The 72,089-nt window shown below is 39.3% G+C and overlaps 3 pseudogenes; all 3 read right to left on the bottom strand.

Moving 5' to 3' along the window:
* Positions 1 to 15,340: 15,340 nt before the first annotated feature.
* Positions 15,341 to 29,488, bottom strand: LOC148772267 (putative protein phosphatase 2C 49; annotated as a pseudogene).
* Positions 29,489 to 29,882: 394 nt separating this feature from the next.
* On the bottom strand, positions 29,883 to 32,154 carry LOC148772268 (hydroxyproline O-galactosyltransferase GALT3-like; annotated as a pseudogene).
* A 35,921-nt stretch (positions 32,155 to 68,075) lies between these two features.
* On the bottom strand, positions 68,076 to 70,372 carry LOC148772269 (hydroxyproline O-galactosyltransferase GALT3-like; annotated as a pseudogene).
* Positions 70,373 to 72,089: the final 1,717 nt, after the last annotated feature.

Here is a 72,089-nt window from a genome sequence, read left to right on the forward strand (position 1 = left end):
TGGCTATGTTAAGTGGTAAACAATAGGTTGTAGATTTTAGGCAATTTATAGATTTCCAAGTTCTCTTGTTATTTTCGAAAATATTGTGTGAATAATTTTTGAAACTCCATTGAAATTGAAAATAATTGTGTGAATGAAGAGTGAAACTCCCTCCATCAGGCTACTATTTATAAAATATGAGCAAACTCTTGATTTACACTTCATATATGCTCAACTTTAATTTATTTTTAGATTTTGTATATAATCTTGGTATAAATGGGGGTCTGCGGCCCCATTACCTTGTTCTTTTTTTTTAGTTCTTTTTTTTTTCGAGTGCTAGAGCTAAGCTGATTGGAGCTTGGGATTTCCTTAAGTAATAAGATGATGTTTATGTGTTTAATTTATTTATATGTTTAGGAATCGGATTTAGGGGTCTAGGTCAAGAAATATAGATTTCAATGAATCCTAGTTCGAATTTCAGATTCGTAGCCTCAGCTTCCAATGCATGTTTCATCGATGATTTACTTTATGAAAATTATGAGATTAATTATGCATGTAGATGTTTTTGTTAGCTTCGTTTTGATATATGGTATGCATAATTCGGAATTATATTGATCAAGTTATGAACTATTTTCCGAAATTGCACGATTTCTGAGTCATCTACGAATTATGTGTTAAATTAGATTCTACCTTAGCCTGATTCATGTGATTCTAACTGGATATGATTATAAACTTATAAATCTGATTTTTCAGCGAAATTTCATGGTCTTTGGTTGAAAGAATGAGTTATTTGGAATTTTAAAGTTGAATGCTCTGTTCTGAAATTCTGCTGGTGTTACTGTACTAAATTAATTATTTCTCTCCCATGAATAGGTATTATACTGAACTGTTTTACTAGAGTATAATTAACATACATGTGAACATTGTGTGAAAATTTCATAAGGTTTGTATGTACGGTTTAAGATATATGAATTTTCAAAGTTGAAGTACCAAAGCTGCCAAATTTTCTAAAATATAGTACTGTGACTGAAAATAGTTGTTAGAACATTATTTAGAGGATATAGTTCTATTTAAGGATACATCTCGATTGATTTAGGACTGATAAGGGTATAGGTTCGCTTAAGTAATTTGAAAATCATCATTAAGGTTTAATTGTAAATTGTTTTGGAATCTTAATGTGATTAGATTGCAAAGCTGATACGATTTCTTTATAGTTCTTTGGAATGGAGTATGTGAATTTGAATTTCATGTATTATGTGTGTATGTGCTATTATAGTTATCGTATGCTTATACGTTAACATAAATGTATAACCTAGAAAACGTATGAACGATGCATTTAAGATAATTACATTGGTATGTTATAACTGTGAAAGTGGTTATATGAAATAATATGATAATATCCTTCTTTCATATGTGATACGTAAATGTTTATTCATGTGTTTATTTGATTATGTGAGTTATTTGAATAAGAAATTGTAAGGAATAAAATGCTTTGTATATGTTTGTTATTTATGTGATTATGTGTTTTGCAAGTTCGATCTAACATGGTTATATTATTAGAGTCGAATGATTTCTCATTTATGGTATTGCACGGTCAGGTAAGTCAGAATCTTAACATGCCTATCGGTTGAGTAGACACGGGAATACGGAGGAGCCGGTATTCCAACTACAGAACTATAGACTATAGAGTGAAACCCGAGAAATTGTGAACACCTTGGTCGGGCGTTTTGGACTACAAGCCTCGACATCGACTCTTTCTACTGATGGTGGAGTATAAAAAGGGATGAAGTTTGTTTGTTTTTTGAATTAGTTTGAAACACTACCTTATATGCTTTTAAGTTTTTTATTTATGTACTTTTTGAATTTATGTTTGTGTGCTACCTTTTGATATTTAATCCGTAAATTTGGTTTTAATATTTTTGATATGAGTGTTTATTTTTTTGTACAACAGCTAAATACAGGTTGAATTCGTCAATTGAAAATATAAATGAATCAGAATTTAATAAAAAAATAAAAAAAAAAACTTTGCGACTAAATATACAATAGTCGCAAACAAAAGCAATGACTAGCTTGCGACGAATCAAATAAACACATCGTCGCAAATAAGTTGTGTGCCTTGCGACGAAACTATTATTAGTCGCAAACATATTTTCACACTTAGCGACGAAATCATAACAAACGTCGCTGAATTTGGCGACGGGATAACAATTCGTCGCGAACATTATGTGACGAAGGTATGGGATCCGTCGCGAGGATTAAAAAAATCATTTTTTCGGAAAATACGAATTTGGCGACGATTTCCCAAATTAGTCGCCAAACCTCGCGTCGCAAATGATTTTTCGTCGCAGGCTTTGCGACGGGGCGTTTGGCGACGTTTTTTGTCCGATTTGGCGACGAAAACTTTTCGTCGCAAGTCTTGAAAAATCGTCGCCAAATACCTTATTTAGTCGCCAAATTTCGTCGCCAATCGTTCATTTTGGCCTAGTGAGAGGACCAGCTGTATCGTGACCTGTCCTTGAGTTCCACCGAGGACCGCCCCAAGGGCCAGTGTTCGTGCAGTCCGAAATCTAGTGGGAGGTCTGTGCATTGTAGTAGGAGATTCGATCGCTTGATTAGTCATGGATATCCTGTGTGTTCTTGCGATTTATAATCCATGAAGCCTGTGGCCACAGCTGAAAGTGTCGTGATTAGAGAAATGTGTTTCTCTAAGTCCAACACGAACGGATTATATAATCAAGAACGTCCACACAGTTATTGAACTCATAAAGAGGTCTCGACAAACCAATGCCTCTATTCAATCGGGATATATGTATCGAAGAGTTCGTACTGTACGTTAACTATATCATAAGGTTCTTGCAGGCACTTAATTTGTATTTAGGGAATCATGACGCGTAGTTGCTAGACGTCAATCTTGATTCGTTCGGTAGTTAAGTTGAAACTAGATTCAACTTAATTGTAACTCTTGGGACGAGTTTAAATCACAATGGGTTGTGGGCTCACGGCTAGCTTACACCTGAACCATCGAGGGTCACACTGCTCGTGTACTTAAGATCCTTAAAGCAACGAGCTAAGATTAATTAGTTAATCTTAGTGTAATTGGAAGTCAATGTGATTGAGTCCAACATTCGTAATTGTTAATTACGGATGAGAATAAGTAGAGGAAAAGAATCCGACGGAAATTTAGTGAACTTTCTATATTGGGAAGTTTCCCGATTTGGCAAGTCCTAAATTAGGGTTTCCAATTTCGGAAATTGGTAAATTGCAAAGTGGTACTCGTATCGGCGAGGATTTGTGCTCGTTATCAAAATATAATTGTTATATTTTTACGAGCATTCGTTTGTTAGAAACGAGGCGAGAAAGAGAGTGGACTTAAGTTGTTGGGCCTAGCCCAACTTAAGGCATGTTAGGGTTTTCACAAGGAGCATATAAATAGGATTTATATGTCTTGTGAAAGACACAACAAAAAAAAAAGACATAACACAAGCTTGAAACCCTAGCTTCTCTCCCCACGGCCGTCCACCTTGCAGCCGAAACCCTACCTTCGCCACAAGCCGCCGCGCCGCTGCCAGTCGCCGCCGCATCGGCATCTGTCTTTTCCCTTTGTTCTTCTTCGTTGTACTTAGCCTATCACGTATCTAGTGCTGCGTGGATAGTGGATTGAATATACGAGGTGAAACCTAAGAGGAGGAAGATTATTATGCGGCCAACTCCGCCACCAGGGTCGTCCCCACGCGCCCCCACGCGCCGCCACAAGCCGGTGATGCGAGAAGGCAATTCTGAAAAACTGCTCTCGGATTTTCTGCGCAGTCCAGCGAGAAAATTCTCTTTAAACCAACCGATGATCCAATGGACGTGAAATTTTGAAAGAAGCTTCTTCCCATGTGTGCGGCCGACGCCTTCAATCACCGGTTCTTTCTCCCTTCTAACCAATCTCGGTGGTATCTGATAAGTCAACGTGCCCTTGCCTCTGAGCGTCCATTGGGTCCCGCTTTTGATGACTTTGGCATTACAGAAATCCTCCGTCGAACTGGTTTTTTTGATATGGTATCTTGCATCGAGCACTTTTAGAGTCAAGTTGTGTATGATTTATATCCAATTTATCCCGTGGTGTGTCTGATTGTCGGAGTCCGTTCTATGAACGCGTGTGCGTCTTCAAACGCATCTATGAGTTCAACTCTGCTCGAATAGCTGAACTGTTTGATCTCCACACTGTTGGAGTTGTTCCCCCAATTGTTTCTGATGTAGTGGTTATCTCCACCCTTACTGGAGGTCAATCGGGATCGTGGCCACTCGGCACGGCCTCTCTTACCATGACATATCGTCTTATGTTTTCAATTGGTGCTGCCAATTGGTTCCCTACTGCCCATCATGGAACCCTGACTCGACGAAGGGGGCTTCTCCTCTAACATGGCTCAGTTCATGTTCGAAGAAATCATTGACGAAGCTGAATCGCAATCCACTGCATACTCTCTGCCGTTTCCATCCTTGATCTACCATCTTCTGTGTTATCAGGGCTATGTCCGCAATCGTCGTAATGTGGTACCTTCTCTTCCGCTTCCTCTCTCCATTCACTCTAAGATTGTGAATCCCACTGCTGATTCCCAGCGTGTACCACGAGTATTGATTTGCCCTGCCGTCCGACTCCATCTGCAAAATCTGTCAAGTCCCGTCGCAAGGCTTCTCCTCCTACTACCGCACCCTTGCTTTCGGAGTTTATATCTCATCTCTCGGCTGAATATGAGGCTGCTGTCGCTCGTGCCGAAGAACTTTGGCAAAAGCTCACCTATTTAACTGCCCTTTTCTCAGAAAAAGGGAGAACCCAGATCTTCTACAGGGGGAGTTGACAACGAAGCATCAAAAGGGGAGGAACCACATACAGAGGGAGCTGACTTCACTACTGATGCAGCTGCTGGAACTGCTGATCCAACTGTTGGACCTACTGTTCCAACTTTTCCAACAGTTGATGGTACAACAGGTGATATTGATAAGGATGATGACGGGGAGCTGCCGTCCGACTCCATCTGCAAAATCTGTCAAGTCCCGTCGCAAGGCTTCTCCTCCTACTACCGCACCCTTGCTTTCGGAGTTTATATCTCATCTCTCGGCTGAATATGAGGCTGCTGTCGCTCGTGCCGAAGAACTTTGGCAAAAGCTCACCTATTTAACTGCCCTTTTCTCAGAAAAAGGGAGAACCCAGATCTTCTACAAGGGGAGTTGACAACGAAGCATCAAAAGGGGAGGAACCACATACAGGGGGAGCTGACTTCACTACTGATGCAGCTGCTGGAGCTGCTGATCCAACTGTTGGACCTACTGTTCCAACTTTTCCAACAGTTGATGGTACAACAGGTGATATTGATAAGGATGATGACGGGGAGCTGTTTCTTCATGCTGAAGATGTTCTGGATTAGTGTTATTTTATCCTTTTAATGTCAGGGTTATATTCTGAACAATGGCCTATAATAGTGTTAGGTTTTACTCTGTTTTGAAACTGTTGTGTTTGAATCGTTCTAACAGTTGTTCTATTATGCAGTTTAATGTTTTCTCAAATATTTGACTAAGGGGGAGGACTTGATTATAATAAATAGATGACAAAGGGGGAGATTGTTAGAATCCGAGTGGATTCTGACTTTATTTGGAACACGTGTGAAAACGTGTTTCCTCAAGCTAGGGAAGTTTCCTTAATGCTTTTAAGTTTTAACTCTTATTTTGTCATGAATTTATTTAATATTGTGAGTCATGTGTTAACAAGGAATTTCCTTCACAAAGACTTTCCTTATCTCACAATTATTATTCCTCACGTAAGATTTAATATAACCTAATGCGCTCTAATCTTATGTAGTGCTCTTCTAACCAGCAAAAGAAGTATAAATATAGGAGCACCAGCGTGTTTTTTATTTGTCCCTTTTGTGAGAGAGAAAAATAATTTTCTGCTCTTTTTCGCTTTGATGCTCCTGATATTTGATCTGTTTCGAGAAGAGAAATATATTCAAAGGTTAGCTTCTTTCACGTGAAAAGAAGATCGGTTTTTCGGGAGGAGAGCTTAGAAGATCTCGGGAGGAGGTCGATCCGCCGACTGAGGGATTCAGCGTTGAAGGGATTTCAACCGTGCGGAGCAAGGGACGTGTTGCAAAGTTAAGATTTATAATTCGGCGTAGTATACAAGAACGGCGTTGAAAAAGAGGAAGTTTTTGTATTTTGATTAAGTCCTATTATTGTATTCGTAAAACTAAAAATTAGTTAATTTCATTTGTAGATCCCCGTGGATGTAGGGTACAATTGTATCCGAACCACTTTAAAATTTGTGTCTTTTTATTACTGTTTTACTAACTGATGCAACTCTCCGTAAAACAGTAACTGAAACCGAATCTGGGATTTATCCGACACAAATATATATTTAATTTGCACGAAATAATTCTAACACTTTCCTTTTGGCATTAACTTCGAGCTAAGCATTATTGCTCTTCTTATGGAATTAGCTTGTGCTAAGCATTCTTACTTTCCTTTTGACATTAGCTTTTAGCTAAGCATTCCTACTTTACTTTTGGCATTAGCTTAAAGCTAAGTATTATTCCGCTCCTTATGAAATTAAATTGGGCTATGTATTCTTACTTTCCTTTTGGGCATTAGCTTCGAGCTAAGCATTTTCCTCTCGTTATGGATCTAGCATGTGCTAAGCATTCTTACTTTCGTTTTGGCATTAGCTTCGAGCTAAACATTAGTCCTCTTCTTATCGAATTAGTTTATTTATTTATTTATTTTTATTACATATTATTTTATTTTTATATTTTCTTATGAAATTTGCATGTGTTAAGCATTCTTACTTTCCGTTTGGCATTAGATTCGAGCAAAGCATTTTTCCTCTCCTCGTGGAATTAGCTTGTGCTTAGCATTCTTATTTCCTTTGGCATTAGCTTTGAGCTAAACATTCTTACTTTCCTTTTGGCATTAGCTTAGAGCTAAACATTATTCCTCTCCTTATGGAATTAACTTGTGCTAAGAAATCTTACTTCCTTTTGGCATTAGCTCTGAGCTAAGCATTATTCATCTTCTTAAGGAATTTGCTTGTGCTAGGCATTCTTACTTTCCTTTTGACATTAGATTTGAGCTAAGCATTCTTACTTTCCTTGTAGCATTAGCTTCGAGCTAAGCATTATTCTTCTCCGTATAGAATAAGCTTGTGCTAAGCATTCTTAATTTCCTTTTGGCATTAGCTTCGAGCTAAACATTATTCCTCTCATTATGGAATTAACTTGTGCTAAGAAATCTTACTTCCTTTTGGCATTAGCTTCGAGCTAAGCATTACTCCTCTTCTTAAGGAATTTGCTTGTGCTAAGCATTATTACTTTCCTTTAAGCATTAGCGTTGAGCTAAGTATTCTTACTTTCCTTTTGGCATTAGCTTCAAGCTAAGCATTATTCCTCTTCTTATGGAATTTGCTTGTGGTAATCATTCTTACTTTCCTTTTGGCATTAGTTTCGAGCTACTGGGATTTAATCTAAGTCGTTCATCTATGCGATGCTGACTTTGACTTCATCCTCATTCGTCTGATGCTTTTTCTCTTGAGAGATAGTGGTCCAACTGTATACCAAATTAACTTTGATTTAACTTATATAAAAATAAAAGAAAAAACTAATAAATAATAAATACTAAGTGTCCATATCTTGAGGCCAGCCCCAACCCAATAGTACTACTGCCTTATATTTGATATTTGGTTCAGAATAACTGATGAGTGGATGAGCAACGAACTTACTCCATCACTTAAATTTTATAATCAAATCAACAAACTTTTTTCTTTCATCTCCTACTACAAAATAACATTGAAAAATATATGTAGCACCCCCCTTGGGTCGGGCGATAAATCGAACCGGTTTATCGGAAAACTTTAGATAGCGGAAGCAAAAAGGGATCTCTTTGTAATTTTTTACAACTTTCGAGTAGGACCAAAATGTAATTTCTGAAAGTCTCCTTTTGGTGCATATGAAAACTTTTTGGGAACCTTAAGAATTTCGAAAACTTCTTAGGGTGAATTTGGTCGTTTAAATTTTTCGTTTTAGAAATAACTTTGGGAAGGGAGATTATTATTCGAGTGCTACATTTATCTAACTATAGGTTTCATTCTTTTTGGTTCGAAAAGGAATCAGAGTTTGAAGGTATTTGGTGAATAAGGATTTTCGGGTGAGAAATGCAATTATCAAAATAAGCGGACCAACTATATTAATACCAAAATAAGGCCTATACTAGGGTAAGAGTTTAATTCTCCTAACGAGGAAATATTAGAGTTTAGGGGAAACAGAAATACGGAAATTGTTTTTAGTACATCACCAAAATAAAATAAGTATAGTTTATAAACCCCTCGTACGACCATCCAAAAGCTCCGGCCAAGACTCCGATCCACTACTCGGTCCATTCCGTTGAGGGATTCCTACTACTACCTGCAATCAAGAAAGTATCTATATGAGCTATTAAGCCCAGTAAGAAATCCGAATAGATAACGAGGTTTTATAATATGGTTTTACGTACTTATATTAGTATATACACATAAGCATCACACCTTACCATTCGTCGGCAAACGAACACACACAACCACGTAATTTCATTTAAGCACGTAAATCACGTAAATCGACTCAATTGCTGAAAATTACCAAATTACCCTTTTCGTGCAAATGCATGAATGAAAACATTTTCTGTTGTTCGGATCCGTGAAAAATTAACTTCTTTACTTGGATGATAAGCATATTATTCTGAGCCCGTTCTTTTGGTGGAATCAAACCACCCCTTTATCTATAGTAACTATGGTTGGAATACCGGCCCCCCGTATCCCGACTTATCCAACCCAAGCATTCCATTAACCTTTCGTTTCGTAAAAATAATTTTGCAGTTTCCTTAAAAATCGGATTTATAAAAATTAAAATACTCGGCAAGTAGTATTGAAGCCAAAAATGATTTTTTTTTTTCAACAAAGTTAGATCCCAAACTATGGCCAAATAGAAAATAACAAAAATTCCACTTTCTCCTACTGAGATTTTAAAGGTGAAAACATTTTTCATGCTTAAATTTCCAGAAATTGCAGATTAGTCCTAAAGATTCATAGATCTACACATGCAACCCCAAAAATCTTGAAAACTCACTTTCTCTTTTTAAAATTCCCAAAAATTCGAAATATTAAATCTTTAAACACAAAATTCTTAGATTCACGGATTATAACATGGATTAGACATGCAAGAACACAAATATCAAGATTAGCACAAAATTTCGGATTTTACACAAAAAGCCCTAATTTTTCGAAAAGTGAGGAATCTTTTAAGTAGTTTTGAAAATCCTTTTCCATACTATGATAACCTTCGATTGCAGCAAGAAATTCGAGATTTCTAACCTATCAAGGAGTGTTGGCCGAAGAAAGAAACCTTCAAAAGAAAAGAGGGTTTCTTAGAGGAAGAAAAGGAGGATGAAGAAAATGAAGAAAACGAAGATACAATGTTACCTCCTTCAAGAAGTGGCTCCAAGATTGAACCAAGCTATTTGAATGGAAAAGGTAAGAGCTTTGATATCAAGTTGGGAGGAGTTTAAATCTCCCGTAAGAGGGCAAGTGTTTTTGATGGTGTTCTTAGCATATTCAAGGGTGAAGCTTATATAGGGGATTTGCATTTTGATTTCTCTAATTTTTTCTTGAAGAATTTTGAGGTGTTGGCCGATGGAGGAGGTGGTGCTTCAGTGGTGATGGTGAAGAGAAGACAAGTGGGGGTATAGGTGGAGAGAGAAGAAGACATGAGAGTGTCTCTTGAGATGACTTAGCATGCTTGAGTGTAGGATTAATGTAAATCCTCACTCTTTGCCAAGTGTACAAGCATGCATCTTTTTCCTAATTTATTTACTAATTAATAAATTCACTAATTAACTCTCACACACACACATGTCCGAAAACACACACACATATATTTAAATATGTATTTCACTTATGTAGGTCTAGCATGCATAGGCATATAGCTATATATGTATAAACGTATATGCATATGTGCATGCATGTATTATAAAACACTTAGAGAATTAAAATGCCACAAAATTAATTAACTATAGCACATGTATTCACATAAGTCACATAAATTAATCTAACACATAATTATCAATAATTAATCCACTTGAGCACATAATTATCGAAATAAAGTTGGCATATAATCGTCCAATAATTCCTAGCACATAAGGCACATAATCAAATCGGCATATAAGGATTATTAGTATAGGCAATATAAGGCACTTAAGGAATTTAAGTTAGTGAAATTCCTAATGATTTCTACGTGAGAATTTTCGGGTTATGGAATTTTGGTTAGGGATTAAGGGTTTCGAAAATGTGGGGTGTTACAATCTTCCCCTCTTAAAATAATTTTGTCCCCAAAATTCTTACCTGACCCGAATAATTCCGGAAAGTGTTTACACATTTCCTCTTCGCGTTCCCACGTGGCTTCTTCTAAAGTATGGTTATGCCATAAGACTTTAACTAAGCGAATGTCTCGGTTACGTAGGGTTTTGGTTTTATATTCGAGGATTTGGGAGGGTTTTTCTTCGTAGGTTAGGTTGGGGGTTAATTCGATCGGGTTTTAGAACATGATCTGGGCTACGGATATATTTACGGAGCATGGACACGTGGAATACGTTGTGGAAATTGGATAGGTTAGGCGGTAGGGCTAGACGATAGGCTCGGGTGCCGATTTTCTCGAGAATCTCAAATGGTCCGATAAAACGAGGTGCTAACTTTCCCCTTTTTCCAAATCGCATTATTCCTTTGAAAGGTGCCACTTTAAGGAAAGCGGAGTCTCCATCATCGAATTCTAAATCTCTTCTTCGAGAATTGGCGTAACTTTGTTGTCGACTTTGGGCGGTACGCATTCTCTCTCGAATGTTCTGAATTATTTCGACGGTTTGTTGGACTAGCTCTGGGCCGAGGAATTTTCTTTCCCCAATTTCATCCCAATGGAGTGGGGATCGACACTTGCGACCGTAGAGAGCTTCATATGGTGCCATTCCGATATATGATTGGAAGCTATTGTTGTAGGCGAATTCGATTAGTGGAAGTCGTGATTCCCAATTTCCTCCGAAATCGAGAATACAAGCGCGGAGTAGATCTTCTAGGGTTTTGATGGTTCGTTCGGATTGACCATCGGTTTGCAGGTGAAAAGCGGTACTAAAGTTGAGGCGAGTTCCGAGGGTTCCGTGTAAGCTTTTCCAGAATTTAGACGTGAATCGAGGGTCTCGGTCGGAAATGATAGAGATTGGAACACCGTGGAGTCGGACAATCTCTCGGACGTATAGCTCCGCTAGTTTCTCTAGGCTAAAGGTCATTCGGACGGGAAGAAAATGAGCGGACTTGGTTAATCGGTCGACAATTACCCAAATGGCGTCGGATCCTCTTTGGGTCTTTGGAAACCCTTGGACGAAATCCATGGTGACAGCTTCCCATTTCCATTATGGGATCAGATTGGACTGCAATAGACCTCCGGGTCTTTGGTGTTCTGCTTTGACTTGCTGGCAAACTAGACATTCGGCGACGAATTGGGCAATCTCTCTTTTCATTCCGAGCCACCAGTAGAGTTTCTTCAGATCTTGGTACATCTTGGTTGCTCCGGGATGGCAAGTGTACACGGTCTGATGGGCTTCGGTTAGGATTAGTCGGCGGATCTTGGGGTCGTCGGGTACATAGACGCGGCTTTGGAATCGGACAATTCCTTCATCGGAGATTCGGATGTTTGGATTGGATTCGAGGTTGTCGCGAATTTTGAGAACTTGGGGGTCGGCTTGTTGAGCGGCCTTAATTGCTTCTGTCAGATTTGGCTGAACGACGAGGGCGTTGATTGATTTGCGGCTAAGAGCGTCTGCCACGACAATTGCTTTACCAGGGTGATAGAGTATTTCGCAGTCGTAGTCCTTGACTAGTTCGATCCATCTTCTTTGCCTCATATTTAATTCCTTCTGAGAGAAAAAGTACTTAAGGCTCTTGTGATTGGTGTAGATGGTGCACTTCTCGGCGTAAAGGTAGTGTCGCCAGATTTTGAGTGCGAAAACGACGGCGACTAATTCGAGATCATGGGTCGGGTAGTTCCGTTCGTACTCCTTAAGTTGTCGAGAGGCGTAGGCTATAACCTTTCTATTCTGCATGAGTACGGCTCCTAACCCTAGTTTCGAGGCGTCGCTGTCGACTATAAATTATCCAGTTCTTTCCGGTAATGCTAGAATTGGGGCAGAGGTGAGTCGATTCTTGAGTTCGGTGAAGCTAGCGTCGCATTCTGGGGTCCACTGGTATTTGACGTCCTTTCGAGTGAGTCGAGTGAGTGGCGAGGCGAGTTTCGAGTAATCTTGTACGAATTTGCGGTAGTAACCGGCTAGACTAAGGAAACTCCTTATCTACTTTGCATTCTTCGGAATTGACCAGTTGGAAACTGCTACTATCTTGCTGGGATCGACGGAGATTCCACTTGCTGAGACGATGTGGCCAAGAAAAGAGACACTTGATAGCCAGAATTCGCATTTGCTGAATTTGGCATACAATTGATGAGATCAAAGAGTTTGGAGGACGGTGCTGAGGTGAGATAAATGATCTTCTTCGTTCTTGGAGTAAATGAGAATGTCGTCGATGAAGACGATTACAAATTGGTCTAGATACGGATGAAAGACTCGGTTCATGAGATCCATAAATGCGGCGGGGGCATTAGTTAGACCGAAAGGCATGACAATGAATTCGTAGTGGCCGTATCTCATTCGGAAGGCGGTCTTCGGAATGTCGGACTCTTTGATTTTGAGTTGGTGATATCCGGATCGAAGATCAATCTTGGAAAAGACAGAAGAACCTTGGAGTTGGTCGAATAGATCATCAATTCGAGGAAGAGGATACTTATTCTTGATAGTGATTTTATTGAGCTCTCGGTAGTCGATACAAAGACGAAGGGATCCGTCTTTCTTCTTGACAAACAGCACTGGGGCTCCCCATGGTGAGTGACTAGGTCGAACGTAACCTTTGTCGAGTAGCTCTTGGATCTGATCTTTCAATTCTTTCAATTCAAGTGGGGCCATGCGATATGGGGCTTTGGAAATTGGTGTGGCTCCGGGAATTAGCTCAATTTCGAATTCGATTTCTCGGTCGGGTGGAAGTCCGGGAATATCGTCGGAAAATATGTCGGGAAATTCTTGTACTGTTCGGACATCGGACAATTGAGGCTTGACGTCGGGTTCGGGATTCACGACATCTACTAGATAGCCGAAACGTCCTTTATGAATGAGTTTGACGGCTTTTATGGATGAGATAATTGGAATCGAAACTTTGGCTTGGCTTTGGAATTTTAGGGTTTGGCCGTTTGGTTGAGGAAAAATAACTGTTTTCGGGGCACAGTCAATTTGGGCTTTGTATTCGGTTAACCAATCCATACCTAGAATAATATTAAAATTGCGGATCGGTAGGACGATGAGGTCGAAATTCATAGGTTGGGAATGAACTCGGATTGAACAGTTGGTTACTACTAGGTTCGAGATCATTTCTTCGCCAGAGGGAATGAGTATACTATAGTCGTGATTCAACTGACTAGGTTCGATCTTAAGGGTTCTAATCATATTCTCCGATATGAATGAGTGAGTAGAACCGGAATAAATTAAGGCATAGACAGGTTCGTCGAAAATGTATATAGTACCTGCTATCATTGAGGGATCTTGCTCAATCTGCTCCTTGGTCATAGCAAACACACATCCTTGAGCACGGTTCTGAGCGTTCGGACAATCCCTTGCTATGTGTCCGGTCTTTCTACATCTGAAACACGTGTTCGTCCCTTGTACACAAGCTCCAAAGTGTGCTTTCCCGCATTGTGAGCAAATTGGTTTGGGAGGCTGTGGGAGTCCAGACTGATTCGATGGTTGGCCTCGGTTTCCCTTGAATTTGTGGTTGCCGACGTTTGGCTTCTTCCACAGGCGTTCACTCGTGCCTTGGGATCGGCGGTTCTGTTGGATTTCTTTTTCGTCTTGGGCTGCCATCAAGGCTTTGTCCACTAGTTGTCTGAAAGTCGAGGCGTCGGACATACGGATATCTCGGCGGATTTAAGGTTGTAGGCCACGGATGAAGTGATTCTTTTTCTCTTCGGGGTCTCGAGCGATGAATGGGGCGTAGAGACAACCACGTTCGAAGGGACGGATGTACTCGAGCATGGGCAATTCACCTTGACGAAGTTCTAGAAATTCCTTCAGTTTGTGGGCGCGTACGTCTTTTGAAAAATATTTTTCGAAGAATTGTAGTTTGAAGTCGGTCCATTGTATAGTGTCGAGGTCGACTCCTTCTTTGACTCCTTCCCACCAGTGACGAGCTTCGTTTCGGAGTAGGAAGAGAGCGCAATGCACACGATCACGATCGGTCATTTGCATGTAGTTGTAGATCACTTCTAGGGAGTTGACCCATTCTTCGGCTATTGTCGGATCGGTTCCACCATGAAATTCGGAGGGGTTCATTTTGAGGAATCGTTCGTAAATGGCGTGAGGTGCTGCTTGCGGAGGAGGCGGGGAAGGATGGTTTCGTCGGAGAAGTTGGTCAATTTGTCTTTGGTGGTTTTGGGCTTGTTCTCGAATAAGGTTCGAGAGGTTATGAATGGTTTGGTTAAGGTCGGTTGGTTCATTAGTGGGAGTGCCTTGAGAATTCCGGGTGACTCGTCTTGCCATAATTTCTATAACGTATTATGCAATTTATAATTAAAGCACATAAATAAAACATATAATACAAATAACGTTACCGAATGGACGAGTCATCGTGTCTCGTTAGTCTTCAAGCCCGGCTTTTGGCTCGTACGAGTTTTCTATAAACAATGCTCTGATACCACTCTCTGTAGCACCCCCCTCGGGTTGGGCGATAAATCGAACCGGTTTATCGGAAAACTTTAGATAGCGGAAGCAAAAAGGGATCTCTTTGTAATTTTTTAAAACTTTCGAGTAGGACCAAAATGTAATTTCTGAAAGTCTCCTTTTGGTGCATATGAAAACTTTTTGGGAACCTTAAGAATTTCGAAAACTTCTTAGGGTGATTTTGGTCGTTTAAATTTTTCGTTTAGAAATAACTTTGGGAAGGGAGATTATTATTCGAGTGCTACATTTATCTAACTATAGGTTTCATTCTTTTTTGTTCGAAAAGGAATCAGAGTTTGAAGGTATTTGGTGAATAAGGATTTTCGGGTGAGAAATGCAATTATCAAAATAAGCGGACCAACTATATTAATACCAAAATAAGGCCCGTGCTAGGGTAAGAGTTTAATTCTCCTAACGAGGAAATATTAGAGTTTAGGGGAAACGGAAATACGGAAATTGTTTTTAGTTTACATCACCAAAATAAAATAAGCATAGTTTATAGACCCCTCGTACGACCATCCAAAAGCTCCGGCCAAGACTCCGATCCACTACTCGGTCCATTCCGTTGAGGGATTCCTACTTCTACCTGCAATCAAAGAAGTATCTATATGAGCTATTAAGCCCAGCAAGAAATCCGAATGGATAACGAGGTTTTAAAATATGGTTTTACGTACTTATATTAGTATATACACATAAGCATCACACCTTACCATTCGTCGGCAAACGAACACACACAACCACATAATTTCATTTAAGCACGTAAATCACGTAAATCGACTCAATTGCTGAAAATTACCAAATTACCCTTTCCGTGCAAATGCATGAATGAAAACATTTTCTGTTGTTCGGATCCGTGAAAAATTAACTTCTTTACTTGGATGATAAGCATATTATTCTGAGCCCGTTCTTTTGGTGGAATCAAACCACCCCTTTATCTATAGTAACTATGGTTGGAATACCGGCCCCCCGTATCCCGACTTATCCAACCCAAGCATTCCATTAACCTTTCCTTTCGTAAAAATGAAATCTCTTTTTATGCAAGACCGTGAGACGAATGAGACTCTAATATGAAAATGACCACTTTACGACATCACAAATATCAATCAACGAGCACACCAACAAAATCCAATTATCCACATAATGTACACACGGCAATCACACACCATAGCATACACACACACACACATATATATATATATATATGTATAACCACATAAGCATAGCACATAATTCACAGAATTATTACAGCATCATAATATATATTTATATATCATAAATTACACACACATCTGCACACACACACGGCACACACATATACACATAACATGCAGCCCCAAAACACACTTTAATTAGCATTAAATTATCAAACCATGCCCTTAAAGTACCAACATTTTTATCTTTTCATTAATGGGATTTCTCCCACTTTTATTCATTAAATGAATTAAAAATTCTTACAGCCCCTTAACATAGTTCAGCTGCAGATTTTTAACCATCAATTCACATTCTCACAATTAATACTCAAGGCATAATGATTAAACCACAAAAGTTCCATTTATGACACATGCACAACCAATATTTCGAAATAATAGCAAATGACATCTACAAATTCTCAAATTTAATTATAGGCTACCTAACTGACTAAATGAACAGATGCAAAAATAATTTTACAGTTTCCTTAAAAATCGGATTGATAAAAATTAAAATACTCGGCAAGTAGTATTGAAGCCAAAAATGATTTTTGTTTTTCAACAAAGTTAGATCCCAAACTATGGCCAAATAGAAAATAACAAAAATTCCACTTTCTCCTACTGAGATTTTAAAGGTGAAAACATTTTTCATGCTGAAATTTCCAGAAATTGCAGATTAGTCCTAAAGATTCATAGATCTACACATGCAACCCCAAAAATCTTGAAAACTCATTTTCTTTTTCTAAAATTCCCAAAAATTCGAAATATTAAATCTTTAAACACAAAATGCTTAGATTCACGGATTATAACATGGATTAGACATGCAAGAACACAAATATCAAGATTAGCACAAAATTTCGGATTTTACACAAAAAGCCCTAATTTTTCGAAAAGTGAGGAATCTTTTAAGTAGTTTTGAAAATCCTTTTCCATACTATGATACCCTTCGATTGCAGCAAGAAATTCGAGATTTCTTACCTATCAAGGAGTGTTGGCCGAAGAAAGAAACCTTCAAAAGAAAAGAGGGTTTCTTAGAGGAAGAAAAGGAGGATGAAGAAAATGAAGAAAACGAAGATACAATGTTACCTCCTTCAAGAAGTGGCTCCAAGATTGAACCAAGCTATTTGAATGGAGAAGGTAAGAGCTTTGATATCAAGTTGGGAGGAGTTTAAATCTCCCGTAAGAGGGCAAGTGTTTTTGATGGTGTTCTTAGCATATTCAAGGGTGAAGCTTATATAGGGGATTTGCATTTTGATTTCTCTATTTTTTTCTTGAAGAATTTTGAGGTGTTGGCCGATGGAGGAGGTGGTGCTTCGGTGGTGATGGTGAAGAGAAGACAACTGGGGGTATAGGTGGAGAGAGAAGAAGACATGAGAGTGTCTCTTGAGATGACTTAGCTGCTTGAGTGTAGGATTAGTGTAAATGCCCACTCTTTGCCAAGTGTACAAGCATGCATCTTTTTCCTAATTTATTTACTAATTAATAAATTCACTAATTAACTCTCACACATACACATATCCGAAAACACACACACATATATTTAAATATGTATTTCACTTATGTAGGTCTAGCATGCATAGGCATATAGCTATATATGTATAAACGTATATGCATATGTGCATGCATGTATTATAAAACACTTAGAGAATTAAAATGCCACAAAATTAATTAACTATAGCACATGTATTCACATAAGTCACATAAATTAATCTAACACATAATTATCAATAATTAATCCACTTGAGCACATAATTATCGAAATAAAGTTGGCATACAATCGTCCAATAATTCCTAGCACATAAGGCACATAATCAAATCGGCATATAAGGATTATTAGTATAGGCAATATAAGGCACTTAAGGAATTTAAGTTAGTGAAATTCCTAATGATTTCTACGTGAGAATTTTCGGGTTATGGAATTTTGGTTAGGGATTAAGGGTTTCGAAAATGTGGGATGGTACAATATATGTAATATATTCTTATTTCTTATTTATTTTTATTCGGGAGGGGGGTTAGTATTTAGTTTGAACTGGCAATTCATAAACCAAACAAACTCAGCAATTATGTTGCTAACATAAATCAATAGTTGCCTGCTGCCATCACAGTTTTACATTTCATCCTCTCTATATATTGCAAAATCTAGGATTGTTTTTTTCTCAATTGGTATCTATCTATATCTGAAACACCCTCAAAACAGATGGAAACACAATTTAATAATGTGTACAAAGAATGAATATTGCCAGATCAATCATCGAAGGCAAAGGAATAATTAGTAGTAGTATATCTAGAGTCAATTGCCTTCCAATAAGCTCATCAACTCCTCCTGTTAGAGTAGGTGACCAACAAGCCAACAGGTGGCTGTGGTCTTTCGTATTTATTATTGTAATAAACGAACCTTTATTCGTATTAATGATAAAACATCTTGGCATTCTATATCTTTGTCCCTTTGTCACAAGCATAGATATAGTCCTTACAGTTATTACAAGTACTAGTAATTGATCGTTAGGATCGTGAGATATTTACTCAAGTATTATAACTGTTAAACGTGTTCCTAGTCGAAGGGTTACGCCACTAATGAGGATATCGGCCTTTCCCATTGAGACTAGCACTTAGTGTATGTGTACTGCATCTCATCAGTAAACGGTATTGTGATATCGGCATGCATAAGTGGGTGCTCGTAAGTTGACGAGTTCACTGAACTCCCTCACTCTAGAAATCTCTAAGTAGTTCCCAATAATCGAGTAGAGATATCTATGGTATAGTTGTACATCATTAGTCCTTATGACCTAGACATCACCGTGACTTCACTAGAGGACCAGCTGTATCGTGACCTGTCCCTGAGTTCCACCGAGGACCATCCCAAGGGCCAGTGTTCGTGCAGTCCGAAATCTAGTGGGAGGTCTGTGCACTGTAGTCGGGGATTCGATCGCTAGAATAGTGTTGGATGTCCTGTGTGTTCTGAAAGTTTGTAATCATTCTAAGTCTCTGGCCAGAGCTGACTAAGTGATGATTAGAGAATTCGATTCTCTAAGTCATGCACGTAAGGATTACAACACTTGGAACGATCGCACCGTCATCGAACATATAAAGAGGTCTCGATGAACCAATGCCTCTAGTTCGATCGGGACATATGTATCGAAGGGACCGTACTGTACGTTAACTATATCTGAAGGTTCTTGCAGGCACTTCATTTGTATCTAGGGAATCATGACGCGTAGTTGCTAGACGCCAATCTTGATTCGTTGGGTGATTAAGGTGAAACGAGCTTCATCTTAATCGTAACTCTAAGGGACGAGTTTTGACCACAAAGAGTTGTGGGCCCACGGCTAGCTTACACCTGAACCATCGAGGGTCACACTGCTCGTGCACATGAGATCTTTGAATAAACGGTCAGAGATAAAATAGTTTATCTTTGCAAGATTGGAAGTCAATATGATTGAGTCCAACATTCGTAATTTGGAATTATGAATGAGAATAAGAAAAGGAAAAGAATAGGCGAACGTATTAGTGAACTTTCTAAATCGGGAAGTTTCCAAATTTAGAAAGTGCACTGAACTAGGGTTTCCACTTTTGGAAAGTTGGAAAATGAGAGTTGGCACTCGTAATGACGAGGATATTATAATGATTCCGAAAATGTAATTGTTGCAATTTTCCGATCATTAAATTGAGAGAGACGAGCAAGTAAAGGAACTAACGAGCTTAAGATGTTGGGCCCGGTCCAACTTAAGCCCGTTAGGGTTTTATGCAAGGGACTATAAATACTTGATTTATAGGCCTTGCACACACACACAAGACCTAATCAAAACCCTAGCCGCTCACCCCACTCTCACGGCCGAACTCCTCCCGCGGCCACCACCGCGCCGTCGCCGGAAATTCGCCGGAATCGGCCATCCATTGGCCGATTGCTTTGGTAATCTTTTCCTATTTTCGTTTCTTCCGTTTTATTCTAACTACTTCGTGTCTAGTGCCACGTTTTAGTAGATCGAAGTATACGAGGTGAAATCCGAGAGGAGGAAGATCAAAGATCGAGGAATCGAAGAGCAGCGCACGAGCCGAAGCCGCACGCTGCCCCACGCGCCGCCCCGGAAGACCGCGCGTGTACCTCACGCGCCGCCGTGGCCGATTCGCCGCTGCTGCCGCTGCACCGCTGCTGCCCCGATTGTACGGATTGGTTTCCGTAGCAATCTCGACTTGCTAAACGCTCCTACCTCACGCTTCAAGAGGTAAATACACGAAACCCTAGTTTCGATTCGTTTTACTTTTAAACTATGAATTCATGTTTGCTATCGTATGATTTTATGTGATTATGTGTAATCGTTTTAATCTTTGCAAGCATCTTAATTGGTTTAAACGCGAGCATGTTAATTGATTTAAATTCGGTTAAATTATTTAGCATGTGTGTTGTTTTTAATTTCGTTGGAAGCGCAAAGGTACGCAATTAATTGATTTTAATTTGTCGGGCATGTACTTGTGTGCTTTAAAGTCGTTTAAATCACATTAAATTTTTATTTTCCGCTGCGTATGCGTGCATGAAACCCAACACCTCCGACATGCAGAACCTGAATCTCGGTCTTCCAGAAGTAACTGAATCTTGACTTTGATTCACAGGTGAGGGGGTAGATAAACAAACAACAATAGCAGTCACATTGTCACATGTATCCCTTTTCAATGCTTGATTGACTAGCTCTTTAGCACACTGTTGCGGGTCATTGTGGTGCCTTAGTTCACGCCTTAGTAATCTTACTGCCTTCTGGTTCGATAATACATCCCAAATCCCATCGCATCCGATTATCAAGAATTCATCCTCGTCTGTCAACAAAGTCCATTGAAATTCTGGCTCAGCAGTAAGGGGTGATGCAGATCCAAATGGGAGCTTCATGTATGTAGAAAAAGAAGATATATTACGTTGATATTGATCTAACTGAACCTCTTTACAAGGATGTATATACAAGAAATTATCATAATTGACTCTAAGATAAATCTTCATACTAAGGAAAGAAAACAATACAAAATCAATTAATGGAACTATCAAATATACAGTTTCCTAAATGAGTGGATATTGTTGATTTCACAACACTCCCCTTAAAGTTGGAGAGTGAATATCGAGAACTCCCAACTTGACTAAGATTGCGACAAAATCATCCTTCCCCAACGGCTTTGTGAACACATCGGCCAATTAGTTTCTTGAAGAGACGTAAGTAGTGGTAATTGATCCATCTTGAATTTTGTCGCTAATAAAATGGCAATCCCTCTCAATGTGTCGTTTTCTCTCATGGAAGACCGGGTTTGCAGTTTAAAGCTGCTTGGTTATCACAATAAAGTGTAGCAGCGTCAGTTTGTGTAGTTTCCAAGTCACTCATGAGGTCTTTAAGCCAAGAAATCTCACAACATGCTCCTGTCATTGATCGATATTCCGCTTCAGCTGAAGATAAAGATAAAGTCTTTTGTCGCTTGCTTCTCCATGAAATCAACGATTTTCCAAGGAAAACACAATATCCCGTTGTTGATCTTCGGGTTGTTGGGCAACCTGCCCAATCAGAATCGCAGTAGGCACGCAACTTTAAATAACTTTGTGCTGGAAAAAATAGGCCTTGGCCTGGTGCTGACTTGAGGTACCGCAATGCTCGTTGTGCAGCATCCATGTGAGGTTTACGCGGCTCATGCATAAATCGACTTAGTACATGAACAGCATAGGTGACATCTGGTCTTGTGATAGTAAGATAAATCAAGCGGCCTACCAATCTTCGATATCGAGACGGTTCATTAAGAAGCTCTCCAGAATCGGAAAGTTTGAAATTTCGCTCCATAGGAAAAGTGACGGGTTTTACTCCTAATGCACCGCCATCTTGAAGAATATCAAGACAATACTTTCTTTGAGAAATATATAACCCCTTATTGGATCGAGATACTTCAATTCCCAAAAAAAACTTCAAGTCTCCAAGATCCTTAATTCTGAACTTAGAGTGAAGAAAATGTTTGATGAACTGAATTGCATTATCATCATTTCCCGTAATCAAGATATCGTCCACATAAATTAGTAAGGCTGTAAAAGATTTTCTCGTTTTACGCGTGAATAGAGAATAGTCCGCTTTGGATTGAACAAAACCAGCAGTTATGATAGCCTCGGTAAATTTGGCAAACCATTGCCGAGATGCTTGCTTAAGACCGTACGAAGACTTGTTAAGCCGACACACCAAATTCTCCCCCTGTCGGTGAAAACCAGGAGGAAGGGACATATAAATTTCTTCATGTAGATCGCCATGAAGAAATGCATTATGAACGTCAAGTTGATGTAAAGACAAAGAACGGGTTGAAGCAATGGCTAGGAGACAACGAACTGTGATCATTTTAGCCGTCGGAGAAAAAGTATCGTGGTAATCAACACCCTCAGTTTAAGTGTAGCCTTTAGCAACTAGCCGAGCTTTGTATCGCTCAATAGAACCATCAGAACGACGCTTAATCTTATAGACCCATTTGCACCCTATAGCATCTTTGCCTAAAGGTAGAGTTGTAAGGGTCCATGTATTATTGGTCTCCAAAGCATCAACTTCGACTTTCATAGCCTGCTGCCAGTGAGGATCTGTGGTTGCATCTGAGAAGTTGGAAGGTTCGACATCTCTACTAATATTGGCAATGAAGGAAAGATGAGAGGGTCAAATCTTTTATAAGAAACAAAATTACAAAGTGGGTACCTTGTTCCTTTGCGAGCACCAGGCGACGAAGACGACACGTGATTGATAACGAAGTCCTTGAGAAGAACGGAAGGGATTTTGTGACGTTGGGATCCACGAATAGGTTGAACTAGTGGACTAGATCTTGGGCTTGATGGCTGGAGTGATACATCGGAAGAAAGATTAGAAGAATCTAGAGTTTCGTTTCCCCAGACGCTGGAATTTCAAAATGATCAGACGGAATGGGTAACACGAGATTGGTGGAATCTGGACCATTGGACTCTTTTATTGATGGAGTTTGAAAAGGAAAAGTGGTTTCGTGGAAAACGACATCACGGGACGTAAAAACTTTGTGATTAAGAAGGTCATACAACTTATAAGCTTTTTGTCCGTGAGGGTACCCCAAAAAAACGCACTTTCGTGCTCGAGGATCAAATTTGGTGGAATGTTGAACTGAGGTGGCAAAAGAGAGACATCCAAAAACACGAGTATGGTTATAGGATGGTTTTTTTGAGTAAAGAGCTTCGAAAAGTGCTCTATGGGATAAAAGTTTTGTAGGAAATCTATTTATCAGGTAAGTTGCTGTAAGAATGCATTCTCCCCAAAATTTAAGAGGCAGATGAGCTTGAAAACTTAAAGCTCGAGTTGTATCAAGGATGTGTCGATGCTTACGTTCAACGACACCATTTTGTTGGGGTGTGTAAACACAAGTATGTTGATGAATAATTCCTTGATCAGAAAAAAATTGTTTCATGGAAGCAAACTCTCCCCCATTATCAACTCGAATTTGTTTTATTGGTGTGTGAAATTGAGTTGTAATGAAGGCAAAGAAGGATTTAAGACGACTTTGTGTCTCATGCTTGTGACGCATTAAGAAAACGCAAGTATATCGACTGAAATCATCCACTATAGTCAAAAAATAATTTGCACCGGAAAGGGAAGATATTTTATATGGACCCCAAATATCAATATGGATTAGATCAAAAGGTTTGACAGTAGATATAGAACTAACTCCAAAAGGAAGACGAGTTTGCTTAGCCAGAGGGCAAACATCACATATATTTTCTAAACGACGATAAAAATTCGGTAAAATTTTAGACAAGGTTTGCAAACGAGGAAAAGATAAATGTCATAAACGCTGATGCCAAATATCGGCAGAAACTGAGTTAGAATGGCAAACAGGTTGTTTGACAGGAGGGTGTGTTTGTGGTTTAGCAGATACTAACGCCACAAGGTGATACAATCCATCTTGCTGCTTACCCAAACCAATCGTCGTCCTCGTAACCCGGACCTGCAAAATACACCAACAAGGAAAAAAGGTTATCGAACAATTGAGACTTTGTGTAAGTTTGCTCAAAGATAAAAGATTAACATTGAAATTTGGTACACATAAAACATCTTTCAATTGAATATTGGAATTCAAGGAAAAATTGCCAATAGAAGTCGTAGCGGACTTCTCTCCACTAGGCAACGAAACAGGCGGTAATGATGGATTATTGATGTGGACTTTTAATGATCGCTTAGAACATGTAATGTGATTAGTCGCACCACTGTCAATAATCCATCTGAGGTGAGTTGTCAAGGATTCCAACAAACCTGTGGAAAGCTCGGTTGAATTAGTCTGAGGAGGTTGCGATTCACTTCCCTTTTCAGACATAAATGAGAGAATTTGTTGATATTGTGTTTCTGACAGATTGGGCATAGCGGTCTGTAATTCCTTAACGGAAAACCCCGTTTTTACCGAATTTGCAGAAGGAGTGTATCATTTTCTATGGTGACCACCATTGGACGATTTGTGGAGTCGGTGTCCTTCTGGATAGCCGTGCAATTTATAACACGTCTCCTTCGTATGAAAGTCTTTATCACAGTGGCTGCAATGAAGTGGTTTTCGCCCCGAGTTATATGTTCTTTGTTCACGTTGAACTGCCATGGCTGCCACTTCACTTATCCCCCTTGTATTTCCAAGTTCTCTTTGTTTTTCTTCTTGGGATATTAGGGAATAAGCCTTTCAATGAGTCGGCTGCAGCTACATCAAAATAATATTTCCACGCACAGCACTATAGGATTCATTTAATCCCATGAGAAATTGCATTAAAGCATTTCTCTCCTCACGTTCTGATTGTGGCTTTATTTTTCCACAAGTACAGTGACAAGGTTCATTATAGGATGCTAATTCATCCCAAAGACCCTTTAGCTTGGTGTAATAGGCTGAAACAGACATTTGGTCTTGTTGCAAATATGCCATTTCATGTTGAAGTTGAAAGATTCTTGGTGCGTTACTTTGAGAAAATCATTCTTCAAGGTCCTGCCATATCTCATGTGATGTAGTTGAGTATATCACACTATCGGCAATATCGGGTTCAAGAGAATTTAGAATCCATGAAAGGATCATGTCATTGCATCGCTTCCATGAGGAGTACTCTTCTGGTGACTTTATTTGACAAGGAACTTGAACGGATCCGTCGATGAAACCCAACTTGTTCTTTGCGCTGAGAGAAATTTTCATCGAGCGGCTCCATGTTCCGTAATTATCATCATTGAGAGGTTTGGATACGAGGATCATTCCGGGGTGATCGGAATGATGAATAAAGAAAAGATAGGATGGATCATTTTTGTTAATGCTCTTACTTTAATTTGAATCATCCTCCATGGTGAAGAAATCAAAGAACAAGAATCATGAAAAACGGAAGTAAAAGGCAAGGATTTTATCCTGCTCTGGTACCATGTGTAAAAAGAAGATATATTACGTTGATATTGATCTAACTAAACCTTTTTACAAGGATATATATACAAGAAATTATCATAATTGACTCTAATGTAAATCTTCATACTAAGGAAAGAAAATAATACAAAATCAATTAATGGAACTATCAAACATACGGTTTCCTAAATGAGTGGAGATTGTTGATTTCACAACAATGTACCAGTCTCCAAGTGCTCGAGTGACAGCAAGTTCACCATTCAAGTACCCATATTCGATGGTACCGCTTAAATCCTCAACCCTATTTCTTTCAACTTCACAGGAGGGCCTGTGATCTTGTGACAGCTGTACTGCATCTCCTTTCCTACATAGGTTAGCCCGACAATCTCCAGCATTTGCTACCAGCAGGTTCCTTCCAAGAACTAGGGCAGTCAGGGCTGTTGTTCCACAGTAGGAATCAACAACACTCAGTTCGTCAGCCAGTGCATGATCTACCTGTAAAAATGATCTGCGATGACAACTCTCTAAATCTTGCAAGAACTTTTCGTCAATATCATCAGATGTCTGAGGCAATCCAGCGTCCTCGAAGAAGAATTTCATGGTGTTGTTCCTCATGTAAGCAGCTGCATCAGACCCACCATGACCATCGAATACAGCATAAAAGGAACTTGGTTCAGACCAACTGCATAGGGACCCCAAGTGGGTGCAAAGGTCATCAATACGAATGTGCTGATCCTCGTTGGAACTGCGAGGTCCAATATCAGTATGGCTACCAGAACGAGGTCTTGGCACAAACTTTCTTATTGTACCTTCCAATCCTGTGGTAGTGTGTTCACTTGTTGAGCAGAGCCTGATTACATGACAATAAATCTTGTTAGGATGTGACGCATATCACGACCAAAAGAAAATCCAAACATAGAAAAGGCAAGCAAAAAAACATGAGGTAGATTTACACTTCCATATAGTCTGTTCACTCCCCAAGGCAATACAATTAAACATGGTAGTTGGTGACTGGATAAGATCATGTCATACCAGATATTGAGTAGAAGCTCATCCAAAAATATGATAATATCTAAGTGCATTTTCAATTTTTATATTTCTTTTTGTTGGGAATCAGTCACGTGGACGCAGCGGAAAACAAAAATTTTATGCGAATTAAACAAATTTAAAACACATAAACACATGCCCGATAATTAAAAACAATTAATTGCGTACATTTGCGCTTCCAGCGAAATTAAAAACAACATACATGGTTGATCACTTAATCGAAATTAAATCAACTAGCATGCTCGCGTTTAAATCAAATAATCATGCTCGCAGTAGTTAAACAATTTCATGTAATCACATAAAATCATACAACATACTTACTAAACGAACATGCATATTTAATTTAAATAAAACTGAATCGATCGACAATTGATTCGAAACTTTACCTCTTGAAGCGTGAGGTAGGCCACATAAACCAATCCGTGCAATCCGGGGCCGCAACGGCGAAACGGCAGCAGCGGCGAAGCGAGCTACGGCGACGCGTTTGAATCACGCGCTGTCTTCGAGCGGCGCGTGGGGGCGCGTGCGACGTCGGCTCGTAGGCTGCTCCTTGATTCTTCGATCTTCGATCTTCCTCCTCTCGGATTTCACCTCGTATACTTCGATCTACTAAAACGTGGCACTAGACACGAAGTAGTTAGAAGAAAATGGAAGAAACGAACAGAAGAAAAGAACTACCACAATGGTCGGCAAAGGGAAGCCAATTTCCGACGGTGGAATGGCGGCGACGGCGGCGGCCGTATGTGAACTTGGCCGAGAGAGAGAGACGCGAGCGGCTAGGGTTTTCTGTGAGAGTTGTGTGTGCGTGCAAGACCTATAAATCAAGTATTTATAGTGTCTTGTATAAAACCCTAACGGGCTTAAGTTGGACCGGGCCCAACATCTTAAGCTCGTTAGTTCCTTTACTCGCTCGTCTCTCTCAATTCAATGATCGGAAAATTGTAACAATTAAATTTTCGGAATCATTATAATGTCCTCATCATTACGAGTTCCAATTCTCAATTTCCAACTTTCTAAAAGTGGAAACCCTAATTCAGTGCACTTTCTAAATTTGGAAACTTCTTGATTGAGAAAGTCCACGAAGGTGTTCGCCTATTCTTTTCCTTTTCTTATTCTCATTCATAATTCCAAATTACGAATGTTCGACCCAATCATATTGACATCCAATCATGCAAAGATAAAACATTTTTACATTTGACCGTTCATTCATAGATCTCATGCGCACGAGCAGTGTGACCCTCGATGGTTCAGGTGTAAGCTAGGCGTGGGCCCATAACCCTTTGTGGTCAAAACTCGTCCCTTTAGAGTTACGATTAAGATCAATCTCGTTTCACCTTAATCACCCAATGAATCAAGATTGGCGTCTAGCAACTACGCGTCATGTTTCCCTAGATACAGATGAAGTGCCAGCAAGAACCTTTTGATATAGTTAGCGTACAGTACGATCCCTTCGATTCATATGTCCCGATTGAACTAGAGGCATTGGTTCATCGAGACCTCCTTAGTAGTTCGATTACTGTGCGATTGTTCTAAGTGTTGTAATCGTTACGTGCATGACTTAGAGAAACGAATTCTCTGATCATAACTCAGTCAGCTCTGGCCAGAGACTTAGAGAGATTACAAACTATGAGAACACACAGGACATCCAAGACTATTCTAGCGATCAAATCCCCGACTACAATGCACAGACCTCCCACTAGATTTTGGACTGCACGAACACTGGCCCTTGGGGTGGTCCTCGCAGGAACTCAGGGACAGGTCACAATACAGCTGGTCCTCTAGTGAAGTCACGGTGATGTCTAGGTCATAAGGACTAATGGTGTACAACTATACCATAGATATCTCTACTCGATTATTGAGAACCACTGAGAGATTTCTAGGGTGAGGGAGTTCAATGAACTCGTCAACTTACGAGCACCCACTTATGCATGCCGATATTACAATACCGTTTACTGATGAGATGCAGTACACATACACTAAGTGCTAGTCTCTTAATGGGAAAGGCCGATATCCTCATTGGTGGCGTAACCGTTCGACTAGGAATACGTTTAATAGTTACAATACTTAAGTAAATATCTCACGATCCTAATGATCAATTACTAGTACTTGTAATAACTGTAAGGACTATATCTATGCTTGTGACAAAGGGACAAAGATATAAAATGCCAATGTGTTTTATCATTAATACGAAAAATGTTTGTTTATTACCATAATAAATATGAAAGACCACAGCCACAAGTTGGCTTGTTGGTCACCTATTCTAACAGTTTTTCCAATTTCCTAATCCACCAGAAAATAGACGAATTGAAGTCCAATTAACAATTGAATATCAAAACTTTTTTTTTTCCTGAAATTAGATGAAGTTTTGCATATCCAGATTAGGAATATTGTTTTCATGGTTCTAAGCTCAACTAATTGAACTAAAAAAAATCCCAGTTAAAGTTCTCACTATGTAACCTAACCAACAGATAATAACACGACGGGGAAACCCTAATTTGCAAAATAGCATAACCGTTGAAGCAAAATTCAAAAAAAAGGATAATATCACATGCATCAACGCACCCATATGAAAATCAGTTAAAAATCGGATCATGAACAATACATAAAAAGAAGATTAACTAACACAGATATATTGAACGAAACCCACTTTCGATAAAATAAAAGCAAGGCAAGAAAGCAACAAACTTCACAGAGAAAACACCAAAATCAGGAATCCAAAATTAAAAGGAAAATTTTCACTCGGGAAGTAGCAGATTAAATATAGAATTGAAAACTCAAACAAACAGGAACATAAAATTAGGTCAAGATGATGAATCGATACATACAGATTCAAAACGAGAGAGGTTGATAGATATGGGCTCAGCAGTAGCCGCCTTTGAGACATCGAATATGTTTGCTTCTAATTTGGGTGACGTCGGAGACGGAACACAAAGGTACTAAACGGCGACGGTTGTTTGACAAATAACCTCTGCTTCTGCCACCATGATTTCTTGATTAATTGATATTTTTCCAGCGAATCAAATCTCAAAAGGGGGTAATTGGAGTAGTGTTCCTAAATCTGAAGACGAGAGAGTTTTTTTTTCTTTCTTGTTCTTTTTGTGTGTGTAAAAGAAGGAATACGAAGAGGAGAGAGAGAAGCTAGGTGTTTTAATTGAGAGAGGGGGAGACTGTATTATCAAATAAGATTTGGGTTTTGCTTAATGAGACTGATATTAGGAAAAGTAGACATACGCGGTGTCCAACATACCCATATTATAAATTATTAATTAAAAATAAAAAGAAAATAGAAAAAAGAAAAATTGCGACTGAGGCTTTTAGGGCTTTCTATTTGGTGTCGTGTGCCGTGCTTTGATTGGTAGATGGAATTTTATTCATTTTGCACAATTAATAAATATTTTAAGCAAGTTCTATTCAATTTTAATTTGATTTGATTTAATCATCCTGTTTGCCAAATTCTAATGCCAATTATAGCAAACAAATAATTTGTTATTCTATAAAAAAGGCCTTCTGTTAGGTTGCTTAATTCATTCACAATGCAGTAGAAATGATATTTTCTACTAGCATTAGGAGAAATGATATATAATGATACATCGTCTCTTATGAACCATTTATTGTCATTGTCTCTGTTGGGAGATGTGTCAAATGATATTTGTCCAAATAAAAGTCCATTAGATGATGCATTTTCCTTGAGACTCGATAGTACTTGGTCAATCCTTACAAACGCATCGTCGTCCATTTTCATTATGTATTTAGCAGGAATTATTTTAGTCTGTCGGAGCAAATAAATGACTGGTCCACAATTAAACATAACAATAAAATGGAAAAGTCGAATAAGCATACATACCCCCATACTGCAAATAGCAATAGTTTGGTATGTAAGTATGCTGTAGTAATAAACAAAAGGCAACAGTTGCATGTCTCCATATGCTTGAACTTCTCTCCACAACTTGTAGTTCACCTCTCTATTCTTGTGCTGCAATTCAAATACAACATTTAATAATATGCATACAAATATTTGATAGTAAGTGTACGTTGTTGTGCAAAGAAACACATATTTTTTCGACAGTTTGCAGTAGTGACTCACTTACAAGTCGAATTAAGAATCGGACAGCCACATCACCTGAACGTACAACATCAAACTGCATCCAAGTTCTCCTTATTGCCATACGTCTCTCAAAGTTATTACCTGATGAGAAAACTCCAATCAACATAATTAGCCTTTTATTAGTAATAAATGATATAGCTTTGAGCTGTTGAGCATCAACAACTAAATCCAAGTCTTCAGTAACAGGCAGTCCTTTTGCTAGGATAGACACAATTGTCAACCTGCCTTTCACATCCAGTCTATTAACCAACCAAGGTGCAAGTCTCTGCAATTTTTTTTTTAATAACAAGCCTTATTAGTAGACAACATGTGCATAGTACACCTGTCCACAACTCTAGTTAGGCGAAACAAAAAAAAAAAAAAAAAAAAAAAAAAAAAAAAAACAATCTTACATTTCTATATGCATATGATGTTTCGTGCCTTCCATTCACTGTCATGTGGAAACCTTGGTCACCGGCCCATAATGTAGCAGTGAAGGGGATGCCTTCAACAAAATGGAAGGTAGCACTTGTATGAATACTCCCTTCAGAAACGTTTGCTAATTTTATGTTTGCTGGATGACTCGCATTTAGAGTGTTCTCTGCAGTTATACGAACCATTTGTGCATTGCACTTTACCAGAACATAAACTGAAAAAATATGCTCATTTGTCAAACAAGAGTAGTACCAAAAGTCAAACAAGATTGTATACTAGCTGTTGATGTAGTCATAACTGTGACACTTGATCAAGAATGGAGTCTTATGTTTTTCTAATTAACTACAATATACATTTACATTTTATAAGATCAAGAGGTGCGGCATGATCGGGGCACTTCTCCTCCTTGCCCCACCAAAATTCTTCAGACCACGTATTTTGAGTAGTAACAGCCTCTTTTGTCAAGTTCTCGCCTGGTAAGAGAACATTGTATTGCAATACAATTTAAGGGTTTAGCTCCTTCAATTGTTAGCCTATCAATTCAATTTGAAAAGTATCTTGATGTGAATCAGGTATTCCAATTACAGTAATGGAAGAACCCTCTACTAGATCCCAAGGAATCTCAAGAAAAGGCGACAATAATGTAGTATTAGAAGACGCAGTAACAAAGTGTGGACAAACAATCTCCATCAAAGGATCATGGACAAGTTTAAAACAATTGTCCTTTGCAATCATTCGTTGCAAATGTTTCGACAAAATGACAGCCTCTTTAATCCCTCGGGCAGTTTCAGGCAATGCGTCGAATCTGGGAAACAAAAATTTCATTTGAGACCACGTGAGCAATGCTGCATTAGAAGAGTCGTCTTGTCTAGTCAGATTCTTACTCAAAATGTACAAATCGTTAAGCCCATGATGAGTAGTGAAGTGGGGTTTTGGTAGAGGAGTTGTATTCCGCAACAGCATTTGTGCTTCTTAAGCTTGGGGCAAGTCGTCGTCGGTAGCATTGGAGTTGGGATCTGAATCTGAACCTGAATCTTCGTCTTTGACGGAATGTGGATTGGAGAAGTCATAAGAAGAGTGTTTATTGGAATTGGAAGATGATTCAGATTTGACAATAAATAAGTAGGTGATGATAAAAATCAGAGCAAGGGCAGATATCAACACACCACCAGTCCACTTCTTCATCATCGCCAACTTGTTCTTCATTTTCGTTGCATAATAAATAAATATTAGTTTTACATTCACTTTAGCTTGTAGTAGTAACTGATGCTTCTAATTTTGGTACACTTTACTCTTGAGTCCACTTTAAATCAATTGTTAGTTAGATCTTCACATTTTCCACCATCAGTCTGCACGAGAAAAGAGACGGGAAACCCTGAAAAATAGAGGAAGGAAGGAAGTAGAAAAATAAGTGACTTTTCTTCCTTGAGATTAGATGATAATAGTGTGTCGTAGAAATTCTCTTTTCTACTTCTAAAACAAAGCACAACTATTTCCAGAAAGCTAAAAGCTAGGGAAAGAACCTTTTTGTGTTTCTAAATAGAGCTAAATTATTGATGATGATTGTCTGTGTTGGGGATCAGACACGTGTACGCAGCGGCAAAACAAAAATTTATTTTATTTATATAAACTAATTTATACAAATAAACACGTGCACATTAATAACAATTAATTGCGTACCTTTTCGCTTCCAATCACCGACAAACATGCTCGCATATATAAAAATTTAAATAACATAAATTAAATAATCATAGCATGCTCCCAAAATTAAATCAAATAATGAACATGCTCAACGAACGATTCACATAAACAGATAATCGAACATAAAGATTCATGTGATTCAATAATAAATTAACATACATTAATCTCAACTAATATAAATTAATTAATACATGTATATTAATTAGGGAAAACGATATGTTACCCTTGAAGCGTGAATCGAACATTGACTCGAGAAGATGGCTAGCTACTCTTCCCACTCCTATTTATCCAACCTATTTATTGATCTGAAATTACAGCCTTGCTCCGACTTCAATATCTCCATGCTTATTTACTGGATGGACAATTCCTTCTGGAAGATTGTAGATATATGAGCTGTGAAGAATCAGTCAAAATTTCCTGTCCATCCGATCACCAAGGGATAATGAAGATGCCGATGCGGCGGCGACTGGTGGCGGAGGTAGGGTTTCGGCTGCACGGTGGATGGCCGTAAGAAGAGAAGCTACGGTTTGAAGCTTGTGTTATGTCGTTTTTTGTGTTGTCGTTCACAAGACATATAAATCTTATTTATATGCTCCTTGTGAAAACCCTAACAGGCCTTAAGTTGGGCTAGGCCCAACAGCTTAAGTCCACTCTCTTTCTCGGCTCGTTTCTAACAAACGAATGCTCGCAAAAATATAACAATCATATTTTGACAATGAGCACAAATTCTCGTCGATACGAGTACCACTTTGCAATTTACCAATTTCTGAAATTGGAAACCCTAATTTAGGACTTGTCAAATTGGGAAACTTCCCAAAATAGAAAGTTCACCTACTTATTCTCATCCGTAATTAACAATTACGAATGTTGGACTCAATCATATTGACTTCCAATTACACTAAGATTAACTAATTAATCTTAGCTCGTTGCATTAAGGATCTCAAGTACACGAGCAGTGTGACCCTCGATGGTTCAGGTGTAAGCAAGCCGTGGACCCACAACCCATTGTGGTTTAAACTCGTCCCTAGGGTTACGATTAAGTTGAATCTAGTTTTAACTTAACTACCCAACGAATCAAGATTGGCGTCTAGCAACTACGAGTCATGATTCCCTAGATTCAAATGAAGTGTTTGCAGGAACCTTGTGATATAATTTGTTAGAGTAGGTGACCAACAAGCCAACTTGTGGCTGTGGTCTTTCGTATTTATTATGGTAATAAACGAACCTTTATTCGTATTAATGATAAAACACCTTGGCATTCTATATCTTTGTCCCTTTGTCACAAGCATAGATATAGTCCTTACAGTTATTACAAGTACTAGTAATTGATCGTTAGGATCGTGAGAGATTTACTTAAGTATTATAACTGTTAAACGTGTTCCTAGTCGAAGGGTTACGCCACCAATGAGGATATCGGCCTTTCCCATTAGAAGACTAGCACTTAGTGTATGTGTACTGCATCTCATCAGTAAACGGTAATGTGATATCGGCATGCATAAGTGGGTGCTTGTAAGTTGACGAGTTCACTGAACTCCCTCACCCTAGAAATCTCTAAGTGGTTCCTAATAATCGAGTAGAGATATCTATGGTATAGTTGTACACCATTAGTCCTTATGACCTAGACATCACCGTGACTTCACTAGAGGACCAGCTGTATCGTGACCTGTCTCTGAGTTCCACCGAGGACCATCCCAAGGGCCAGTGTTCGTGCAGTCCGAAATCTAGTGGAAGGTCCGTGCATTGTAGTCGGGGATTCGATCGCTAGAATAGTCTTGGATGTCCTGTGTGTTCTGATAGTTTGTAATCATTCTAAGTCTCTGGCCAGAGCTGACTAAGTGATGATTAGAGAATTCGATTCTCTAAGTCATGCACGTAAGGATTACAACACTTAGAACGATCGCACCGTCATCGAACATATAAAGAGGTCTCGATGAACCAATGCCTCTAGTTCGATCGGGACATATGAATCGAAGGGACCGTACTGTACGTTAACTATATCTGAAGGTTCTTGCAGGCACTTCATTTGTATCTAGGGAATCATGACGCGTAGTTGCTAGACGCCAATCTTGATTCGTTGGGTGATTAAGGTGAAACGAGCTTCGTCTTAATCGTAACTCTAAGGGACGAGTTTTGACCACAAAGAGTTGTGGGCCCACGGCTAGCTTACACCTGAACCATCGAGGGTCACACTGCTCGTGCACATGAGATCTTTGAATAAACGGTCAGAGATAAAATAGTTTATCTTTGCATGATTGGAAGTCAATATGATTGGATCCAACATTCGTAATTTGGAATTATGAATGAGAATAAGAAAAGGAAAAGAATAGGCGAACGTGTTAGTGAACTTTCTAAATCGGGATGTTTCCAAATTTAGAAAGTGCACTGAACTAGGGTTTCCACTTTTGGAAAGTTGGAAAATGAAAGATGGCACTCGTAATGACGAGGATATTATAATGATTCCGAAAATGTAATTGTTGCAATTTTCCGGTCATTGAAATAAGAGAGACGAGCAAGTAAAAGTACTAACGGACTTAAGCTGTTGGGCCCGGTCCAACTTAAGCCCGCTAGGGTTTTATGCAAGACATATAAATACTTGATTTATAGGTCTTGCACAAATAACACAACACAAACCCTAACCCTAGCCGTCCACCCCTCTCTCTCTCGGCCTCTCTTTCCGCGGCCACCACCGCCGTCCTCCCCGCCGTTTCGCCGGAATCGGCCGTCCATCGGCCGATTGGTTTGGTAGCTTCTTTCCTTCTCTTTTTCTTCCGTTTTTCTAACTATTACGTGTCTAGTGCCACGTGTTTAGTAGATCGAAGTATACGAGGTGAAATCCGAGAGGAGGAAGATCGAAGATCGAGGAATCGAAGAGCAGCGCACGAGCCGAAGCCGCACGCTGCCCCACGCGCCGCCCCGGAAGACCGCGCGTGTACCTCACGCGCTGCCGTGGCCGATTCGCCGCTGCTGCCGCTGCACCGCTGCTGCCCCGATTGTACGGATTGGTTTCCGTAGCAATCTCGACTTGCTAAACGCTCCTACCTCACGCTTCAAGAGGTAATGTTTCGAATCTATTGTCATTCGATTCGGTTACGTTCAAATTAATATATGCATGTTCGTTTTAATAAGAAACTTGTTTGATTTTATGTGACTACATGAAATTGGTTTTATTATTGCGAGCATGATTATTTGATTTAAACGCGAGCATGCTAATTGATTTAATTTCGATTATGTAATTAAGCATGTATGTTGTTTTAATTTCGCTAGAAGCGCAAAGGTACGCAATGTATGTTGTTTTTAATTTCGCTGGAAGCGCAAAGGTACGCAATTAATTGTTTTCAATTTATCGGGCATGTGCTTATGTGTTTTAAAGTCGTTTAAATCGCATAAAATTTTTTTTTTCCGCTGCGTACGCGTGCCTGAAACCCAACAGTGGTATCAGAGCTCGTTGCGCAATTAATTGCGTTCGTTTTAATATGCTATGATTTTATGCATGTTCGATTTATTAATATAGTGATTGTCGTATTATGTAATTGGGAGTTTTCGTAAGTTTAAAATATTTTTGAAATATTGTTTAGAATTTTTCCAGCTTTAAAATTGTTTAAAATTGGAAAATCGGATCTGAAATTGTTTTTAAAACATCGGTTTTTTAATTAATCGGATCGAACCGGTCGAACCGACCGGTTCGATGGTTGTGTGCGATTTAGTTGACCGAATCCACGTGGATTCGGGTCGGTCAGACCGGTTCCCGGTCCGACTGACCCGGCCCACTGATTTGGGTCAGCTAGACCGGACAGAACCGGACCGCTTCGGTCCGAACCGGTCAGACCGGTTGGGCCGAACCGGTTCACTGAAAATAAAAAAAAATAAAAAAAAATATATATATATATATATATATATATATATATATATATATATATATATATATATATTTCAGATTTCTAAAATTAAACTTAAAACAAATTGATTTTAATTTTTGGAAAATTATTTTCAATTAATCCCAATTAGATAATTGGATCGACAATCATTTATTTTAGTAAATAGGTGTTCGATTAATTAATTAATTTAAATCGTTAAATTGATTTCAATTAATAGAACACATACATAATTTTGATTATGGTTCAACTTAATTAGTAGTACCTCAACATTATTGGAATGATTTATGCTAGTTGAGGTCCTATAATTATTTTGAAAAACCCGATAATTAATTAATGTAATTAATTATGTTATTAGGTCGTATGTTCCTCTTAGGACAATATGCGTTACCATATACCTTTAGAGAACATAGATGTAGGAATCACATAGACCAATCCGAACCTTCTGATGAGATAAAAAACTTTTAATAAAACCCCTCATTCTTAATCTAATTGAGAATCATTTCAAGCTATAAAGAAAAACCCAATCTGTTGAGTTATTTCTTTCCTTCTGCCAACGGTTGGATTATGTGTAGCCCTTTGCTGTAGTGCAGTAAGCCAAGTTAGCGGGGAGTGCTATGGTAGAGTAAGCTGTAATTCAATTGACATATCGATGAAGGTACCCATGGAAAAGGGTTATGTTGGATTAACGTGGTCAGCTAGATTAACTAGGGACTGCATTAGTTCGGCATAATCAAGTTCTATGAGCATCTTTGATTGGTAGGTTAGACTTGACACACGACGATTTTGATATTCGCGAGATTAACTTAGGTCATTATCAAGTGTGAGGAAAATCAATTTAGGGTCATATTGTGGATATGATTGATTGTGATCTACCTTTGGGCAAATATAATCGGGCTAGATTAACTACGCGTTATATTTGTCTATTGGACCTAAAGCCCATTAAGAAAAATCAGTTTTCTCGTTTGTCTACTAGAGGGAAGTGGAACTCGATAAAATTAGTGGGAGAACAATTAAATAACACAAGTCCAAACATTTAATTGTAACAATCATTTAACGCGAATCTCTAATAATCCTCTTCTCTATATGTCTCAGATAATCATGTCTAAGAATCCCATAATGTCAATAATCGACAATAAACTCAATGGCCCTAATTACCTAGATTGGTTGCGTAGTCTTAAGCTTGTGCTAACTGTTGAGGGGCGTCTCTATGTTTTGAACGAGAGACTTCCCGCCACTATACCTGCCACATCGACTGATGCTGAAAAGGAAACTTATGAAGTTTGGAAGAAAGATGACACTCATGCTAGGTGCTATATGATAGCCGCCATGGAGTCCGCGCTTGCGAGGAAATATGAGTCTCACATGCATGCTTTCGATATAAAGGCTCATCTCGATAGCATGTAAAGTGAGAATATTAGGGCATCGAGGTACGCTGCTACAAAGGAGTTGATCACGGCGAGACTGCGCGAAGGGACTTCGGTCCATGAGCACTGTCTCAAAATGATCACTCTCCTTGAAAAGCTAGTGAATCTCGATGTCACCCTCCCGGCCGAGCTCTCGTTGGATTTGATCCTGTTGTCTCTTCCTAGTTCCTATGAATTGTTCATAGTGAACTTCAACATGAACAAACTAGATCCTCCCTTGGATTAGTTGATGAACATGTTGGTCAGTTTCGAGTCCACCATTAAGAAAGAGAAGTCTGTTCTCATTGCTGTTACTTCTGGAAAGAAGAGTTCTTCCCAAAAGAAGAGAAATGAAAGAGTTCCCTTTCCAAACAGCAAGTCCGAAGTGGGTGAAGGTAGTGGGGGCCCCTAAGGCGAAATTTAGCAAAACGTAAGGAGATAGGTCAAAACCCTGCACAACTTTGGCACGCTAGATTAGGTCATGTCTTTTTAAGAAGGATGAACGATTTTGTTAGTGAAGGATTGTTCTCTTTGGAGGACGTGAAGTCACTGCAAACTTGTGAATCTTGCCTTAAAGGGAAAATGACCAAGTCACCCTAGAAAGGGAAAATGGAACGAGCCGAGGGTCTTTTGGATTTGATCCATACAGACGTATGTGGTCCACTAAGTGTTAGTGCGAAGGGTGGATACAACTACTTCGCTACCTTTACCGACGATTATTCTAGGTATGGGTATGTGCACTTGATGAAGTACAAGTCCGAAACATTTGAAAGGTTCAAAGATTTTAGACACGAAGTGGAGAAGCAACTCGGACGAAGTATTAAGAAGCTGCGATCCGATCGTGGTGGAGAATACTTGAGCATCGAGTTCATTGACTATCTAAAAGAGAATGGGATACGATCTCAATGGACTCCACCTGGAACTCCTCAACTTAATGGAGTCTCCGAACGTCGGAATCGAACTTTATTGGATATGGTTCGATCAATGATGGGGTTCACGAACTTACTGGCAGTCATTTATGGGGTCATGCACTTCGTAATGCCGCATATTTGCTAAATAGAGTTAACACCAAAGCAGTTAAATCCACAACTTATGAACTTTGGCATTCCCGGAAACCCAACTACAAACATATTAGGATATGGGGTTGTCCCGCTTATGTGAAGCGATTAGTGGAAGATAAGTTGGATAGTAAATCCGACTTGTGCTATTTTGTGGGGTATCCCGAATGTTGGGTTTCGGGCACGCATACGCAGCGGAAAACAAAAATTTAATGTGATTTAAACGACTTTAAAGCACACAAGTACATGCCCGACAAATTAAAATCAATTAATTGCGTACCTTTGCGCTTCCAGCGAAATTAAAAACAACACACATGCTAAATAATTTAACCGAATTTAAATCAATTAACATGCTCGCGTTTAAACCAATTAACATGCTTGCAAAGATTAAAACGATTACACATAATCACATAAAATCATACGATAGCAAACATGAATTCATAGTTTAAACGTAAAACGAATCGAAACTAGGGTTTCGTGTATTTACCTCTTGAAGCGTGAGGTAGGAGCGTTTAGCAAGTCGAGATTGCTACGGAAACCAATCCGTACAATCGTGGCAGCAGCGGCGAATCGGCCACGGCGGCGCGTGAGGTACACGCGCGGTCTTCCGGGGCGGCGCGTGGGGCAGCGTGCGGCTTCGGCTCGTGCGCTGCTCTTCGATTCCTCGATCTTTGATCTTCCTCCTCTCGGATTTCACCTCGTATACTTCGATCTACTAAAACGTGGCACTAGACACGAATTAGTTAGAATAAAACGGAAGAAACGAAAAGAGGAAAAGATTACCAAAGCAATCGGCCAATGGATGGCCGATTCCAGCGAATTTCCGGCGACGGCGCGGTGGTGGCCGCGGGAGGAGTTCGGCCGTGAGAGTGGGGTGAGCGGCTAGGGTTTTGATTGGGTCTTGTCTCTGTGTGCAAGGCCTATAAATCAAGTATTTATAGTCCCTTGCATAAAACCCTAACGGGCTTAAGTTGGACCAGGCCCAACAGCTTAAGCTCGTTAGTTCCTTTACTTGCTCGTCTCTCTCAATTCAATGATCGGAAATTTGCAACAATTACATTTTCGGAATCATTATAATATCCTCGTCATTACGAGTGCCAACTCTTATTTTCCAACTTTCCAAAAGTGGAAACCCTAGTTCAGTGCACTTTCTAAATTTGGAAACTTCCCGATTTAGAAAGTTCACTAATACGTTCGCCTAGTCTTTTCCTTTTCTTATTCTCATTCATAATTCCAAATTACGAATGTTGGACTCAATCATATTGACTTCCAATCATGCAAAGATAAACTATTTTATCTCTGACCGTTTATTCAAAGATCTCATGTGCACGAGCAGTGTGACCCTCGATGGTTCAGGTGTAAGCTAGCCGTGGGCCCACAACTCTTTGTGGTCAAAACTCGTCCCTTAGAGTTACGATTAAGATGAAGCTCGTTTCACCTTAATCACCCAACGAATCAAGATTGGCGTCTAGCAACTACGCGTCATGATTCCCTAGATACAAATGAAGTGCCTGCAAGAACCTTCAGATATAGTTAACGTACAGTACGGTCCCTTCGATACATATGTCCCGATCGAACTAGAGGCATTGGTTCATCGAGACCTCTTTATATGTTCGATGACGGTGCGATCGTTCTAAGTGTTGTAATCCTTACGTGCATGACTTAGAGAATCGAATTCTCTAATCATCACTTAGTCAGCTCTGGCCAGAGACTTAGAATGATTACAAACTTTCAGAACACACAGGACATCCAAGACTATTCTAGCGATCGAATCCCCGACTACAATGCACAGACCTCCCACTAGATTTCGGACTGCACGAACACTGGCCCTTGGGATGGTCCTCGGTGGAACTCAGGGACAGGTCACGATACAGCTGGTCCTCTAGTGAAGTGACGGTGATGTCTAGGTCATAAGGACTAATGGTGTACAACTATACCATAGATTTCTCTACTCGATTATTGGGAACCACTTAGAGATTTCTAGGGTGAGGGAGTTCAGTGAACTCGTCAACTTACGAGCACCCACTTATGCATGCCGATATCACAATACCGTTTACTGATGAGATGCAGTACACATACACTAAGTGCTAGTCTTAATGGGAAAGGCCGATATCCTCATTAGTGGCGTAACCCTTCGACTAGGAACACGTTTAACAGTTATAATACTTGAGTAAATATCTCACGATCCTAACGATCAATTACTAGTACTTGTAATAACTGTAAGGACTATATCTATGCTTGTGACAAAGGGACAAAGATATAGAATGCCAAGGTGTTTTATCATTAATACGAATAAAGGTTCGTTTATTACAATAATGAATACGAAAGACCACAGCCACATGTTGGCTTGTTGGTCACCTACTCTAACAATCTCCCACTTGACCTAAAGCCAACTACCCATAAATCGCAATCCCATCGACTCTCGATGTTTCTCATGGACCGATCTCGGTAAAGGCTTCGTGAAGGGGTCTGCAACGTTCTCTTCCGAGGTGACTCGTTCAACCTTAACTTCACCTCTATCAATGATCTCTCGGATCACGTGATACTTCCTCAGAATATGCTTCGACTTCTGATGAGATCGTGGCTCCTTAGCTTGCGCCACGGCTCCGGTGTTATCACACTACAACGGTACTGGATCACTAGCATCAGGAATTACACCCAACTCTTGGATGAATTTCCTTATCCAAGTCCCTTCTTTTGCAGCTTCGGACGCTGCAATGTATTCCGCTTCGGTAGTGGAATCGGCCGTCGTGCTTTGCTTGGAACTCTTCCAACACACGGCACCACCATTAAGCGTGAATATAAATCCAGAATTCGACTTTGAGTCGTCCACATCCGATTGAAAACTAGAGTCAGTGAAACCCTCTAATTTCAACTCGGCACCCCCATACACCAAAAATATATCCTTAGTTCTTCGCAAGTACTTGAGGATATCTTTCACGGCTTTCCAGTGAGCCGGGCCGGGGTTAGACTGATATCTGCTTGTGACACTCACAGCATACGCTATATCGGGTCTCGTACATAGCATGCCATACATTATGCTTCATATGGCAGAAGCATAGGGCGTCCTTTTCATCTCCTCGATTTCATTAGGTGTTTGCGGACACATAGATTTCGAGAGACGAACCCCATGGGACATTGGCAAGAATCCCTTCTTGGATTCTTCCATGCTAAACCGTTTCATTACGGTGTCTATGTACAGGCTTTGGGATAAGCCAAGCATCTTTCTTGCTCTATCTCTATAGATGCGTATTCCTAATACGTAAGATGCTTCTCCCAAATCCTTCATTGAGAAACGTGTGGACAACCATGCTTTCGTTTGTTGCAGCATTCCTACGTCATTCCCAATGAGTAGAATGTCATCAACGTAAAGCACTAAAAATATCACTGCGCTCCCACTAACCTTCTTGTATACACAAGGTTCCTCCGGATTCTTCTCAAAATCAAACTCTTTGATAGTTGAGTCGAATCTAATGTTCCAACTACGGGATGCTTGCTTCAATCCATAAATGGATCGCTGGAGCTTGCAAACGTTTTGCTCACTTCCAGAAGATATGATGCCTTCCGGCTGCGCCATGTAAATTTCTTCCTCAATATCTCCATTAAGGAAGGCGGTCTTCACATCCATTTGTCATATCTCGTAGTCGTACCACGCAGCTATGGCCAGCAAAATCCTAATGGACTTCACCATCGCGACTGGCGAAAAGGTTTCCTCATAGTCAACACGTTGCCTTTGAGTGTATCCTTTTGCTACCAATCTAGCTTTATAGGTCGACACCTTTCCATCCACTCCAATTTTCTTCTTATAGATCCACTTGCAGCCTATAGGAACAATTCCTTTGGGTGGATCTACCAAGGTCCATACCTTGTTGGAGTACATGGAGTCCATTTCGGATTTCATGGCAGTTAGCCAATGTCCCATGTCCGCATCCGATACGGCCTCATTGTATGTTCTTGGATCTTTTCCAATCTCAACATGATCTTCATCACTTTCGAGGAGGAATAACCTATCCGGCATTTTCCGAACTCTTTCGGATCTACGTACCGTAGGTTCAGGAGGTATATTAGTGGTTTGTTGTATTGGTTTGATTACTTGTTCTTGCATTTGAACTTCACTTTGTGGTTCTTGAACTACTTCAAGTTCTATCATGCTGCCCTTTCTATCGGATAGAAACTCCCTTTCCAAAAAGGTGGCATTTCTCGAAACAAACGTCTTTGCTTCTTTGACATAGTAGAACTCGTATCCCATCAAGTCTTCGGGATACCCCACAAAATAGCACAAGTCGGATTTACTATCCAACTTATCTCCCACTAATCGCTTCACATAAGCGGGACAAACCCATATCCTAATATGTTTGTAGTTGGGTTTCCGGGAATGCCAAAGTTCATAAGGTGTGGATTTAACTGCTTTGGTGTTAACTCTATTCAGCAAATACGCGGCAGTACGAAGTGCATGACCCCACAAGTATGCCGGTAAGTTTGTGAACCCCATCATTGATCGAACCATATCTAATAAAGTTCGATTCCGACGTTCGGAGACTCCATTAAGGTGAGGAGTTCCCGGTGGAGTCCATTGGGATTGTATCCCATTCTCTTTTAGATAGTCAATGAACTCGATGCTCAAGTATTCTCCACCGCGATCGGATCGCAGCTTCTTAATACTTCGTCCGAGTTGCTTCTCTACTTCGTGTCTAAAATCTTTGAACCTTTCAAATGTTTCAGACTTGTACTTCATCAAGTACACATACCCATACCTAGAATAATCGTCGGTAAAGGTAGCGAAGTAGTTATATCCACCCTTCGCACTAACGCTTAGTGGACCACATACGTCTGTATGGATCAAATCCAAAAGACCCTCGGCTCGTTCCATTTTCCCTTTGTAGGGTGACTTGGTCATTTTCCCTTTAAGGCAAGATTCACAAGTTTGTAGTGATTTTACGTCCTCCAAAGAGAACAATCCTTCACTGACAAAATCGTTCATCCTTCTTAAAGAGACATGACCTAATCTAGCGTGCCAAAGTTGTGCGGGGTTTTGATCTATCTCCTTACGTTTTGCTGATATAACATTAATAGGTATTTCATTTGGATTTAGTTCATACAAGTTGTTTAATAGTCGTCCTTTGCAAATTAAATTCTCATTCTTTTGTATAATGCAAATCGAATTTCCAAAAACAAAAGTAAAACCTTCAATATCTAATACAGGAATAGAAATAAGGTTTCTAATGAGCGACGGAACAAATAAACAATCGTTCAAAACAATAGGAAAACTAGAATCCAAAACATTTAAGTAAATTGTGCCAATGGCTTCAGTAGCAACTCTTGCTCCATTCCCCATCCTTAGGTAGGTCTCACCCGCTCTAAGCCTTCGACTTCTTGTCATTAGCTTCAAATCATTGCACAAATGTGAGCCACAGCCCGTATCCAATACCCAAGAAGAAGAGTTGACAGACAAATTTACGTCAATGAAATACGTACCCTTTTTAGAACCTTTCTGCTTTAGGTAAGCCTTGCAGTTGCGGCGCCAATGTCCTTTCTTTCCACAGTGATGGCAAGCATCATCAACTTGCTTACCAACCTTTGCTTTGGGGCCCCCACTACCTTCACCCACTTCGAACTTGCTGTTTGGGAAGGGAACTCTTCCCTTTCTCTTCTTTTGGAAAGAACTCTTCTTTCCAGAAGTAGCAGCAATGAGAACAGACTTCTCTTTCTTAATGGTGGACTCGAAGCTGACCAACATGTTCATTAACTCATCCAAGGGAGGATCTAGTTTGTTCATGTTGAAGTTCACTATGAACGATTCATAGGAACTAGGAAGGGATAACAGGATCAAATTCAACGAGAGCTCGGCAGGGAGGGTGACATCGAGATTCACTAGCTTTTCAAGGAGAGTGATCATTTTGAGACAGTGCTCGTGGACCGAAGTCCCTTCGCGCAGTCTCGCTGTGATCAACTCCTTTGTAGCAGCGTACCTCGATGCCCTAATATTCTCACTATACATGCTACCGAGATGAGCCTTTATATCGAAGGCATGCATGTGAGACTCATATTTCCTCGCAAGCGCGGGCTCCATGGCGGCTATCATATAGCACCTAGCATGAGTGTCATCTTTCTTCCAAACTTCATAAGTTTCCTTTTCAGCATCAGTCGCTGTGGCAGGTATAGTGGCGGGAAGCCTCTCGTTCAAAACATAGAGACGCCCCTCAACAGTTAGCACAAGCTTAAGACTACGCAACCAATCTAGGTAATTAGGGCCATTGAGTTTATTGTCGAGGATTGACATTATGGGATTCTTAGACATGATTATCTGAGACATATAGAGAAGAGGATTATTAGAGATTCACGTTAAATGATTGTTACAATTAAATGTTTGGACTTGTGTTATTTAATTGTTCTCCCACTAATTTTATCGAGTTCCACTTCCCTCTAGTAGACAAACGAGAAAACTGATTTTTCTTAATGGGCTTTAGGTCCAATAGACAAATATAACCCGTAGTTAATCTAGCCCGATTATACTTGCCCAAAGGTAGATCACAATCAATCATATCCACAATATGACCCTAAATTGATTTTCCTCACACTTGATAATGACCTAAGTTAATCTCGCGAATATCAAAATCGTCGTGTGTCAAGTCTAACCTACCAATCAAAGATGCTCATAGAACTTGATTATGCCGAACTAATGCAGTCCCTAGTTAATCTAGCCGACCACGTTAATCCAACATAACCCTTTTCTATGGCTACCTTCATCGATATGTCAATTGAATTACAGCTTACTCTACCATAGCACTCCCCGCTAACACGGCTTACTGCACTACAACAAAGGGCTACACATAATCCAACCGTTGGCAGAAGGAAAGAAATAACTCAACAGATTGGGTTTTTCTTTATAGCTTGAAATGATTCTTAATTAAATTAAGAATGAGGGATTTTTATTAAAATGTTTTATCTCATCAGAAGGTTCGGATTGGTCTATGTGATTCCTACATCTATGTTCTCTAAAGGTATATGGAAACGCATATTGTCCTAAGAGGAACATACGACCTAATTATATAATTAATTACATTAATTAATTATCGGGTTTTTCAAAATAATTATAGAACCTCAACTAGCATAAATCATTCAAATAATGTTGAGGTACTATTAATTAAGTTTAACTATAATCAATATTATATATGTGTTCTATTAATTGAAATCAATTTAACAATTTAAATCAATTTAATTAATCTAACACCTATTTACTAAAATAGATGATTGTTGATCCAATTATCTAATTGGGATTAATTGAAAATAATTTTCCAAAAATTAAAATCAATTTGTTTTAAGTTTAATTTTAGAAATCTGAAATAATTTTTTTTTTTTTTTTTTATTTTCAGTGAACCGGTTCGGCCCAACCGGTCTGACCGGTTCGGACCGAAGCGGTCCGGTTCTGTCCGGTCCAGCTGACCCAAATCAGTGCGCCGGGTCAGTCGGACCGGGACCGGTCTGACCGACCCGAATCCACGTGGATTCGGTCAACTAAATCGCACACAACCATCGAACCGGCCGGTTCGACCGGTTCGATCCGATTAAACAAAAACCGATGTTTTAAAAACAATTTCAGATCCGATTTTCCAATTTTAAACAATTTTAAAGCTGGAAAAATTCTAAACAATATTTCAAAAATATTTTAAACTTACGAAAACTCCCAATTACATAATACAACAATCACTACTTTAATAAATCGAACATGCATAAAATCATAGCATATTATACAACGCAATTAATTACGCAACGAGCTCTGATACCACTGTTGGGTTTCGGGCACGCATACGCAGCGGAAAACAAAAATTTAATGTGATTTAAACGACTTTAAAGCACACAAGTACATGCCCGACAAATTAAAATCAATTAATTGCGTACCTTTGCGCTTCCAGCGAAATTAAAAACAACACACATGCTAAATAATTTAACCGAATTTAAATCAATTAACATGCTCGTGTTTAAACCAATTAACATGCTTGCATAGATTAAAACGATTACACATAATCACATAAAATCATACGATAGCAAACATGAATTCATAGTTTAAACGTAAAACGAATCGAAACTAGGGTTTCGTGTATTTACCTCTTGAAGCGTGAGGTAGGAGCGTTTAGCAAGTCGAGATTGCTACGGAAACCAATCCGTACAATCGGGGTAGCAGCGGTGCAGCGGCAGCAGCGGCGAATCGGCCACGGCGGCGCGTGAGGTACACGCGCGGTCTTCAGGGGCGGCGCGTGGGGCAGCGTGCGGCTTCGGCTCGTGCGCTGCTCTTCGATTCCTCGATCTTTGATCTTCCTCCTCTCGGATTTCACCTCGTATACTTCGATCTACTAAAACGTGGCACTAGACACGAAGTAGTTAGAATAAAACGGAAGAAACGAAAAGAGGAAAAGATTACCAAAGCAATCGGCCAATGGATGGCCGATTCCGGCGAATTTCCGGCGACGGCGCGGTGGTGGCCGCGGGAGGAGTTCGGCCGTGAGAGTGGGGTGAGCGGCTAGGGTTTTGATTGGGTCTTGTCTCTGTGTGCAAGGCCTATAAATCAAGTATTTATAGTCCCTTGCATAAAACCCTAACGGGCTTAAGTTGGACCGGGCCCAACAGCTTAAGCTCGTTAGTTCCTTTACTTGCTCGTCTCTCTCAATTCAATGATCGGAAAATTGCGACAATTACATTTTCGGAATCATTATAATATTCTCGTCATTACGAGTGCCAACTCTCATTTTCCAACTTTCCAAAAGTGGAAACCCTAGTTCAGTGCACTTTCTAAATTTGGAAACTTCCCGATTTAGAAAGTTCACTAATACGTTCGCCTCTTCTTTTCCTTTTCTTATTCTCATTCATAATTCCAAATTACGAACGTTGGACCCAATCATATTGACTTCCAATCATGCAAAGATAAACTATTTTATCTCTGACCGTTTATTCAAAGATCTCATGTGCACGAGCAGTGTGACCCTCGATGGTTCAGGTGTAAGCTAGCCGTGGGCCCACAACTCTTTGTGGTCAAAACTCGTCCCTTAGAGTTACGATTAAGATGAAGCTCGTTTCACCTTAATCACCCAACGAATCAAGATTGGCGTCTAGCAACTACGCGTCATGATTCCCTAGATACAAATGAAGTGCCTGCAAGAACCTTCAGATATAGTTAACGTACAGTACGGTCCCTTCGATACATATGTCCGGATCGAACTAGAGGCATTGGTTCATCGAGACCTCTTTATATGTTCGATGACGGTGCGATCGTTCTAAGTGTTGTAATCCTTACGTGCATGACTTAGAGAATCGAATTCTCTAATCATCACTTAGTCAGCTCTGGCCAGAGACTTAGAATGATTACAAACTTTCAGAACACACAGGACATCCAAGACTATTCTAGCGATCGAATCCCCGACTACAATGCACAGACCTCCCACTAGATTTCGGACTGCACGAACACTGGCCCTTGGGATGGTCCTCGGTGGAACTCAGGGACAGGTCACGATACAACTGGTCCTCTAGTGAAGTCACGGTGATGTCTAGGTCATAAGGACTAATGGTGTACAACTATACCATAGATTTCTCTACTCGATTATTGGGAACCACTTAGAGATTTCTAGGGTGAGGGAGTTCAGTGAACTCGTCAACTTACGAGCACCCACTTATGCATGCCGATATCACAATACCGTTTACTGATGAGATGCAGTACACATACACTAAGTGCTAGTCTTAATGGGAAAGGCCGATATCCTCATTAGTGGCGTAACCCTTCGACTAGGAACACGTTTAACAGTTATAATACTTGAGTAAATATCTCACGATCCTAACGATCAATTACTAGTACTTGTAATAACTGTAAGGACTATATCTATGCTTGTGACAAAGGGACAAAGATATAGAATGCCAAGATGTTTTATCATTAATACGAATAAAGGTTCGTTTATTACAATAATAAATACGAAAGACCACAGCCACAAGTTGGCTTGTTGGTCACCTACTCTAACAATCTCCCACTTGACCTAAAGCCAACTACCCATAAATCGCAATCCCATCGACTCTCGATGTTTCTCATGGACCGATCTCGGTAAAGGCATCGTGAAGGGGTCTGCAACGTTCTCTTCCGAGGTGACTCGTTCAACCTTGACTTCACCTCTATCAATGATCTCTCGGATCACGTGATACTTCCTCAGAATATGCTTCGACTTCTGATGAGATCGTGGCTCCATAGCTTGCGCTACGGCTCCGGTGTTATCACAGTACAACGGTACTGGATCACTAGCATCAGGAATGACACCCAACTCTTGGATGAATTTCCTTATCCAAGTCCCTTCTTTTGCAGCTTCGGACGCTGCAATGTATTCCGCTTCGGTAGTGGAATCGGCCGTCGTGCTTTGCTTGGAACTCTTCCAACACACAGCACCACCATTAAGCGTGAATATAAATCCAGAATTCGACTTTGAGTCGTCCACATCCGATTGAAAACTAGAGTCAGTGAAACCCTCTAATTTCAACTCGGCACCCCCATAGACCAAAAATATATCCTTAGTTCTTCGCAAGTACTTGAGGATATCTTTCACGGCTTTCCAGTGAGCCGGGCCGGGGTTAGACTGATATCTGCTTGTGACACTCACAGCATACGCAATATCGGGTCTCGTACATAGCATGCCATACATTATGCTTCCTATGGCAGAAGCATAGGGCGTCCTTTTCATCTCCTCGATTTCACCAGGTGTTTGCGGACACATAGATTTCGAGAGACGAACCCCATGGGACATTGGCAAGAATCCCTTTTTGGATTCTTCCATGCTAAACCGTTTCATAACGGTGTCTATGTACAGGCTTTGGGATAAGCCAAGCATCTTCCTTGCTCTATCTCTATAGATGCGTATTCCTAATACATAAGATGCTTCTCCCAAATCCTTCATTGAGAAACGTGTGGACAACCATGCTTTCGTTTGCTGCAACATTCCTACGTCATTCCCAATGAGTAGAATGTCATCAACGTAAAGCACTAAAAATATTACTGCCCTCCCACTAACCTTCTTGTATACACAAGGTTCCTCCGGATTCTTCTCAAAATCAAACTCTTTGATAGTTGAGTCGAATCTAATGTTCCAACTACGGGATGCTTGCTTCAATCCATAAATGGATCGCTGGAGCTTGCAAACCTTTTGCTCACTTCCAGAAGATATGAAGCCTTCCGGCTGCGCCATGTAAATTTCTTCCTCAATATCTCCATTAAGGAAGGCGGTCTTCACATCCATTTGCCATATCTCGTAGTCGTACCACGCAGCTATGGCCAGCAAAATCCTAATGGACTTCAGCATCGCGACTGGCGAAAAGGTTTCCTCATAGTCAACACCTTGCCTTTGAGTGTATCCTTTTGCTACCAATCTAGCTTTATAGGTCGATACATTTCCATCAACTCCAATTTTCTTCTTATAGATCCACTTGCAGCCTATAGGAACAATTCCTTTGGGTGGATCTACCAAGGTCCATACCTTGTTGGAGTACATGGAGTCCATTTCGGATTTCATGGCAGTTAGCCAATGTCCCATGTCCGCATCCGATACGGCCTCATTGTATGTTCTTGGATCTCGTCCAAGATCAACATGATCTTCATCATTTTCGAGGAGGAATAACCTATCCGGCATTTTCCGAACTCTTTCGGATCTACGTACCGTAGGTTCAGGAGGTATATTAGTGGTTTGTTGTATTGGTTCGATTACTTGTTCTTGCGTTTGAACTTCACTTTGTGGTTCTTGAATTACTTCAAGTTCTATCATGCTGCCCTTTCTATCGGATAGAAACTCCCTTTCCAAAAAGGTGGCATTTCTCGAAACAAACGTCTTTGCTTCTTTGACATAGTAGAACTCGTATCCCATCGAGTCTTCGGGATACCCCACAAAATAGCACAAGTCGGATTTACTATCCAACTTATCTCCCACTAACCGCTTCACATAAGCAGGACAACCCCATATCCTAATATGTTTGTAGTTGGGTTTTCGGGAATGCCAAAGTTCATAAGGTGTGGATTTAACTGCTTTGGTGTTAACTCTATTCAGCAAATACGCGGCAGTACGAAGTGCATGACCCCATAAGTATGCCGGTAAGTTCGTGAACCCCATCATTGATCGAACCATATCTAATAAAGTTCGATTCCGACGTTCGGATACTCCATTAAGTTGAGGAGTTCCCGGTGGAGTCCATTGGGACTGTATCCCATTTTCTTTTAGATAGTCAATGAACTCGATGCTCAAGTATTCTCCACCACGATCGGATCGCAGCTTCTTAATACTTCGTCCGAGTTGCTTTTCCACTTCGTGTCTAAAATCTTTGAACCTTTCAAATGTTTCAGACTTGTACTTCATCAAGTACACATACCCATACCTAGAACAATCGTCGGTAAAGGTAGCGAAGTAGTTATATCCACCCTTCGCACTAACACTTAGTGGACCACATACGTCTGTATGGATCAAATCCAAAAGACCCTCGGCTCGTTCCATTTTCCCTTTGTAGGGTGACTTGGTCATTTTCCCTTTAAGGCAGGATTCACAAGTTTGTAGTGATTTCACGTCCTCCAAAGAGAACAAGCCTTCACTGACAAAATCGTTCATCCTTCTTAAAGAGACATGACCTAATCTAGCGTGCCAAAGTTGTGCGGGGTTTTGATCTATCTCCTTACGTTTTGCTGATATAACATTAATAGGTATTTCATTTGGATTCAGTTCATATAAATTGTTTAATAGTCGTCCTTTGCAAATTAAATTCTCATTCTTTTGTATAATGCAAATCGAATTTCCAAAAACAAAAGTAAAACCTTCAATATCTAATACAGGAATAGAAATAAGGTTTCTAATGAGCGACGGAACAAATAAACAATCGTTCAAAAATATAGGAAAATTAGAATCCAAAACATTTAAGTAAATTGTGCCAATGGCTTCAGCAGCAACTCTTGCTCCATTCCCCATCCTTAGGTAGGTCTCACCCGCTCTAACTCTTCGACTTCTTGTCATTAGCTGCAAATCATTGCACAAATGTGAGCCACAGCCCGTATCCAATACCCAAGAAGAAGAGTTGACAGACAAATTTAAGTCAATGAAATACGTACCCTTTTCAGAACCTTTCTGCTTTAGGTAAGCCTTGCAGTTGCGGCGCCAATGTCCTTTCTTTCCACAGTGATGGCAAGCATCGTCAACTTGTTTGCTAACCTTTGCTTTGGGGCCCCCACTACCTTCACCCACTTCGAACTTGCTGTTTGGGAAGGGAACTCTTTCCTTTCTCTTCTTTTGGAAAGAACTCTTCTTTCCAAAAGTAGCAGCAATGAGAACAGACTTCTCTTTCTTAATGGTGGACTCGAAGCTGACCAACATGTTCATTAACTCATCCAAGGGAGGATCTAGTTTGTTCATGTTGAAGTTCACTATGAACGATTCATAGGAACTAGGAAGGGACAACAGGATCAAATCCAAAGAGAGCTCGGCTGGGAGGGTGACATCAAGATTCACTAGCTTTTCAAGGAGAGTGATCATTTTGAGACAGTGCTCGTGGACCGAAGTCCCTTCGCGCAGTCTCGCTGTGATCAACTCCTTTGTAGCAGCGTACCTCGATGCCCTAATATTCTCACTATACATGCTATCGAGATGAGCCTTTATATCGAAAGCATGCATGTGAGACTCATATTTCCTCCCAAGCGCGGGCTCCATGGCGGCTATCATATAGCACCTAGCATGAGTGTCATCTTTCTTCCAAACTTCATAAGTTTCCTTTTCAGCATCAGTTGCTGTGGCAGGTATAGTGGCGGGAAGCCTCTCGTTCAAAACATAGAGACGCCCCTCAACAGTTAGCACAAGCTTAAGACTACGCAACCAATCTAGGTAATTAGGGCCATTGAGTTTATTGTCGAGGATTGACATTATGGGATTCTTAGACATGATTATCTGAGACATTTAGAGAAGAGGATTATTAAAGATTCGCGTTAAATGATTGTTACAATTAAATGTTTGGTCTTGTCTTATTTAATTGTTCTCCCACTAATTTTATCGAGTTCCACTTCCCTCTAGTAGACAAACGAGAAAACTGTATTTTCTTAATGGTCTTTAGGTCCAATAGACAAATATAACCCGTAGTTAATCTAGCCCGATTATATTTGCCCAAAGGTAGATCACAATCAATCATATCCACAATATGACCCTAAATAAATTTTCCTCACACTTGATAATGACCTAAGTTAATCTCGCGAATATCAAAATCGTCGTGTGTCAAGTCTAACCTACCAATCAAAGATGCTCATAGAACTTGATTATGCCAAACTAATGCAGTCCCTAGTTAATCTAGCCGACCACGTTAATTCAACATAACCCTTTTCTATGGCTACCTTCATCAATATGTCAATTGAATTACAGCTTACTCTACCATAGCACTCCCCGCTAACACGGCTTACTGCACTACAGCAAAGGGCTAGACATAATCCAACCGTTGGCAGAAGGAAAGAAATAACTCAACATATTGGGTCATTCTTTATAGCTTGAAATAATTCTCAATTAAATTAAGAATGAGGGGTTTTATTAAAAGTTTTATCTCATCAGAAGGTTCGGATTGGTCTATGTGATTCCTACATCTATGTTCTCTAAAGGTATATGGAAACGCATATTGTCCTAAGAGGAACATACGACCTAATTATATAATTAATTACATTAATTAATTATCGAGTTTTCAAAATAATTATAGAACCTCAACTAGCATAAATCATTCATATAATGTTGAGGTACTACTAATTTAGTTGAACTTATAATCAATATTATATATGTGTTCTATTAATTGAAATCAATTTAACAATTTAAATTAATTAATTAATCTAACACCTATTTACTAAAATAGATGATTGTTGATCCAATTATCTAATTGGGATTAATTGAAAATAATTTTCCAAAATTTAAAATCAATTTGTTTTAAGTTTAATTTTAGAAATCTGAAATAATATTTTTTTTTTTATTTTTTATTTATTTTCAGTGAACCGGTTCGGCCGACCGGTCTGACCGGTTCGGACCGAAGCGGTCCGGTTCTGCCCGGTCCATTTGACCCCAATCAGTGGGCCAGGTTAGTCGGACCGGGAACCGGTCTGACCGACCCGAATCCACGTGGATTCGGTCAACTAAATCGCACATAACCACCGACCCGGCCGGTTCGACCGGTTCGATCCGATTAAACAAAAACCGATGTTTTAAAAACAATTTCAGATCCGATTTTCCAATTTTAAACAATTTTAAAGCTGGAAAAATTCTAAACAATATTTCAAAAATATTTTAAACTTACGAAAACTCCCAATTACATAATACAACAATCACTACTTTAATAAATCGAACATGCATAAAATCATAGCATATTAAAGGACGCAATTAATTACGCAACGAGCTCTGATACCACTGTTGGGTTTCGGGCACGCATACGCAGCGGAAAACAAAAGTTTTATGCGAATTAAACGACTTTAAATCACACATGTACATGCCCGACAAATTAAATCAATTAATTGCGTACCTTTGCGCTTCCAGCGAAATTAAAAACAACATACATGCTAAATAATTTAACCGAATTTAAATCAATTAACATGCTCGCGTTTAAACCAATTAACATGCTTGCAAAGATTAAAACGATTACATATAATCACATAAAATCATACGATAGCAAACATGAAATCATAGTTTAAACATAAACGAATCGAAACTAGGGTTTCGTGTATTTACCTCTTGAAGCGTGAGGTAGGAGCGTTTAGCAAGTCGAGATTGCTACGGAAACCAATCCGTACAATCGGGGCAGCAGCGGTGCAGCGGCAGCAGCAGCAGATCGGCCCACGGCGGCGCGTGAGGTACACGCGCGCTCTTCCGGGGCGGCGCGTGGGGCAGCGTGCAGCTTCGGCTCGTGCGTTGCTCCTCGGTTCTTCGATCTACAGTCTTCCTCCTCTCGGATTTCACCTCGTATACTTCGATCTACTAAACACGTGGCACTAGACACGTAATAGTTAGAAAAACGGAAGAAAAAGAGAAGGAAAAACAATACCGAAACAATCGGCCAATGAATGGCCGATTCCGGTGAAGCTCCGGCGACGGCGGCGCGGTGGCCGAGGAGAGAGGGCCGAGAGAGAGAGGGTACGCGCGGCTAGGGTTAGGGTTAGGTCTTGTGTGTTTGTGCAAGGCCTATAAATCAAGTATTTATAGTCCCTTGCATAAAACCCTAACGGGCTTAAGTTGGACCGGGCCCAACAGCTTAATCTCGTTAGTTCCTTTACTTGCTCGTCTCTCTCAATTCAATGATCGGAAAATTGCAACAATTACATTTTCGGAATCATTATAATATCCTCGTCATTACGAGTGCCAACTCTCATTTTCCAACTTTCCAAAAGTGGAAACCCTAGTTCAGTGCACTTTCTAAATTTGGAAACTTCCCGATTTAGAAAGTTCACTAATACGTTCGCCTATTCTTTTCCTTTTGATCTTATTCTCATTCATAATTCCAAATTACGAACGTTGGACCCAATCATATTGACTTCCAATCATGCAAAGATAAACTATTTTATCTCTGACCGTTTATTCAAAGATCTCATGTGCACGAGCAGTGTGACCCTCGATGGTTCAGGTGTAAGCTAGCCGTGGGCCCACAACTCTTTGTGGTCAAAACTCGTCCCTTAGAGTTACGATTAAGATGAAGCTCGTTTCACCTTAATCACCCAACGAATCAAGATTGGCGTCTAGCAACTACGCGTCATGATTCCCTAGATACAAATGAAGTGCCTTCAAGAACCTTCAGATATAGTTAACGTACAGTACGATCCCTTCGATACATATGTCCCGATCGAACTAGAGGCATTGGTTCATCGAGACCTCTTTATATGTTCGATGACGGTGCGATCGTTCTAAGTGTTGTAATCCTTACGTGCATGACTTAGAGAATCGAATTCTCTAATCATCACTTAGTCAGCTCTGGCCAGAGACTTAGAATGATTACAAACTTTCAGAACACACAGGACATCCGAGACTATTCTAGCGATCGAATCCCCGACTACAATGCACAGACCTCCCACTAGATTTCGGACTGCACGAACACTGGCCCTTGGGATGGTCCTCGGTGGAACTCAGGGACAGTTCACGATACAGCTGGTCCTCTAGTGAAGTCACGGTGATGTCTAGGTCATAAGGACTAATGGTGTACAACTATACCATAGATTTCTCTACTCGATTATTGGGAACCACTTAGAGATTTCTAGGGTGAGGGAGTTCAGTGAACTCGTCAACTTACGAGCACCCACTTATGCATGCCGATATCACAATACCGTTTACTGATGAGATGCAGTACACATACACTAAGTGCTAGTCTTAATGGGAAAGGCCGATATCCTCATTAGTGGCGTAACCCTTCGACTAGGAACACGTTTAACAGTTATAATACTTGAGTAAATATCTCACGATCCTAACGATCAATTACTAGTACTTGTAATAACTGTAAGGACTATATCTATGCTTGTGACAAAGGGACAAAGATATAGAATGCCAAGATGTTTTATCATTAATACGAATAAAGGTTCGTTTATTACAATAATAAATACGAAAGACCACAGCCACAAGTTGGCTTGTTGGTCACCTACTCTAACACATCGAGACCTCTTTATATGTTCGATGACGGTGCGATCGTTCCAAGTGTTGTAATCCTTACGTGCATGACTTAGAGAATCGAATTCTCTAATCATCACTTAGTCAGCTCTGGCCAGAGACTTAGAATGATTACAAACTTTCAGAACACACAGGACATCCAAGACTATTCTAGCGATCGAATCCACGACTACAATGCACAGACCTCCCACTAGATTTCGGACTGCACGAACACTGGCCCTTGGGATGGTCCTCGGTGGAACTCAGGGACAGGTCACGATACAGCTGGTCCTCTAGTGAAGTCACGGTGATGTCTAGGTCATAAGGACTAATGGTGTACAACTATACCATAGATATCTCTACTCGATTATTGGGAACCACTTAGAGATTTCTAGGGTGAGGGAGTTCAGTGAACTCGTCAACTTACGAGCACCCACTTATGCATGCCGATATCACAATACCGTTTACTGATGAGATGCAATACACATACACTAAGTGCTAGTCTTAATGGGAAAGGCCGATATCCTCATTAGTGGCGTAACCCTTCGACTAGGAACACGTTTAACAGTTATAATACTTGAGTAAATATCTCACGATCCTAACGATCAATTACTAGTACTTGTAATAACTGTAAGGACTATATCTATGCTTGTGACAAAGGGACAAAGATATAGAATGCCAAGGTGTTTTATCATTATTACGAATAAAGGTTCGTTTATTACAATAATAAATACGAAAGACCACAGCCACATGTTGGCTTGTTGGCCACCTACTCTAACACCGAAGACTCGATGGGATACGAGTTCTACTATGTCAAAGAAGCAAAGACTTTTGTTTCGAGAAATGCCACCTTTTTGGAAAGGGAGTTTCTATCCGATAGAAAGGGCAGCATGATAGAACTTGAAGTAGTTCAAGAACCACAAAGTGAAGTTCAAACGCAAGAACAAGTAATCGAACCAATACAACAAACCACTAATATACCTCCTGAACCTACGGTACGTAGATCCGAAAGAGTTCGGAAAATGCCGGATAGGTTATTCCTCCTCGAAAATGATGAAGATCATGTTGCCCTTGGACAAGATCCAAGAACATACAATGAGGCCGTATCGGATGCGGACATGGGACATTGGCTAACTGCCATGAAATCCGAAATGGACTCCATGTACTCCAACAAGGTATGGACCTTGGTAGATCCACCCAAAGGAATTGTTCCTATAGGCTGCAAGTGGATCTATAAGAAGAAAATTGGAGTGGATGGAAAGGTGTCGACCTATAAAGCTAGATTGGTAGCAATAGGATACACTCAAAGGCAAGGTGTTGGCTATGAGGAAACCTTTTCGCCAGTCGCGATGGTGAAGTCCATTAGGATTTTGCTGGCCATAGCTGCGTGGTACGACTACGAGATATGGAAAATGGATGTGAAGACCGCCTTCCTTAATGGAGACAATGAGGAAGAAATTTACATGGCGCAGCCGGAAGGATTCATATCTTCTGGAAGTGAGCAAAAGGTTTGCAAGCTCCAGCGATCCATTTATGAATTGAAGCAAGCATCCCGTAGTTGGAACATTAGATTCGACTCAACTATCAAAGAGTTTGATTTTGAGAAGAATCCGGAGGAACCTTGTGTATACAAGAAGGTTAGTGGGAGCGCAGTGATATTTTTAGTGCTTTACGTTGATGACATTCTACTCATTGGGAATGACGTAGGAATGCTGCAACAAACGAAAGCATGGTTGTCCACACGTTTCTCAATGAAGGATTTGGGAGAAGCATCTTACGTATTAGGAATACGCATCGATAGAGATAGAGCAAGAAAGATGCTTGGCTTATCCCAAAGCCTGTACATAGACACCGTAATGAAACGGTTTAGCATGGAAGAATCCAAGAAGGGATTCTTTCCAATGTCCCATGGGGTTCGTCTCTCGAAATCTATGTGTCTGCAAACACCTAGTGAAATCGAGGAGATGAAAAGGACGCCCTATGCTTCTGCCATAGGAAGCATACTGTAAGGCATGCTATGTACGAGACCCGATACTGCGTATGCTGTGAGTGTCACAAGCAGATATCAGTCTAACCCCGGCCCGGCTCACTGGAAAGCCGTGAAAGATATCCTCAAGTACTTGCGAAGAACTAAGGATATATTTTTGGTGTATGGGGGTGCCGAGTTGAAATTAGAGGGTTTCACTGACTCTAGTTTTCAATCGGATGTGGACGACTCAAAGTCGAATTCTGGATTTATATTCACGCTTAATGGTGGTGCCGTGTGTTGGAAGAGTTCCAAGCAAAGCACGACGGCCGATTCCACTACCGAAGCAGAATACATTGCAACGTCCGAAGCTGCAAAAGATGGGACTTGGATAAGGAAGTTCATCCAAGAGTTGGGTGTCGTTCCTTGTGCTAGTGATCCAGTACCGTTGTACTGTGATAACACCGGAGCCTTGGCGCAAGCTAGGGAGCCGAGATCTCATCAGAAGTCGAAGCATATTCTGAGAAAGTATCATGTGATCCGAGAGATCATTGATAGAGGTGAATTTAAAGTAGAACGAGTCACCTCGGAAGAGAACGTTGCAGACCCCTTTACGAAGCCTTTACCGAGATCGGTCCATGAGAAACATCGAGAGCCGATGGGATTGCGATTCATGGGTAGTTGGCTTTAGGTCAAGTGGGAGATTGTTAGAGTAGGTGACCAACAAGCCAACTTGTGGCTGTGGTCTTTCGTATTTATTATGGTAATAAACGAACCTTTATTCGTATTAATGATAAAACACCTTGGCATTCTATATCTTTGTCCCTTTGTCACAAGCATAGATATAGTCCTTATAGTTATTACAAGTACTAGTAATTGATCGTTAGGATCGTGAGATATTTACTTAAGTATTATAACTGTTAAACGTGTTCCAAGTCGAAGGGTTACGCCACCAATGAGGATATCGGCCTTTCCCATTAGAAGACTAGCACTTAGTGTATGTGTATTGCATCTCATCAGTAAACGGTATTGTGATATCGGCATGCATAAGTGGGTGCTCGTAAGTTGACGAGTTCACTGAACTCCCTCACCCTAGAAATCTCTAAGTGGTTCCTAATAATCGAGTAGAGATATCTATGGTATAGTTGTACACCATTAGTCCTTATGACCTAGACATCACCGTGACTTCACTAGAGGACCAGCTGTATCGTGACCTGTCTCTGAGTTCCACCGAGGACCATCCCAAGGGCCAGTGTTCGTGCAGTCCGAAATCTAGTGGAAGGTCCGTGCATTGTAGTCGGGGATTCGATCGCTAGAATAGTCTTGGATGTCCTGTGTGTTCTGATAGTTTGTAATCATTCTAAGTCTCTGGCCAGAGCTGACTAAGTGATGATTAGAGAATTCGATTCTCTAAGTCATGCACGTAAGGATTACAACACTTAGAACGATCGCACCGTCATCGAACATATAAAGAGGTCTCGATGAACCAATGCCTCTAGTTCGATCGGGACATATGAATCGAAGGGACCGTACTGTACGTTAACTATATCTGAAGGTTCTTGCAGGCACTTCATTTGTATCTAGGGAATCATGACGCGTAGTTGCTAGACGCCAATCTTGATTCGTTGGGTGATTAAGGTGAAACGAGCTTCGTCTTAATCGTAACTCTAAGGGACGAGTTTTGACCACAAAGAGTTGTGGGCCCACGGCTAGCTTACACCTGAACCATCGAGGGTCACACTGCTCGTGCACATGAGATCTTTGAATAAACGGTCAGAGATAAAATAGTTTATCTTTGCATGATTGGAAGTCAATATGATTGGATCCAACATTCGTAATTTGGAATTATGAATGAGAATAAGAAAAGGAAAAGAATAGGCGAACGTGTTAGTGAACTTTCTAAATCGGGAAGTTTCCAAATTTAGAAAGTGCACTGAACTAGGGTTTCCACTTTTGGAAAGTTGGAAAATGAAAGATGGCACTCGTAATGACGAGGATATTATAATGATTCCGAAAATGTAATTGTTGCAATTTTCCGGTCATTGAATTAAGAGAGACGAGCAAGTAAAAGTACTAACGGACTTAAGTTGTTGGGCCCGGTCCAACTTAAGCCCGCTAGGGTTTTATGCAAGACATATAAATACTTGATTTATAGGTCTTGCACAAATAACACAACACAAACCCTAACCCTAGCCGTCCACCCCTCTCTCTCTCGGCCTCTCTTTCCGCGGCCACCACCGCCGTCCTCCCCGCCGTTTCGCTGGAATCGGCCGTCCATCGGCCGATTGGTTTGGTAGCTTCTTTCCTTCTCTTTTTCTTCCGTTTTTCTAACTATTACGTGTCTAGTGCCACGTGTTTAGTAGATCGAAGTATACGAGGTGAAATCCGAGAGGAGGAAGATCGAAGATCGAGGAATCGAAGAGCAGCGCACGAGCCGAAGCCGCACGCTGCCCCACGCGCCGCCCCGGAAGATCGCGCGTGTACCTCACGCGCCGCCGTGGCCGATTCGCCGCTGCTGCCCCGATTGTACGGATTGGTTTCCGTAGCAATCTCGACTTGCTAAACGCTCCTACCTCACGCTTCAAGAGGTAATGTTTCGAATCTATTGTCATTCGATTCGGTTACGTTTAAATTAATATATGCATGTTCGTTTTAATAAGAAACTTGTTTGATTTTATGTGACTACATGAAATGTAACACCCCACATTTTCGAAACCCTAATTCCTAACCAAAATTCCATAACCCGAAAATTCTCACATAGGATTTTTTAGGAATTTATTCACCTTATTAAATTAATTTCTCTAAGTGCCTTATTTGCTTAGACCACTAATCCTTATATGCCGATTTGATTATATGACTAGGAATTTATGGAATAATTATGTGCCAACTTTATCTCGATAATTATGTGCTTAAGTAGATTAATTATTGGTAATTATGTGTTAGATTAATTTATGTGACTTATGTGTATAATTAGTTTAATTATATGATTTCATGATTTAATCATAATTACATGCATAATACATGCATATATATACGTACATGTATGCATACATATATGCATATGCTATAACCTACTCTAGACTATAGGCAATATAGGTACATGTATATGTATATGTGTGTGTTCGGTTTTATGTGTATGAGAGAGATAAATAATTTTATTAATTAAGTAATAAAATTAGAAAAAAGATGCATGCTTGTCCACATGTCAAAGTGTGATGATTTACACTAATCCAACACTCAATGTGGATTAGTAATGTGAAGAGACACTCTTCCTTCTTCTTTTCCTTACACCTACACCTACACTTGTCTTCTCTTCACCATCACCACCGAAGCACCACCATCTTCATCGGCCAACACCTCAAAATTCCTCAAGAAAAAAAAATAGAGAAATCAAAATGCAAATCCCCTATATAAGCTTCACCCTTGAATATGCCAAGAACACCATCAAAAACACTTGCCCTCTTACGGGAGAATTGAACTCCTCCCAACTTGATATCAAAGCTCTTACCTTCTCCATTCAAATAGCTTGGTTCAATCTTGGAGCCACTTCTTGAAGGAGGTAACATTGTATTTTTATTTTCTTCATTTTCCTTCATCCTCCTTTTTCTTCCTCTAAGAAACCCTCTTTTCTTTTGAAGGTTTCTTTCTTCGGCCAACCCTCTTTGATAGGTAAGAAATCTCGAATTTCTTGCTGCAATCGAAGGGTATCATAGTATGAAAAAGGATTTTTGAAACTACCTAAAAGATTTCCTCACTTTTCGAAAAATTAGGGCTTTTTGTGTAAAATCCGAAATTTTGTGTTAATCTTGATATTTGTGTTATTGCATGTTTAATCCATGTTATAATCTGTGAATCTAAGCATTTTGTGTTTAAAGATTTAATATTTCGAATTTTTGGGAATTTTGGAGAAAGAAAATGAGTTTTCAAGATTTTTGGGGTTGCATGTGTAGATCTATGAATCTTTAGGACTAATCTGCAATTTCTTAAAATTTCGGCAAGAAAAATGTTTTCATCTTTAAAATCTCAGTAGGAAAAAAAAGTGGAATTGAATTATTTGCTATTTGGCCTTAGTTTGGAATTAATATTTGTTGGGAAAATCATTTTTGGCTTCAACACTACTTGCCGAGTATTTTAATTTTGAAAATTCCGATTTTTGAGAAAATTGAAAAATTCTTTTTGCATCTGTTAATTTAGTCAGATATGCAGCCTATAATTAAATTTGAGGATTTTTAGATGCTGTTTGCTATTATTTCGAAATATTGCTTGTGCATGTGTCATAAATAGAACTTTTGTGTTTTAATCATTATGTCTTGAGTATTAATTGTGAGAATGAGAATTGATGGTTAAAAATCTGCAGCTGAACTATGTTAAGGGGCTGTAAGAATTTTAATTTTATTTAATGAATAAAAGTGGGAGAAATCCCATTAATGAAAAGATAAGAATGTTGGTGCTTTAAGAGCATGGTTTGCTAATTAAATGCTAATTAAAGTGTGTTTTGGAGGCTGCATGTTTATGTGTGTGTGTGTATGTGTGCCGTGTGTGTGTGTATGTGCTGCTGTGTGTGTGTGTTTTATATAAATACATAATATGATAATAATGTGAATTATGTGATATGCTTAAATGGCTATATGTATATGTGTGTATGATATGTGTGTGATTGCCGTGTGTATGTGAGTATTATGTGGATAATTGAATTTTGTTGGTATGCTCGTTGATTGATATTTGTGATGTCGTAAATGGTCATTTTTTTGTATTAGAGTCTCATTCGTCTCATGGTCTTGCATAAAAAGAGATTTCATTTTTACGAAAGGAAAGGTTAATGGAATGCTTGGGTTGAATAAGTCGGGATACGGGGGGCCGGTATTCCAACCATAGTTACTATAGATAAAAGGGGTGGTTTGATTCCACCAAAAGAACGGGCTCAGAATAATATGCTTATCATCCAAGTAAAGAAGTTAATTTTTCACGGATCCGAACAACAGAAAATGTTTTCATTCATGCATTTGCACGAAAAGGGTAATTTGGTAATTTTCAGCAATTGAGTCGATTTATGTGATTTACATGTTTAAATGAAATTACGTGATTGTTTGGGTTTGTTTGCCGACGAATGGTAAGGTGTGATGCTTATGTGTATATACTAATATAAGTACGTAAAACCATATTTTAAAACCTCGTTATCCATTCGGATTTCTTACTGGGCTTAATAGCTCATATAGATACTTCTTTGATTGCAGGTAGTAGTAGGAATCCCTCCACGGAATGGACCGAGTAGTGGATCGGAGTCTTGGCCGGAGGTTTTTGGATGGTCGTACGAGGGGTCTATAAACTATGCTTATTTTATTTTGGTGATGTAAACTATAAACCATTTCCGTATTTCCGTTTAACTTAAACTCTAATATTTCCTCGTTAAGGGAATTAAACTCCTACCCTAGTACGGGCCTTATTTTGATATTAATATAGTTGGTCCGCTTATTTTGATAATTGCATTTCTTACCCGGAAATCCCTATTCACCAAATAGCCTTAAACTCTGATTTCTTTTCGAACCAAAAGTGAAACCGATAGTTAGATAAATGTAGCACTCGAATAATAATCTCCCTTTTTTAAATTATTTCTAAAAGGAAGAATTTAAACGACCAAAATGACCCTAAGGAGTTCGGAAATTCTCAAGGTTTTTCCAAGGATTTCAAATGACCCAAAAAGATATTTTTATAAATTGCATTTTGGTCCTGTTCGAAAGTTTTAAAATTACAAGAGATCCCTTTTTGCTTCCGCTATCTAAAGTTTTCCGATAAACCGGTTCGATTTATCGCCCGACCCGAGGGGGGTGCTACATGAAATTGGTTTTATTATTGCGAGCATGATTATTTGATTTAAACGCGAGCATGCTAATTGATTTAATTTCGATTAAGTAATTAAGCATGTATGTTGTTTTAATTTCGCTGGAAGCGCAAAGGTACGCAATGTATGTTGTTTTTAATTTCGCTGGAAGCGCAAAGGTACGCAATTAATTGTTTTCTATTTATCGGGCATGTGCTTATGTGTTTTAAAGTCGTTTAAATCGCATAAAATTTTTGTTTTCCGCTGCGTACGCGTGCCCGAAACCCAACATAATTAACGTACAGTACGATCCTTTCGATACATATATCCCGATTGAACTAGAGGCATTGGTTCGTCGAGACCTCTTTATGAGTTCAATAACTGTGTGGACGTTCTTGATTATATAATCCTTCGTATTTAACTTAGAGAAACACAATTCTCTAATCACGACACTTTCAGCTGTGGCCACATACTTCATGGATTATAAATTGCAAGAACACACAGGATATCCATGACTAATCAAGCGATCGAATCTCCTACTACAATGCACATACCTCCCAATAGATTTCGGACTGCACAAACACTGGCCCTTGGGGTGGTCCTTGGTGGAACTCAGGGACAGGTCACGATACAGCTGGTCCTCTAGTGTAGTCACGATGATGTCTGGGTCTTAAGGATTAATGGTGTACAACTATATCATAGAAACCTCTACTCGATTATTGGGAACCACTTAGAGATTTCTAAGATGAGGGAGTTCAGTTAACTCATCAACTTATGAGCACCCACTTATGTATGCCGATGTCACAACACCATTGACTGATAAGACGCAGTACACATACACTAAGTGCTAGTCTCGAATGGGAAAGGTCGATATCCTCATTAGTGGCATAACCCGTTGACTAGGAACCTCGTTTAACAGGTACTATACTTCAATAAATAATATCACGATTCTAATAGATATATTAATATTAATTAAGTAACTGTAAGGACTATATCTATGCTTATGCAAGGGACAACGATATAGAATGCCAAAGGGCGGTTTATCATAATTAGAAAATAGATTATTTACGAGTAGTGTGAGAAAACACAACAATTAGTTGGCTCTTCGGTCACCTACTCTAACAGTTTGTTCAAGGGAATCTATCTATTTTCAAGTGTCTGTTTAATTTTCAAGTCTCTTGAGTCTTCTTGACTCCTCGTTGTCCGCAGGCTTGGTTCATCCTACTCCTACTCCTACTGTTAATGAAATAAATGCCAAAACAAGGCCCCTAATTATTAAAAACATGTCATTCAATTTTATGTTCTCACTATTAAAAACTGCAGTTTCTTGAAATTTTTTAGTATGTGTATTATCCACGATACTTCAATAAGTCAGCTCAGACTCTTGGCATTGTTCCCATTGATTAGATAGCATATATGATTGAAATAAATTTCATTTTGATACATTTGAAATTGTACCCATTTCTTAAGCATTTTCTATTGACAAAACGAGAAGCAAACCCATGGTTCAATTTTTTTATAAATGAATGTAAAAATCCATTTTGCAAGAAGCACAGTTTCTGCAGCGATGAACCCAAAGACGCCACACATAACAAATTCAATAAGAGCCAAAAATCCCTTCTCGCAATTTATGCATAAAACCAGTTTCAAGAGCACGCCTCGTGTTGAACGACACTGAAATCCATCTCATCAAAAGCTTCTGTAATACCAAAACTCGGGTTGGGCACTAATTAATTATCAGGTAAACGTTCAAAGTTGAGCTTCGAATTAGGTTGACAAGCTTTTGCTGAAGTTTCTCCCAGACAAGTTCTCAGACTCGTATAGCATGTAGTTTATCAATCCCCTCGCAGCACTGTCACATAACAATGAGCAAACTCAAAAATGAGAGTAAAAACAACATTTTCTAAAGAAGTTTTTTCCCCAGTTTGTATGGTTAAGGCAGTAATTCTTCACCAATAAGCAAATTATCAAATTATTTATAAACAAAGTGGAACTTACTCATCCTTGAGATTCTGAATTTTCTCTGGATCTGTCTCGTGCATGTGCTTTCTGAACTGCTCTCTAACCAAACCGGTAAGAAGTTCAGTATTGTATTTCTGTGTTCAAGTAATAGATCAAAGGAGCTACATTACTCTCGAAGAACTAAATCGCTTTACTATAAAAACAAGAAAAGGAATAAAACAAATATCAGAAGCAATATGACATATAATTTTGTTCATTCAATATTTAGTATTTACCAATGGAAAATTAGAGATGACTTCATTCAACTATCTTGGAAGGGGCAAGGTTGATGATCATCTCAAGAATAATTTGTTTCACCACATCCATCATATGAAGGATGAACAAATAGTAGTAGAATAACAGAGCTACAAAAAACGAGAACTTGTATGGGGATGCATCTAATAATTTACTCCCCCTAGCGGACAAGCAAATTATTGTTCCTGATTAACTAATAATTGTAGCCAATGAATATCAGAAACAGTCAAACAGCTATGCATTGCACCAAAACCGATTCAAGCTCTCGTCTCAAGAATCTTCCACAAAGCATAAGAATCAGATGATACAAATTTCAATTCATAAATCTAGTCACATTCTAATTACAAACAAACACACATCATTAATAGATCCATAGATTGACGTGCATATAAAATATGCAGTTGAACATCAAATTCTGGTTTCAGCAACGACTGTCGACAAGCCATTTTGTGTTAGGACAAGATTTAGAAGAACAATCTTTCTAGTGTGTTATCCCAATCATAAATATCACGAATTCCATATAGCAGTTCAATCATAAATCATACATATATAAATTCCATGTATTTCACCAAGACATAATAAAGCTGAGAGCACTGCATACCTTTTAGCCAATATATTTAGCTCGTCTCAAGCATTCACGATAAAGCTGCAATGAGAGAAAGGGCGGAAATGTTAAAAATAAGAAAAAAAATGTTAAAATTCGAGATTCCTGTGCTGAATTAAGCCCTATGCCTACATAGAAATGCGCTCATATTGAAAAGGTATGATGAATGAGGAAGAGTGGACTGAGAAGGAGTAGAAGAGAGAGATACAAAATTAATTGCTTATAAGAATTCGTTCTTTAAATTAATTTTGTTAAGAAAATTACAAATGAAAGTAGAGAATATTGATATTGACGTATTTAATCAAAACACCAAGTCGGTTCCAGCATAAAGCTCATAAACCCTAGTAGCGCATATAACCAGAATATAAAACAGAGAGAGAGGATCTGTAAATCGATTAAAAATCAGAAAGTAAACGGAAACAGTAATAACACTGATATAAAAAAAGAAGCTACTAAAAGATTATAAAGGAAAAAAATCAAACCCTGATAGCATTGTTGGCGAGCTCATATTCTATTATCCTTACATTTGATCTCCCATATTCTTGTTTTACTTGAGTTTCTTTAGTATATTTATAACACGTTATCAGCACGAGTTTGCTCCTATTTTTCTTTGAAGTTGGTTTCGGTATTAGACATGAATTTTAGGTTTAGTATCACAAACCAATCTCAGTACCCCGCATGGATATATTTCCAACACTTTCTCTCGACCCTAATTTTTGTTGATTTTGAAAAGTCATATAGCACTACAGCTGATTTCATTGATACATGTATCTGTCTGTGCATTCATATACGTATGTGTATACATGCCTACACAAATAAAATTTGTTTATCCATTTAGCATTTTTTTTACATAATGATACCTCGTCGCTTATGAACCATTTATTGTCATTGTCTTTGTTGGGAGATGAGTCAAATGATATTTTTCCAAATAAAAGTCCATTAGATGATGTCTTTTCCTTAAGACTCGATAGTACTTGGTCAATCCTTACAAACGCATCGTCGTCCATTTTCATTATGTATTTGGCAGGAATTATTTAAGTCTGTTTCACGAAGCAAATAAATGACTGGTCCACAATTAAACATAATAATAAAATGGAAAAGTCGAATAAGCATACATACCTCCATAATGAAAATAGCAATAGTTTTGTATGTAAACATGCTGTAGTAATCAACAAAAGGCATCAGCTGTATATCTCCATATGCTTGAGCTTCTCTCCACAGCTTGTAGTTCACCTCTCTATTCTTGTGCTGCAATTCAAATACAACATTTAATACTATGCAGATTAATATTTGATAGCAACAGTACGTTGTGGTGTAAAGAAACACATATTTTTTTCGACAGTTTGCAGTAGTGACTCACTAACAAGTCCAATCAAAAATCGGACACCCACATAACCTGAACGTACAGCATCAAACTGCATCCAAGTTCTCCTTATTGCCATACGTCTCTCAAAGTTATTACCCGATGAGAAAACTCCAATCAACATAATTAGCCTTTTATTAGTAATAAATGATGCAGCTTTGAGCTGTTGAGCATCAACAACTAAAACCAAGTCTTCAGTAACAGGCAGTCCTTTTGCTAGGATAGACACAATTGTCAACCCGCCTTTCACATTCACTCTATAACCAACCAAGGTTCAAGTCTCTGCAATTTATTTTTATAAAAAGCCTCACTACTAGACAACATATGCTTAGTACTGCTATCGGCAACTCTAGTTAGACGAAAAAAAAACAATCTTACATTTCTATATGCAAATGATGTTTCGTGCCTTCCATTCACTGTCATGTGGAAACATTGGTCACCGGCCCATAATGTAACAGTGAAGGGGTTGCCTTCAACAAAATGGAAGGTAGCACTTGTATGAATACTCCCTTCAGAAACGTTTGCTAATTTTTTGTTTGTTGGATGACTCGCATTTAGAGTGTTCTCTGCAGTTATACGAACCATTTGTGTATTGCACTTTACCAGACCATCAACTGAAAAAATATGCTCATTTGTCAAACAAGAGTAGCACCAAGAGTCAAACAAGATTGTATACTAGCTGTTGATGTAGTCATAACTGTGACACTTGATCAAGAATGGAGTCTTATGTTTTTCTAATTAACTACAATATACATTTACCTTTTATAAGATCTAGAGGTGCGGCATGATCGGGGCACTTCTCCTCCTTGCCCCACCCAAATTCTAGAGACCACGTATTCCGAGTAGTAACAGCCTCTTTTGTCAAGTTCTCGCCTGGTAAGAGAACATTGTATTGCAATACAATTGGAGTGTTTAGCTCCTTCAGTTGTGAGCCTATCAATTCAATTTGAAAAGTATCTTGATGTGAATTAGGTATTCCAATTAGAGTAATGGAAGAACCCTCTACTAGACCACAAGGAATCTCAAGAAAATACGACAATAATGTAGTATTAGAAGACGCAGTAACAAAGTGCGGACAAACAATCTCCATCAAAGGATCATGGCCAAGTTTAAAAGCATTGTCCTTTGCAATCATTCGCAGAAAATGTTTCGACACAATGACAGCCTCTTTAATCCCTCGGGCAGTTTCAGGCAATGCGTCGGATGTGGGAAACAGAAATTTCATTTGAGACCACATGAGCAATGCTGCATTAGAAGAGTCGTCTTGTCTAGTCAGATTCTTACTCAAAATGTACAAATCGTTAAGCCCATGAAAAGTAGTGAAGTGGGGTTTTGGTATAGGAGGAGTTGTATGCCGCAGCAGCATTTGTGCTTCTTCAGCTTGGGGCAAGTCATCGTCGGCAGCATTGGAGTTGGGATCTGAATCTGAACCTGAATCTTGGTCTTTGACGGAATGTGGATTGAAAAATTCATAAGCAGAGTGTTTATTGGAATTGGAAGATGATTCAGATTTGCCGATAAAGAAGTAGGTGATGATAAAAATCAGAGCAAGGGCAGATATCAACACACCACCAGTCCACTTCTTCATCATCCCCAACTTTTTCTTCATCTTCTTTGCATGATAAATAAATATTAGTTTTACATTCACCTTAGCTTGTAGTAGTAACTGATGCTTCTAATCTTGGGACACTATACTCATGAGTCCACTTTAAATCAATTGTTAGTTAGATATTCAGATTTTCCACCATCAGTCTGCACGAGAAAAGAGACGGGAAACCTTGAAAAAATAGAGGAAGGAAGGAAGTAGAAAAAGAAGTGACTTTTCTTACTTGAGATTAGATGATGATAGTGTGTCGGAGAAATTCTCTTACCTGCTTATGGAACGAAGCACAACTATTTCTAGAAAGCTAAAAGCTAGGTAAAGAACCTTTTTGTGTTTCTAAATAGAGCTAAATTCTTGATGATGATTGTCTGTTCAAGGGAATCTATCTATTTTCAAGTGTCTGTTTAATTTTCAAGTCTCTTGAGTCTTCTTGACACCTCGTTGTCGGTCAGTTTGGTTCATCCTACTCCTACTCCTACTGCTAATGAAATAAATGCCAAAACAAGGCCCCAAATTATTAAAAAACTGTCATTCAATTTTATGTTCTCATTATTAAATACTGCAGTTTCTTGAATTTTTTTAGTATGTGTATTATCCACGATACTTCAGTAAGCCAGCTCAGGCTCTTGGCATTGTTCCCATTGATTATGTAACACCCCACCTTTCCAAACCTAAAACCCGAACTTACGTGAGATTTTACGTGAATTTAATTATGTGAATTATTTATGTGCTATATTTAATTGGTAGATTTATTTGCTAGCAAATTTATGTGAAATATGTGAATTATACTACTATATGCTATATTTGAGTAATTAAATACACTAGCATATACATACAATATATATGTGTATATAAGACTTTACTTGATGTTTAGATAAAAGTATATTTGTACACTAGCAAATTTATTGTTCTTACATGCATCATTTATGTTTAGATAAAAGTTTATTGGCCAAGAACTTATAAGAAATTTCAGATTTTTAAAGAATGTTGCAAAAAAATGAATTTCTAAACTTTTATGGGGTTGCATGTATAGATCTAAAGACTTTGGGTCAAATTCGTAATTTTCAAGAAGTCAGTCCTAAATAGGTTTTCAAAACTGTTTTTCCGCATTTATTGAGTGAAATTCGAATTTTAAAAAGATTGTGCAAGAAAATTTTATTTTTGAACTTCTAGTGGTCTTGCATGTATAGAGATTTTGGGGTAAAATATGTAATTTTCGAAAATTCTGCCTCAAGTAACTTTTAAAATTGTTTTCTGCATATATTAAAGTAAAATTTCAGATTGTTAAAGGTTTTCCATGAAAAATCGGATTTTGAACTTTTAGTGTGGTTGCATGTGTAAATCTTCAAACTTTGGGGTCAAAATTATAATCAGTCACTTCTAAATTTTGGGAGTCTGTTCTCCAGCAAGTGTTAAAAGAGAAGAACGTTATGTTTTTTATGTTTTATTGGGGTCATATTAAGAATTTGCATTTTCAAAGATAAAGGGATTTTTCTAGTTTTTAATTCTAAGAAAATTCGAAACTTTATAAAAAAATTAAAATAATTTTGGAAACTAAAACTTGGATCAGTTAGGAGCTGTAGGATTTAATTTGGGAATTTTTGGAATTAGTTTGCTATTTATTTCCAATTTTTAACATCATGCATGTCATTTATCATGTTTTGTGCTTAATCTCCTTGTCTTGAAATAATTGATTGTGAATGATGAAATTTGAGGTTGTGTACCTTAAATGTTTGCAGAAGATGTGTTAATTACTGCTGGAAATTGATCGGAATGGATTTATTGCCTATAAGTGGTAATAAATTCGTTAAGTAATGGATAAAAAGGGGTA

The sequence above is a fragment of the Erythranthe guttata genome, chromosome 2 (genome assembly GCF_056151865.1).
Source record: "Erythranthe guttata isolate IM_541 chromosome 2, IM_541, whole genome shotgun sequence".
NCBI classification, from domain to species: domain Eukaryota; kingdom Viridiplantae; phylum Streptophyta; class Magnoliopsida; order Lamiales; family Phrymaceae; genus Erythranthe; species Erythranthe guttata.